The sequence below is a fragment of the Diabrotica virgifera genome, chromosome 1 (assembly GCF_917563875.1).
Source record: "Diabrotica virgifera virgifera chromosome 1, PGI_DIABVI_V3a".
In the NCBI taxonomy this organism is placed as follows: domain Eukaryota; kingdom Metazoa; phylum Arthropoda; class Insecta; order Coleoptera; family Chrysomelidae; genus Diabrotica; species Diabrotica virgifera.
Genome location: NC_065443.1, coordinates 173,024,859 through 173,096,947, shown reverse-complemented (window position 1 = coordinate 173,096,947; position 72,089 = coordinate 173,024,859). Strand labels below are relative to the sequence as shown.

Below are 72,089 nucleotides of genomic sequence, written 5' to 3'. Positions count from 1 at the left end.
AATATAGAAATATACATATGTGAAGTACCAGAAACAATAAAAGATGACAAAGAAAAACACAGATTAATAGAAGAATACCATAATCACCCGATGTTCGGAGGACACTTAAAGAAAAATAGACTAATAAAGAAGCTAAAAGCAAGATTTAGATGGAAAAATTTAGAAAAAGACGTAAGAAAATACGTTAAACAATGCCATGAATGTCACATTAACAAACCGAATAGAACACTTGTCAAAGAAGACGTGATATCGGACACTTCTTCGAAACCAGAGGACACAGCGTACATAGACACGATAGGTCACCTCACTAGAAGCAATGAAGACAAAAAAGAGCGGCAAGAAGAAAATAAGCCCAAAACAACACCACAACACTTTAAAAGAGGAGACCTAGTCCTTGTAAAAAGGGAAGAGAATGGTAAGTTTGATAGTCTTTATGTAGGTCCTTTCACGATAACAGAAGTAAATAACGTTAATTGTAAAATCAGAATAGAAAACAATAAAATCAAGGAAATACATAAGAATAGATTATATGCTTACAATCCGAAAACACAGTGAGTGACAAGTGTTACGAAACAATGTTGTTAAACGAACATTTTATATTATTTATGTATTTGCGTAGGCTTAGGAAGTTTGTATATAAAATAAATTTTTTGTATTGATTACAACACAGTATGGGTTGGTAGTACGACTTGCAAATTTCCCTCCCCGTAGTCGGAAAATTCCTAAAAAGGGAAGGTGTACAAGAATTCATCTGTACTCAGTAGATATATCTTAAAAACACCCTGTAATTATCTACAATAATTACTTTCAGTTATTTATGTCATCAAACAATATTACAACCTTCATTCGATTATATAAATATTGTTAGCCCAGATCACGATTCAACTAATAATTGCAGAGTCAATTATAAACACTTTTCATGGTCGATGCTGAATAGGCATTTCTAAATATATAAACAGTTAAACTATAACAAGGGAATTCTTTATTATTATATTAGACATTCGTCATTCTATTTTGGTGATCAGACGTAATATTTCCACATTAAAGATAGTGTCTCTTTCTACACGAGATGTTCTTTGGGTGCGGTGCTACCAGCTTATACTAATGCGAGTGTAAATAAACCAACTCAACAAGTAAGCGTATCAATTATTCCACCCCTCGGATAAGGGATAACCACCCTCACCGGGAGAAGATAGCCTTAGTGCCCAGGGCTGTCATAACTCACTCTTTTATACGTATAGTAAGTTTTCGGGTAACTGGGTCTCTAGGTTCCAGTTAGCCAACATAATTGTATTCTAACTATTAGTTTGATATGTTAACGTTTATCTTAAGGCAGGTATACATATGCGCTCCGCTCGGTGTGCGAGTCGCTCGCGCGCAGCATAGCATGTTTGTTAGATTAGTACGTGTTTTCAAGTGGCCCACAAACGGCTCGCACACGGCGCACCACGATTTAACTTCTGTCGGTTTTTCAACAAACGCTTTGCTAGTTCGCAATACGTATTTGGACGGGTTTGCGAGTGGTTTGTTGGTTTTGGCGTGCCTGAGTTGAATATTTGTTAGTAATGGAGTGGTCGGAAGGAAATATCAAACTTATTGATGTTTACCGTGGAAAATCATTATTGTAGGACTCTCAACAAAGGACCATTTAAAAAAACAACTTAAAGCTGACATCTGAAGGGAAATAGAAGGTGAAATAAAAAATATACATGCAGACAAATGTAAAAAAATGGTCATTTCATTGTTGTCTTCTTACCGGCGTGAAAAATACAAAATAAGATTTACTATTTTATTTGGGCATAAGCCACAATTCGAGTTTGACATCAAGTTTACTTGACGTTTCGACTTGCACTTCGGAAATCGTTATCAATATAAAAAATTAATCATTCATAAATTAAAAATTTAATTTTGTTTCTGGTGAAGCAACGCAGTTGGAACAATCAGATATAATCATCATCATCATCATCATTCTCTTTGCCTTATCCCTATGCGGGGTCGGCTTCCCTAATTGCATTTCTCCACAAAATTCTATCTTGGGCCATATCAATGTTAATACCAACATGTCCTGCCTTATCGTTTCCCCCCAGGTCTTCTTTGGTCTTCCTCTCCTACTCCTTCCAGGAATCTGCACTTCAGCTATTCTTCGTATTGGGTGGTTAACGTCTCGACGTTGAACATGACCAAACCATCTTAACCTATGCTCTCTCATTTTGGCATCAATTGGTGACACACCTAGACTTCCCCTAATATACTCATTTCTAATTTTATCCTTCTTTGTCACTCCACTCATCCATCTAAGCATTCTCATTTCCGCCACATGCATTCGTTGTTCCTCTTTTTTTTTCACTGCCCAACATTCAGTTCTGTACATCATAGCTGGTCTTATGGCTGTTTTATAGAATTTTCCCTTCAGCTTCATTGAGATTTATCAGCTCCATCTTTAAATGAACATTCCAAATACTCTGTTTTTGTCCTACTAAGTTTTAAACCTTTTTCCTCCAGAGCTTGTCTCCACTGTTCCAGTCTTTGTTCTAAGTCTCTTCCACTATTTCCTACTAACACGACATCATCAGCATACATTAAGCACCATGGAATGTTACCCTGTAGTTTCGCTGTTATCTGGTCCAAAGCTAATGAGAATAAATACGGACTAAGCACAGAACCTTGATGCAATTTTACTTTCACATGAAATTTATCAGTCTCTCCCACACCTGTCCTAACACTAGTCGTTACTCCCTCATACATATCCCTCACAATCTTTACATATTCACCAGGGACTCCTTTCTTATTGAGTGCCCACCACAGAATCTCTCGAGGAACTCTATCATATGCTTCCTCAAGATCAATGAATACCATATGAGCGTTTGTTTCTTTACTCCTGTATTTTTCCATCAACTGTCTTATAATGAAAATTGCATCTGTTGTTGATCTACCCTGCATAAAGCCAAATTGATTCTCGGATATTTCGGTCTCTTCACGTATCCGTTTATCAATTTACTCTTTTCCATATTTTCATGGTGTGTCTAAGCAGTTTTATAGCCCTGTAGTTTGTACATTGTTGTATATCTCCCTTGTTTTTGTAAACAGGTACCAGTATACTGCTGCTCCATTCGTCTGGCATTTGTCCAACTTTCATAATTCTATTAAATAGACCTGCTAGCCACCTTGTTCCTGTCTCTCCCAATGCTCTCCATACTTCCCCAGGAATATCATCTGGTCCTACCGCTTTTCCTTTCTTTATTTTTTGAAGCGCTTGAGCCACTTCCTCGTTGGTTATTTTGGTGACCATCGCTGCTACTGTCTCCGTTGACTCTACAAGCTGTCTGTCAAATTCTTCATTTAATAAGCTGTCAAAGTACTTTCTCCATCTCTTTTTGACATTCTCTCTTTTTCGTGAACTAGTATTTTATTATTTTCATCTCGGATACATCTAATCTGATTAAAATCTTTTGCTTTCTTTGCTCTCTGTTTGTCTATTTTAACAATCAGATATAATATTATAATAATTTTCACCGGAAAGCGAAAAAGGTAACGCACAACTTGAAAGAACCTATAGATTTCTAACTTCGTTCCTGGTGAAGCAACGGAGTTGTAACAAGCAGATATATTATGATTGTGTCACCGGAAAGCGAAAAAGGTAACACGCAACTTGGAAGAACCTATAGATTTCTAACTTCGTTTCTGGTGAAGCAACGGATTTGGAACAAGCAGATATATTATAATTGTGTCACGGGAAAGCGAAAAAAGTAACGCACAATTTGGAAGGGCCTATAGTTTTCTAACTTCGCTTCTGGTGAAGCAACGGAGTTGGAACAAGCAGATATATATTATAATTGTGTCACCGGAAAGGGAAAAAGGTAGTCCCTGAAATGTTCCAGGACTGAAACAATCGCTTAAAATTCGAGAATTTTACGATTTTATATCAGGAGAGCAGAAACGCGAAAGGGGTTGACTTTATTGGAAGATGATAGTTCATTCGATTACATGAAATCAACTTTAACTTAAGAGTATCCGGAAATCATAAGAAATGAAATCAGAGAATATCAGAAAAATGAATATCATTCTAATATCAGAATCATGATACGATCCCGACAAGGTAAAAATTTTGTCTTACATTTAGTTTACTGTCAACATTAACACGAAACGTTTGAAATATTTAATTAGAGATATTTTTACTGTTTATTTGCGTCAAATAAACTTGACTCAAACTCAAATTGTGGCTTATTCCACATAAAATATTAAATTGCATAAGATGCCACAAGAAAATAGTTTCAAAACAATACCAAAATAATATGTAGTAGAAGTACAGGACAGAGACATGATTATCTACAATTACTAAATGTTCGTAAATTTCTTCTGGATCGCGGAAGGTTCGTCAAAATGAAAAATTTTAACGAACATTAACCGCGCCACGAACGCGCGGCGCTTACACGGCGCGGAGTTCGCGACGCGGATAGCTATCTCCGCCTTTAGGTTTTAACTTAGTACACATGATACTTATGCATTTTAAGAGCATGAGAGCGAGAAGGGATAACAAAAAAGAATGTGTGTGTACTTTGTACGCACGTAAGAAGATATTCTTCTATTATATAGGTAATTTAAACGAAGTAAATATACTTAACAGGTTATTTGTATTTTATTTAAAAATTAAACTAACTTTCTTATCTACCACTTTCAAAAATTTTTTATTAAAATAACGAAAAATAAAAAAAGTATGAATCGTCCAGGATTAGAACCCGCGACCTTCCGTGTGCTTCCGTTCTCTGTCCCACCGCTCTACCAACTACGCCATCGAGCCACTTGAATTGACACGTAAGTTTCGGATATAATTACACAACACGGCGACAAACTGTAAAAATGTTATGCCTACATATTTTATTATTTTACTACAGGGAAACACAAATCCAAAAACACAAGAATTATAATAAATAATACATTTCCTAAAACCACTAATACATTCTTTTAATGACTTATTTGCACGGTTACAGATACATACATACCTATCTTGAAAGATTAGCAATTAACTACATACTGTCAGAACTACATACTGTCAGTGTTCGCAGGCGCGGGGTACATGTACAATTTTACCCTCAATCGATTCGCCGCTAAAGAAGAATATCTTCAAAAATCTTTGCACTTGGCAAAGACAACCCAAAAATTAAAAATTCCTAAAACTGAGTCTACACATCTTCACAAATAATTTTTAAAATTGCCTAAACAGAACAATATAAATGGGTTTGAAGCAACAGGTATCCATAATTTAGGAACAGGTATACCAAATCGATCAAAAGTTGCCAAAAATATATTTTCACAATAAGATCTTGTAAAGTATAACAACCATATTAGAGGAAAATAAAACGAGGAACCTTAAGCCGGTCACTCACGGTACTGCGGTGTTGTTCGACAATATCGTCGATGATATCAATTCTGCAGCACTGCAGCATACAGACGAGTCTCTTTGTGGTCAAATTGTACGATTTTGTTGGATGCACAAAACACGTTGTTGGTCACACACGATCAAAATGTTTGCCAATTAGTTGAATTCGACAAAATTGAACGACGCCGCAGTACCGTGAGTGGCTGGCTTTAGATTAGTTATATTTCATTTGTTGTTGATGTACTTATTTTGAATAAAGCATGTCTTTTGAGATAATTTAGTAAAATTAGAAAGATTCAATATCTGGGTCATATAATGAAGGGCGAGAAGTACGTATTACTTAGGTTAATTATGCAAGGGAAGATACAAGGGAAGAGAAACCCAGGACGACGCAAAATATCCTGGCTAAGAAATTTGTGAGAGTGGTTCGGTTGCAGCTCATTAGAATTAATCAGAAGTGCGGCCAATAAAATTAAAATAGCGATGATGATTTCCAACCTCCGATAGGGGAAGGAACCTGAAGAAAAAGAATAAAATTTTAAACGGGTGCGTCTGATACTTTACAAAAGATGCCAGTTACCTCAAAGTTTTGTATATTGTTCAAAATACAAAATTACACTACCCAGTTCCAGTTACCTCTAATTTTTGGGTAACTGGAATCTACTGACAAAAAAAAATTATATAATTCTCTTCAAGCTCAGAAAACCATTTCTGGTTTTAACCGCTTTGCAGTTGATTTACAAAGATCTAAGTTACCAATGGATAGAATCTTGATCAATTCTCTTAGCAGGTTCGCCTTGGGCATACGTGATAATTTAAAATGCTAGATATAAAATTAGGTTCCACTCAACCAACTTCACCTTACTTTTTATATATGTTATTGATTTTTAACATTGTCTTGATTAAATAATACTTTTTCTTTTTGGGTGTTTAGCATAATTATTAATTTTTTTTATAGTTTTGTTTTTAATATTTCCACAAAATTTATTATAAATTAGTGTCACAACAGCTGTTCCGGCAGAGTATCTTCCCAGTGCCGGATTTAAGACAGTGGGGGCCCCTGGGCAGAATTGGTCTTGCATACCTCTTACCATTAAAAAAATTGTTGTTATAACTATGGTAAATATACAGGTACGTATACAGCCAACTAGAGGGTTTTCCCGTTTAGAAATAAAAAAAAAATTTGGTGTAATTGTTTAAATATCTTGTTACAGTTAAATATTAAAAATGAACATGGCGTATGGTTAAATTCCGGGTACTTTTCGACATTTTTTAATTGAAAATTCCCTGATAATGTCGGACATGTCTCGTTGCTTTAAGGGATCGTGTTCGACGCTCATTATAAAGAGATGACCCAAACGCTCTTGGCACATCATAGACCAAAGTCTATGATATATTTAATTAACTTAGGTTTTGAGAAAGATCTTTTTCCACTGCAGTTAGTTGGCATCAGAACTAAATATTAACGAAGTGTCACCTGAACATTCAGTCTCGTTACATTTGAAGTTCTTTACTTATTTTTGATGAGTCGATTTCCTCTTTAAATGAATTGAAAATTCTACAAATTTTACCAGTTCGATACCTAGGTTTTCATCCAAACCATTGCTATAAATGTCGGTTAGCTTTCATGAGCTTAAATTTCATTGGGAGTTAAAGTTTTCAAATGATGTAAAAATCCAAAATTGGAATGAATGGACTCATATGCAGAAAGCCTCTGACTTAAAGAGGAAATGAAGTGATCTATATTAGCGATAAAATTTGGAGTTCTAAATTTCTCCGATGTTGTCAATTAGCAGTATTTACTCTTTTAGGAACAATATTATTTCTGTCACGGTCGGCGTTGCTTTCGCTTACAGACGCAGCTTTTAAATATTTATGACAGCAGGACAACATTCAGCTGCAGCTTTTGAAACTAAATTTAGAGAGTGGGCTGCACACGGAATCCACAACGCCAAGATTATGTTATTTTGGCAGCGGCACCCGATTTGGGCGTCGAAACGTTAATAAAATTAGTTTTTTCAATTTAATTGTGGCTTATGTCCCATCTAAATAGTTAATTATAAAAATGCCACAAGGAAATAGCGTGAGAACAAGATTATGTTCTCTAATTTTAGCCTGAACACCATTGTATTTTCCACTCATAACTTAGGCGTTGTCGTAGGACTGTCCCCTGCAGTTTTTCAAATCGATATCATATTCTTACAAGAACGTCATTACATGATTAAATACTTATATACTCTGCTTTATGATCGTGATTTGGTAAAAATATGAGAAGCCTGTCAACAGGAATAAATCCTTCCATGTAAGGAAATATCACAGTTAATTGATTGACAAAAATTACTCTATGTGAAAAATGTGCTGATTTTTTTTACGTTTGGATCTTTGTGGGGCCCCGGAATGTGGGGGCCCCGGAATGTGGGGCCCCGGAATGTGGGGCCCCGGGCAGCTGCCCAGCCTGTCCTCCCTTAAATCCGGCCCCGTATCTTCCTCAAGTGATGCGATTTGTGTATTTTTCGGGTGTAACTTCAATGATATGCAAAAATTATTTTGCATCGCTGATTTAAAATGCGTTTATCTTGAAAACGGTTAAGTTTAGCGAGACGAATGTAGTATACTTTTTTAAGTAAAAATAACAGGGGAATAAAAGTTTTGATTCAAAAATTATGTAGAGTGGATAATAAAAAAACTGAACGTATTAAGTGAACGCGTGAAAGACGTATGTGGCGCCCTCTGGGCAATACATAATTTTTGGTGGCGAATTTAGATATCTCGTCTCAAAAAATCCTCGCTTACCAAATTTCGTGTTGTTATCCCATGCCTGTCAGGAAATATTCAAGAATAAATAAAATAGAAGTTTAACTTTGACACCCTACCCTGTATTTCGGTTATTATTAACTTTCCTACTAAAGTAAGTTAGTTTAAATCGACCTAGACTCAGGAATCTAAGGTTAAGCTATGGCCCATTCGATATCAAACACCCTGTATAAATAAAATATTACACAATGTTACACAATATTACGGTATCTGGATAAATAAAGTTAAATTAATATTAAAAGGAGCAATCTTAATTATCTCTGAACAAGGAACTGTACATATTGTACAACGTACATATTTTTTGATACCCTTGTATAGATTGTGTTACGTACATTCCTTGAACAATGAAATTGTTTATGGATCTCTTATATTTTCAAATGTAATTTATTTTATGCTACGGTGGTTAACTTTTCTGCTCGTAAAAGAACAAGTAGCATTTAAAAATACATATTATTGTATTTCGTCGGATCGAACAGAAACAATAAGATCGATATCTGGAAATCGAAAACAGAAGTGAGTGTGGCTTTTAACCTGAAAAGGAAAAGAGAAACCAAAGTTAACCAAGCGACGAGGTAGAACTGGACGAACTGCATTCGTAAACGTTTTGAATGCCATTTTGTTATTCCTCAAATGGGCATTTTTACAGTAACGCATTATTGTAAGACAGGACTGTATTACAAGAAATTATTTTTACTCTTATGTCAATTTAATGTCATCTATTCGGTCTATTCCCTGTTTAAACAGCTTGTTCGAAAACTCGTTCATAGTGGCCTATCAGTTTAATCAAGCATACCTTTAGAAATAACGGCATAATTTATCGGTTTTTTAAAACTACTAATCTTCTTGTTTTGTTGAAATTTAAAAAAGGTTTCGATCATTGTTAAGAACATTAAACACAAAGCTTCTCAAAGAACAGTGCAGATTTGTCAAATTATAGGAAAAACTCCTCGAATTCACTCTACATTACTTGTTGCCTAACTGTAAAATTAGATATTTATAATAGAAAAATGGGTACTCTATTGTAGAAGATTAAGCCCGAGCGCATATACACAACGGTCAGATATTCCGAGTTCTGCGTTCTTTCTAATGCAATCCTAATCTAATAACATACACTTTTTTTGATTGAGGTGGAAAGGTTCTAAACCGACCAGGGAAGGTGTCCCTAGTACTATTGGATTCGATCCGGAAAGGAACACACGCTAGGGAGTAGCATCCAAAATATGGATTATATGCGCTGAATGCAGCCCCGACCAGTCGCCTATCAACTAAAACCACCCCTTCTTCGGACAAGGCACCACTGGACGAGTTAAATCGGTGAACAAAACATTGGCCCTAATAACACAAAACATTCCATGAATGTTCCTAGAATGTACACACAGGACATTGAAAACATTCCTGGAATGTCCCCAAATGCACACGAATGTCCCTGGAAAGTCCCAGGAAAGTGCTGTGTCAGCATTTTAAATATTCTTAGAATGTTCTGTTGGAACATTCCATGAATGTCTACGAATGTTCTTTGGACATTCACAGTATATGTTTAGACTGAATGTCTTGTTAGAACATTCCATGAATGTCTACGAACGTTCTTTGAACATTCACAGTATATTTTTTAGACATTCACTGAAATATATCGTCAGTAATGTGACAATACCTCCTATATGTTTTTTCATGAGGTTTGCAGGAGACGAAAAACATTTTTTAAGGTCACTTTCTGTTTTCGTATGTATTCTGACTTTTTTTGTAGTAAATAGATAGTTGAATTTACTGCAAAACAAGTCAAAACATATATGAAAACAGGAGGTGGCCGAAACAAGTTTTTAGTCTATCTTACAAATCTCTTGAAAAAAACAGATAGGAGGTATTGTCACATCACTGACGATATGTGGCCATACCAAATAATACATCCTTGATAAATATAAACATTTTTATTGCAAAAAATCTTTACATACATTTTTTAATGTAATTTACTGACATTCCTAAATATTATAAAAAAATGTGTCACATTTGCTTTGTAAACCTTTCTTTTGCTTTTCGTAGCCACATATTCCGTTTCCTTTCTGGTTTTTTGTAGACCACTTCCTCAGCTGATTCTAAAAGAAAATAAAATAAAAGGTAATTTTTCTATCCTTTACAATTAACAATCAGAAGAAATATTATTTACAGGTAATAATACGCATAAATAATAATAATAATAAATAAATTTTAAATAATATTTAAATAAATAATAAATAATATTTAATAAATATAATAACAATAATGAACATTTTGTATTTTGACAACGACATCCGATGTGGAAGTAGAAACCTTAATAAAATTATTTTTTCAAGTAAATTGTGGCTTATTTCCCTATTAGAATAGTTAATTACAAAAAAGCCACAAAGAAATAGATTTTTCACAAACAAATAAGTATTTAGTATTCATTATATTTATTGTTTTTATTATTTACTTTAATGTCCTACTGGTACATTATTTGACAAATAATGACATTTCGAAGTCTGTTAAGTACGATATAACGCCCTTGGGATTAAATTTAAATAACGACTTAGATACTGTCAAGTTGACAAATATCAACCTACGTAAAACTATGGTTACCACAATTACGTTACTACTGTTACTGGTAAATGCACTTATTTAAAAACTAATCAATTCAAAATTCATTCAAATTTTTCGCATATAAAGAATAATTTAGTCGGATATTAAACGTTGAAGGCACCACAGGTATTATAATAATAACGCTTTCGGTCAACGTATATCCCTCAGGCCGAAGTCCCTTGTTAAAAACACCATTGACCTCAAGCGTTATTATCCTTATAATACCCTTGGTACCTTAATAACTGTAACATAAGATTGTACCATAAGATACCTTAATTCTTGTTTTCTATTTCTGATGTTTTTATTTATTTACATTGAATATTAATCTGTTTTGTTGTATAATCTACTTCGCAATAATTATGTGATATATTTCACTTAAAATGAATTCAAAAATTTTTTGTAGTTGGCAACAATGTCAACTTAGATCTCTGATGTAGATAATGAATCACAACAGTATCTATATTGTACGGACTGTATTATTAATTCTTCTTCTTCTACGGCACGACAGCCCAAATTGAGCCTTGGCCTCCTTTATTTTTTGCCTCCACTCTTGCCTGTCTGTGGCTGCTCTTCTCCATACACGGACTCCTAAAAGGGCTTGTGCGTCGCTGTTTACTGTGTCTTCCCAGCGCTTTCGTGGCTTCCCAACCGGTATCTTTCCTTGCATTCTAGCATTCAGTGCTCGTTTTGGTAGCCTATCCTCTCCCATTCTTATCACATGTCCGGCCCATTGCAATCTTTGCAATTTGTATTATTAATTAGGTTATGCATATACCTGTGTGACATAAGCTATTGGAACAGCACAGTCTCTCAAACGAACAGATGAAAGTGAAGTTCTGTCAATATCTTTTTCTAAGTGTTTTGAACATACTCCTCTATTAACAAATCTGATCTATACTTCATGTCTTCTTCGCAGGATCTTCTGGAAAGCTAAAAATACAAAATATATGCATTACTAAGCATTATTAACAAATTTGAGTTTTAAATAAAAAATATGAATAATGAACTCACAAAATACTATAAAACAGCTTAGAAATTGTTTATTAGTATAGTCCCCAAACTCAGACACAACTGGCTAGTGATTTTAGTAGGTAATTTTTTTTGTTTTTGGCCAATTTTGCCAAAATTACAGTAATTATTAACTATTTAGTTATTATTTTTTTTTGCCAATTTTACCAAATTGGCAAAATTATTTACTAAAATCACTAGCCAGTTGTGTCTGAGACTCAGTAGTACTGAGACTGAGTTTAGCAAATCGACTACAATATTCTGTGTATTCATTAGTTGGTACTGCATATTATAGTGTGTGGTCTACCATCCTATTTATAAACGCATACATTAGCAAAAACGCAAAAAGAATTATTTTAGTTTTACAAATCCTTTTGTTATTATCTCTATTTACTATTTTAGTTAGGAATAAGCGAAGTTTGTGGCTTATTCACAATTATTATTAAAATAATAAATGGATATGACCAATTATTAACTTATAAAATAAAATAATAATTCTTCTGATTTATGCCTTTTATTCACTTTGTTATATCTACGTTACTTAAAAGATTTTTTATGAATAGTACTATTAGGGTATTAATAGTATTAATTTATTTTCTGAAACATATGCCATCGTTTATATATTTGCATACTAACCTTTTAATAGGGCTTTTTATTCACAGTCATAGTCATTTGTTTCGAGCTTCTGTCATAATTGAAACGTTATTCCTGCAGACTTTTTTATCTACATTTGTTTCTGCTACTCCAACCAGTGGCGGTCTCAAGGGGGGGCGACGGGGGCGATCGCCCCCCCCCCCAGAAACCTTAGTTTTCTGAAAAATTGAGAAGTTAATATACATATTAATCCGAAGTGTGAGATCGAACTAATGCATTGCTATTATTGGACAAAATAATTAACAGTGTTATCTTGTAACTTGTTTCAATCACAGTTTAAATCTATCACTGTCCAAATCATCTTAAATTCAGGCTGTTAGAAATGCAACGGGTACCATACAACAAACAGTTTCGTTCTTCACGTCTTCCTCAAAGAGAAATCCAGTTTTGAAACACTGTGTAGGTGGCCAGCTACCTGGATTGTGTGAAACACGTTGGGTGGAAAGGCAAACATCGTTTTTGCAATTCAGACTTAAGTTCCCTGAAATCATTCAAGCCCTGGAATCAGTAGCTTCATGGCAAGACTTAAAAGCTGCATCCAAGGCGAGAACCTTGATTTGTGCCTTACTGAACAGTACTTTCATTATCACTGTAGTGTGTATGTGCAACATATTTTCACTTACACTGCCTTTTAGCAAGCTACTTCAAAAACCTGATATTGTCTTGAAATGTGCATTGAAACATTTTACGGACATGACCAAAGCACTTGCCAATCAACGGAACACAGCGATTGTTTGCTTTAAAGATTTGTTCCAAGAAGCAAAGGACATCGCCGAGAAGACAAATTTTGATATTAGTATTCCAAGAATATCACAAGTGCAGAAGAATCGAGCCAACCACGCAACTAAAGACCCAGAGACATACTTTAGAGTATTAGTGTTCCTTCCCATTCTAGACTCTGTAATAGAAGACACAAAGTCTCGTTTTCCTGAAGAAACATTGGAGTTGTACAATCTTCACGTATGCATGCCTGAATACCTGATAACCAACTCTGTTCAGGACATGTCTGAAGAAATTGAGTGTTTAGTAAGGAGGTACAGTGAACTATTTGATATGTCTCAAGCTGAAATGAAATGCTTATTGAAAGGTGAACTACAGCTTTGGGAAATGCAATGGAAAGACACGAACGAATTTCCAAAAACAGCGCTGGACGCGTTAGACAGTTGTAACAGAGATTTGTTCCCTACAGTCAGCAAGCTACTTCTAGTCTTAGCTACACTTCCCATCAGCAATGCTTCTGCAGAGCGTAGCTTTCAATCTCTAAAGAGAATAAAGTCGTGGCTAAGAACACGGATGCGTCAAGACAGGTTGACTGGACTTGCTCTACTCCATGCCCATCGAGACATCAATGTAGACCCAACGAAAGTTTTAGAACGATTCGCCAAAAGTGGCCATCGAAGACTTGAATTCGATTTGTAATTACATTCTTTTTAAAACCTTATAACTTGTTATTTTATTACTTATAACCTAATAAAACTATTACAATGTATAATGTGAACCTCCTTTTTTCCATTCTAATAGACTAATTTGTATTGTATATTTATTGTAAATTTTAACGTTTTAAAAGGTAAAATGTGTTTTGAGCTCTTTCAATTCAAGCGTAAAACTAACATTGTCAGACCAAACCTCTGAAGTTTGACGTTTGTTCGTGATAAAGTAAAACCACCTAAATCGTCAAAGGTTTAAAAAGATGAGACTTGCTTCAGAGGCTTGCCATTGAAAAATACTATCACCCACAAACCTTTTCTATTAGACTTTGAGTTGTTTTCAATAGTTCTAAATTGGTTTTTGATACAATCACAAGAATACAAAATATATTTTGAATATTTTATTTGTAAGTTAGCCGAACAAATTTACAACAAGCTTTAGAGGCTAGCTTTTTTATTTTTTATTATAGTGTAAAACTGTTTCCACTCATACTAATTGTAATAATAATAAGTGATTTTCCTTTTTCTCCGTTCGTCACAACCACTAAGTGACAGTCAGTCCATATTCGGTCCATCAACTGTTCAAATGAATAAAATGCTTTTAAAACTCTCAAAATCTTGCCATATTTTTAAAAATTTTCCGGACCCCCTTTCCGGCTGGGGGCTGCACCCCCCAGACCTCCCTGCAACAGACCATCGCCCCTCCCAAAATCTGACTCTGAGACCGCCACTGACTCCAACTGCGTTAAAAACAGGACACCATTTTATGCACTATGTTAATAATACTATTAAAGCTATTATAAAAGTATCCGAATTAAAAAAATATTCTCAAAAAGCACAAATAATACAAACAACGATCCACGGCAAGGCAAGGTGGCCAAGAAGATGAAGATGCCAAGATGGCCGAAGCGAGGTCGTTGGTTGGTCGTTTTTAGTCACGTGATGCCCTCTTAAGCGCCATGCACAAAAATATATGCACGACGAATTTGAAAATGAACGCAAAAGAAATAAATATAAATGCCTCTCTTGGGTTTTGAATAAGTTATAAGTATTTTTTTTATTAACAAAATCGCATTCCAAATTGAATATTCGCGAACAATAATTTTTATTACATTTGTATGTTTATAATATTGTATTAATTGAACTTGGGAAACTCTTTAAATTTGACATATTATTGCACTGTAGGCCTAAAATGTCACTTAGTTTGTCTGGTATGTTATAAGTAATGTTGTATCTGTTACACGTATGTATTATTTCGCAACTTAAAATATAGGAACATTGGTAGTATGTTCACATAATGTCTTATGGTAACATTCCAGGAATAATTTAAACAGATGTTCACCGAATGTTTGGTAGTACATTCCTGGAATGTTGTGTGTTGTTAGGGGGGATGCCTTGCGCTGTCTGAAAAATTAGAAAGAAAAAACTGGAAACAATTTCTGACCTAGAAGCGATATGAGCCAGTTAACATACAGTATTGGAAGAAACAAAATACAGGGATGATTAAAAGCACAGTTGTATGTGACCTGACAAGGGGGAATGTAAAAATAAAAGAGGAGATGCACGAGGCCGTAAAACATCGTAGGTCATAAGTCATAACTATCGATCTTTCTGTAGGCATGATAGCAGTATATGTAATTTATTACCTCATTTGCCCTGTTCCTGTCTCGCTCTGTCTAGCGTCTCCTTTTTCTTGATTATTTGCTTAATTAGGTTGACAGTAACTTCATAGGATTCTTTGTTCTGCAATGCTTTTGTATCAAATTGTTGGGCGTTCTCTTTGAAAAGTAGTGCAAGCAAAAATGCAGTGTTATGGGTCGTCTAAGGTGCCACAATCTATACACAAAATCATGCCGCCACCTCACAACGCAACACAAAATTCGTTGGAGGTGAGAGCACAGGTGTTGCGGGCTAGCTTTTATACAGTGGAGATGGGGTGGATTCCCAATTTTACTATTTTGTTGTTAAAGGGGGCGCCAGACAAATTCATGCCCCAAACACCAATCCAGTGTACCTAAATTCCCGAATTTGCCAAAAGAATCGGAATAATACTACACCTTTGACACTTTAATTGAACACCTAATATATTGAACACTTTTTTAAAAATTACACTAAACTAACTACTAAAACAAACCAAACTGAACCAAACAACGACCCCTGATCACTGGGTAAATTACCTAAATATGGGTAGCAACAAAAAAAATATATAAACGTATATAAAAAAAATGCAATTTATAAATCTCGAGACGCAATCGTAGAGCTCTGCGAATGGTAAGGTCGAGTACGCGTAGCGGAAAATAAACAATTGACTATCCGATCAAGAGCCGTGTACATAAGAAATTATAAAAGGAAATACTAATAAATTAAAAAAAAACAACCTAATGTAGATACCGAATTCAACAAATAAAATATACAAATAAATTACCGCAACCTAAATTATCAAATTCTACAGATTAAAAAAAAGAAGATCAGCAAATTAAATGGTTACAAATCAAAATAATTAAAGTAACTCATCTGAAATCCAGTTATTGAGATCCAAACCCCAAAATAAAAACCACGTGGAAAAACCCTAAAACAAAACAAGCATTAATCCCACTATTAAAATTCACAAGTGTATCCCTTAAACCCCCCCCCCGAGGTGGGATGTAATATAGCATAACTTACCCTCGATGGGGTCTTCCAGCTTTCAGAGGATCAAGTGTCTTCAGTACAACTTCGATACAGAAACCCGTTTTCTGGCCTCAAACCAAACATTCATTCGTATCTAGAACAATTTACTCGTTGTCACACATAATCGATCACCCAATATGCAAATATCACTTACCAAATCGAAGAAATGACACCACAGCCGTATTGTATCCCAAAAATTGGACTAAACTAGTAATATATCCTTAAAATCAATTTTACTAACTCCAATAATTACTAGTTTATGGAAAAGTCTGATTTATAGATCCCAAATTAATGGATGGATCAGATAAATCCTTATTTTCAAAAAATCAGACGTTTAAAAATTTCGGCGGTGACGTTCAAATCAACAATTTCGATTTTACAAGCTGCTAAGTGACCAACTACGTCACATTCTTCTTTTAAAAATAGAACTTTGATTTGACAGATTTAAAAGTCTGTCAAAACATAAAACACGAACAAAAATACGATAACCAGAAGCGGTACCATATTGGATACGAAAAAGAAGAATTGTCAACGCTATTTATTCAACTAGACTTAAACAAACGTCAGCTATAGAGTAAATGACCAATTTCAATGACAATATAAAAAAACAAAAAAATACCTACAAATCGAATTTATGAATTTACGCTATTTATATTTAATCAAATGGATGAAATTGTGTTTTTATTACAACGAATGTTCTAGCTTATAAATACTTTAATCATGTACCTGAGATGATTTAAAGTTAATCAGTAATTTTGACTGTAACAAATCCCCCCTCTACTTCAAGAAATTTACGTAGTAAATTTCTGAAAGAGAAAAAAAAAACAAATCAGCGCAGCGTCACAGTGCACATCTGATCACAACTACAATCATTCAGCCACGATACCCAGACATACTTCAAGGTTGACCATTCACTCGATTACAGTCATCCTTCTTTTCCGTCAAAGGAAAAGAAAAAAAAACAATAACAAAAAAAAATAATAAACATAACACCACCCGGTCTGTTACACGGGATGATGATGGAAGACATAACGAATGCGAATATACTACTCCTCAGTTGGTCCCGGTTTAAGATCTTTCGCATGCCACACACCTTTGCTATTGCCCTTGTCGTCACATAACTCATAAGTCCACGGTGATATCCGTTTCTTCACACAAAAGGGGCCTATAAATTTAGGGGCTAGTTTATGCGAAAAATATTTTGCAGCGTCAGACTGGGCATAATTCCTCCTCCAGACAAGTTGGTTTGGAAAGTACTCGACATGACGACAACGCAAGTTATATCTATCGCAACTCTTATTCCCAGCAACTTCCAGACGATTCCTAACATCCAAAAACATTTTTCTAAATGACTCATTTCTGGATAGATCCCCGGTCTGAGTTCCATCTTCGTCATTTATCCCAGTGAGAGCAGCATAATCTTGTCCAGACAATTTCATATTCCGACCAAAATTGACAAAGTATGGTGTTAGTTTAGTAGTCTCATGAGTGGATGTTCTAAGAGCACAAGCAATTTTATGTAAGTTCTCATCCCAAGTTCGGTAATTATCTGACACATACATAGCCAACATAGTTTTAAATGTTCGATTTTACCCTCTCTGTTGGGTTAGCCCTTGGGTGATAAGCAGCACTGTATTTCACATAACACTTATAAGTCTGCATTAATTTTCCAAACTGGGTGGATCTAAATTGAGGACCGTTGTCACATATTACAATCCTAGGCACTCCAAATATCAAGAAAACTTCATTTTCCACCTTTTTCACCACCGTCTCACCTGTAGCTTTCCGCAAGGGAAACAATACGGTAAACTTACTCAAGTAATCAGTAACATTTAAAATATATGTATGGCCTTGCTTTGACCTTGGTAGTAGACCTACCAAGTCCATCGAGATCATTTCCCAAGGGCGGTCAACCTTAGGATGAGATACCATTTTGTCAGTTGGCTTCTGCTGAGACGGCTTGTAAGCAGCGCAGGTTTTACATCTTCGTACAACATTTGCTATATCATTCCTCATTTTAGGCCAGTAATACTTTTCAGCCACTCTAGAATAAGTCTTGAACACACCAGTATGCCCTGATGTAGGAGGTTCATGAGCTGCTAAGATTATGTTAAGCCGATCTTTCTTGGGTACTACCAGCCTCCAATTTTCATCAATGGATGACAACCCAGGATACTCATTGGCCACATGTTTCCACAGTTTACCTCCTTCGACTCTCCAACTGCTAAACTTACTATAACATCCTTGAACCTTCATCAGCATCTTCTGATACCACTTGTCACAATTTGTTTCATCAACTACTTCGGTCTCTATGCAATCGACGATTGGAACAGCTCTGGACAACATATCTGGTACGATATTTTCTTTGCCCTTCCTATGGATTACCTTGAAGTCGTACTGCTGTAGCCTTACAGCCCATCGTGCTAATCGTCCAGTCAGATCTTTCAAATTTTGCAGCCAAAGCAAACTATAATGATCGGTTATGACCGTGAACGGTACACCTTCTAAGTAAGGGCGCAATTTTTCAATAGCCCACAATACAGCTAGACATTCACGCTCTGTAGTAGTGTAATTGCGCTCTTGACGAGTTAAGGAACGGCTAAGATAAGACACCACTCTATCACCATCTTCATGCGGTTGCACTAGTACTGCTCCAATCTCATAACCTGACGCATCTGTCTGAACCGTAAATGGCTTGGTATAATCTGGACATGTTAAAACTGGTGCGGCTACCAAACATTCCTTGATCTTTCTGAAAGATCTGCTACACTCTTCGGTCCATAGAAACTTTGCTTTTTTCTTTATCAGCGCTGTTATTGGGGCAATAATGGTTGAAAAATCTGGTACAAATCTTCGGTACCACGAAAATGTTCCAACTATACGACGCACTTCAGTAGCGTTATTTGGAGTTGCTATCTCCAACATTGCCCTGACCTTTTCTGGATCTACATGTAACCCATTCCGATCTATAACGTACCCAAGGTATTTCATCTGCGGTCTACAAAACTGACACTTATCAAGGCTGACCGTGATGTTAGCTTCCCTTAATCGCCGAAACACCTCCTCCAATATGGCCAGATGTTGTTCGAAACTTTGACTTATTATAACCACATCATCAAGATATACAAAGACATGTGGTTCCAGATCATGACCCAACACATTGTCAATAAGTCTCTGCCAGGTAGCAGGAGCATTATGCAAACCAAATGGCATCCTTTTGAATTGAAAAAGCCCACGGTTCGGTACTGTAAATGCCGTAAATTGCTTGGATGTTTCAGCCATTGGCACCTGCCAGTAAGCCGATTTCACATCAAGACTTGACAAATAGTTGGCATTTCGAAGCTTATCCAAAGTATCAGAAACTTGTGGCAATGGGTAACTGTCTCTAACTGTCACTGAGTTTAATTTGCGGTAGTCAACACAAAACCTATAAGAGCCATCTTTCTTCTTGACCAAAAGTATTGGCGAAGACCAAGGGCTGTTAGAAGCTTCAACTATCCCTAACTTCAACATGTCATTAAGCTCCTTATCAATTTGCTCCTGGACAACAGGGTTGACTCTGTAATAGCGTTGTTTAATGGGTTGACTATTCGTGACAATCGTATGCTCTGCCACATTTGTACAACCAAGTTCGTTTCCCATAAGTACCATATTTCTATCAATAACTGACTGTAATCTGCTCTTTTCGAAAGAACTAAGTCGCGTCTGTCCACTCATCTGGTCGATAGAGTTGACTAACACCGGTTCACTAGAAAAACACCACTCCTTCCTACGCAAGTCCGGAACTATACCCATAATACGCCTGAAGTCAGCTCCCAAAATTAACAGGTGCGGTAAGTCTGGAATCACCATAGCCTCAATCAATCTAAATCTACCCCTCAACTTAACAGGCAATTCCACCATGCCGACACTGCGACAACTAACACCATTTGCCACTGTGCAGCTATTTAGGCGATTGTTATCCATGGGCAGACCTAACTCTCTAATCATAGTTAATCCTTTACTCCCCAACACCGTCCTACTTGCTCCAGAATCCAGCAATCCTAAAACAGATTTTCCAAGTATATCAACAGTCAGGTATGGTCTCTCGTCACCAACAGCATTTTCTAAAACAAAATCTAATAGTACTTGTATTTTGTCGATCGAGGTTTCATCATTTCCACTGCTTTTTCCTCGATCAGTCAAAGGCAGTGGAATTAGTTTTTCGAAGCTCGTTTTGAACAATCAGGACATGTCTTAACGGTGTAGCCCTCCTTTTTGCACTTAAAACAACACGTGGTCTTTGGTGCCGTGCAACCAATAGCTCGGTGTCCTGGTTTATTACATCTGTAGCAAACGATATCTTTCGGAGGTCTTGCGTTTTTCACTTCACCACGAACTACACTTGATGTAGTCGACTGATCCTGACAACTATCCACACTAACGCTGCTAGACGAGTCGACCGCTACATAAGCTAAATCTGGTTCTAAAACATTGCCAATTCGTCTGCTAGGTGGAACATAGCTTTCAACTGCTTCCTTCCTGGCTTCTAATTTTTTTCCATATTCACGAAGCTTTGCAATAGAATCAACTTCTAATAACGCCAACTGTGTCTGGTAATATGGTGCAATATTTTTCATTAATATCTTCAATTTGGTCGGTTCATCAATAGGGCAAGTCAATCTCCTAAAATATCCAGCCATCACTGCTAGATAAACTCCAATCGATTCATCAGGTCCTTGAGTGCGTCTACGAATTTCATCAAACAATTTTTCGTTGTAATCATGAGACAAATATTCTTCTTTTAAGAGCTCCACAAATTCATCCCAATTAGTGACCTGGTTTCTATATGCCAAATAGAATTGATATGCCCTGCCATCAAACAAATCTATGCCAGATTCCAGAAGAGTCTCTTTCGTGACATGTCTCGCCATTCTAAGTTCTTCTACTCTTTCGAGAAACGCGCTTATCGATGTGCCCTTCCGGTCACCAGAAAACTTCAAGTTCCATTTTGAGGGAGGTATGCACTGAATTTGAGAAGATGTACATGGAACCCTTGAAGCTATCAGGCTTGATGTATGTGCTGTTACGCCTTCTATATGTAGATTTTCAGTTTGGTCAGCCAGCAAACTCAGATGGACTGGTACACTCATAGTTCTCTCCAATTCTTCGGCTCTTGACTGCAGACGACCCAATAAGTCAAATACTCTTGACAGTAATGCTGGTCTCTCTTCGGTACCTTCCGGTATATGCTCCAGTCTATTCAACACACAATGTAATTTAGATGTGAACTTGTTATAATCATTACTAGCTGTAGTGCCAGTAAAGGCAGAAATCATCGGATCGAGCTCATTGAGTTTTAAGTTCACAGCAGACACATCCTCCTCAGTATTAAAAGGATACGGAGGGTAGCTAATGCTGTCTCCACTCTTCTCCAACCTAAGTGCCGCAGTCAGTGCATGGCGCATCTCTTCCACCGTTCCAGTGGCACATCCTCTAATCTTCAACTCATAGGTGAGTTCATCTTGGCTCAATCGATACACGTTAATTTTACTAGGCATCTTTCACATTCACTTCACTTTCACAATAACACAAACTTCACTTCACGAAATATCCCCAATCGAATATTCTTCCAAGTCTTCAAAAATTGTCCAATATTCCACAAGTGTCAAAGAAGAAGAAGATCTTCAAGATCGCCACCACGTTGGGCGCCAAAAATGCCACCACCTCACAACGCAACACAAAATTCGTTGGAGGTGAGAGCACAGGTGTTGCGGGCTAGCTTTTATACAGTGGAGATGGGGTGGATTCCCAATTTTACTATTTTGTTGTTAAAGGGGGCGCCAGACAAATTCATGCCCCAAACACCAATCCAGTGTACCTAAATTCCCGAATTTGCCAAAAGAATCGGAATAATACTACACCTTTGACACTTTAATTGAACACCTAATATATTGAACACTTTTTTAAAAATTACACTAAACTAACTACTAAAACAAACCAAACTGAACCAAACAACCACCCCTGATCACTGGGTAAATTACCTAAATATGGGTAGCAACAAAAAAAATATATAAACGTATATAAAAAAAATGCAATTTATAAATCTCGAGACGCAATCGTAGAGCTCTGCGAATGGTAAGGTCGAGTACGCGTAGCGGAAAATAAACAATTGACTATCCGATCAAGAGCCGTGTACATAAGAAATTATAAAAGGAAATACTAATAAATTAAAAAAAAACAACCTAATGTAGATACCGAATTCAACAAATAAAATATACAAATAAATTACCGCAACCTAAATTATCAAATTCTACAGATTAAAAAAAAAAGAAGATCAGCAAATTAAATGGTTACAAATCAAAATAATTAAAGTAACTCATCTGAAATCCAGTTATTGAGATCCAAACCCCAAAATAAAAACCACGTGGAAAAACCCTAAAACAAAACAAGCATTAATCCCACTATTAAAATTCACAAGTACCCCTTAACCCCCCCCCCCCGCGGTGGGATGTAATATAGCATAACTTACCCTCGATGGGGTCTTCCAGCTTTCAGAGGATCAAGTGTCTTCAGTACAACTTCGATACAGAAACCCGTTTTCTGGCCTCAAACCAAACATTCATTCGTATCTAGAACAATTTACTCGTTGTCACACATAATCGATCACCCAATATGCAAATATCACTTACCAAATCGAAGAAATGACACCACAGCCGTATTGTATCCCAAAAATTGGACTAAACTAGTAATATATCCTTAATATCAATTTTACTAACTCCAATAATTACTAGTTTATGGAAAAGTCTGATTTATAGATCCCAAATTAATGGATGGATCAGATAAATCCTTATTTTCAAAAAATCAGACGTTTAAAAATTTCGGCGGTGACGTTCAAATCAACAATTTCGATTTTACAAGCTGCTAAGTGACCAACTACGTCACATTCTTCTTTTAAAAATAGAACTTTGATTTGACAGATTTAAAAGTCTGTCAAAACATAAAACACGAACAAAAATACGATAACCAGAAGCGGTACCATATTGGATACGAAAAAGAAGAATTGTCAACGCTATTTATTCAACTAGACTTAAACAAACGTCAGCTATAGAGTAAATGACCAATTTCAATGACAATATAAAAAAACAAAAAAATACCTACAAATCGAATTTATGAATTTACGCTATTTATATTTAATCAAATGGATGAAATTGTGTTTTTATTACAACGAATGTTCTAGCTTATAAATACTTTAAACATGTACCTGAGATGATTTAAAGTTAATCAGTAATTTTGACTGTAACAGTGGTCTTCTTTATTCTGTACGTGTACGACCTAAAGGAGCCACGGCCGGTGTCAAATTGTCGGCCAAATAATAATTTAGCCTTCTGAACTTGCATTTGGACCATGTTACCACATCAGGGATTAATATTTTCGTCCATTGGGCCTTCTCCGTTTGTGCCTCCCATTTGTTTTGCCAGATTTGGAGCATATGTGACTTCGAATTTTATTTCCGGTAGATGGCCGTTTTCTCTGTTATATAGTATTTCTCTTTCTTTGACTAGTAGGCGAATGGGGAGGGAGTGTACCCGTTATGTCCTTTAGGGCAGTTGTGGAAGTGGTCCGGTACACGCACAAGTGGTCACACGCACTGGCAGTCAGACGGCCGCAATCAGTGAGAACTCTTGCCGTCTACCATTATATTCACAGAAAGACAAATAACTCGCAAGGACATCTCTTCTTCTTCTTGACTGGCTTTACCACTTGGGGTGAGTTTTCGCAGTATCCACTATAGCCTTTCATCTATCGGCACAACATCATCCTTTCATCTTGTGCTCTATCTTCTACCGTCTGATCTCTCAAAAAACTTTCTCTGATCTCACCACATAACCTGCCCATCTTATCAGGTTAGCTTTTATGTATTTGACGATGGGTTTAGTACCATACAGAGTGTCAGCAATTCAGCATTACAGCGCCTTCTCCACTCTCCTGTCAATTCATCTCTTTGAGGGCCAAATATCATTCTAACAACCTTCCCTTAAAGTACCAACAGCGTGTTTATTTCTTGCTGACGCAGAGTCCATGTTTCACTTCCATATGTAACAACTGGGCAAATAATTGACATGTACAGTCTTAATTTAGATTTTATTAATGATGATAGTAATAGGGAATATATTGCTCTATAATAGTTATTATGTTTCTATAATTTCGAAATTGTTCTTTATCTCCTTTCTTATGAATGGATATTAAACGCTTCCATTTCATTCTCTAGGCATTTTCGGTTGTTGCCATACTCTCAGAATAATGTCATACAATTTTTGATGTAAAACGTGTTCCCCTTTTTTGTCAATTCTTCATTTACACCATCATTTTTTGGCTCTTTGTGATCTTTAAATACTGAAGACTAGAAAAACTGCTCGAGTGCCATATACAGGGTGTCCCGGAAAATAGTGCGTTCCTTGAAGGTATAGGTAGAAGGCACCATGTAGAACAAAAAACTCTTATAACATTTTTTTCTAAATGCAACCGTTTGACCAAAAAATTAAAATGTATTTTGGTATGTAAATTTAAATCTGACAACTATGTGCGGTACGCAAATTTAAGCATAGACAGTCCCATGTAAATAGATAGAAGATACTAAGATACATAGTAAACAGATAGTTTTAAAGAATCCTGTTTAGTGTTTCGTGTTTAGTGTCAATGCGAAAATGTTTTCGAATAGTGAGTGTATTACCTATTATGTTATTACCTATGAATGGTGTTTGTGAAAGGTTACTTGAAACATCTATTCGGTATAATAATTATTTTCAAGTAAGTACAACTTAGTTATTTCAGTTCACAAGTAAACAAATTACTGAGACATTATCTGGTGTATTTAAGTTCCACTGTAAACTATTAAAACTATGTAATTCAGTTAAAGCCCTCAGCAGTACTCAGCATTCAACCCATTTAAACCTTACTAAATACATAATACTAGTTTAGTTAAAAGACGTGTTTTTATGTTAAAAGATGTGTAATTCGTTTAAAATTATGCAATAGGTATTTCAATACATTTCAAAAGAAAATAATTTTAGTAAACAAATCGTAAATACATAAGTATTACCTACTATTAGGTTGGATTATTTTAAATACTGTTAATCACAATCACAAACGAGTTTTTATTATGTTATTATTCCGTAGTGCGTTCGATGTTGCCAGTTTATTAAAATTTCCAAACATTAAAATACAGGTATATGGAAAACAATGTTAACTTTTTTTTGGAAACGCTTAACTCTAGAAAAAAATGGTATAGGACTTTTTTGTTCCAAATTGTGTATTCTCTCCATACCTTAAAGGAACGCACTATTTTCCGGGACACCCTGTATAGGGATGGTGTATCGATTGAAAATCCGATACATCAGACGTAATGCGCATGGAGCAGTAGTTTCTTCTTCTTCATTTGCCCTGCTCTGATCTGTTAAACCATTATCTCAGGTTTCTAAGCCCTGACATTTTTCTTCAACCTGGCCCACTTCTTCCGTATACCTTGCCTTGTATTATTATTTGGAATATATTATATATTCTGGGTGACGCATAACATGACCAAAATATTCAAGTTTGCGATTTTTAACTTTTCTGACGATTTCCGTCACTTTCCCCATCCGATGAGATGCACTTTCAGAGGCAACGATATCTCATATAGAAGGTGGAGTACGTTCTGGAAAATCAAGAGGAGATGTTAGGTGCATTTCACTATATTGAGGGAGCATTCAAAATCACCTCCTACAAAGCAATTACAAATTCAATTCGTCTAAAAGGAAAGATCTTCATGGTGAGGAACCGTGTAATATACACGACGTTGCTGGTGAATACAGCATCAGAACAGGTAACCAGGAGCTTTTCGCAGGGAGGAGTTTTAGCTTCTCTCTTGTGCATTCAGGGACAGTAGGTTCTACAGAGACAGCACTGCTCCATCTCGTACAAAGGAACCTTGTGATATACTCGAATTACTATGGGGTACAGTATTAGCACAAGGAGACAGAGGCTGTCTGCAGGGGGTGTTTTATCTTCTCTTTTGCGGCATCTGCTCATGGATGGGATAATAGCTGGAAGCAATGACAGGCATCATGTCCTGAGCTATGCGGATGATCTAGTTATCTTGGCCCACTACATATTCAACAGCCCAGTCAGGGATAGAATGCAAGAGGCTCTGCGGATAGTTATAGAATAGACTTTAAATTTAGGACTTAACATAAGCCCTTAGAAGTCCAAAATCATGAAATGGATCAGAAGGAGAAATTTAGAGAAATTGGGTCCTCTAAGGCTAATTGGTACATATCTTAATCTGATGAGTGAAGTAAAGTATTTTGGGTAATAGTAGACCCAAAGCTTACTTGGAATTGGTAGATAGAAAGAATAGCCAAGAGGGCGCTTACTACGTAAATGGTAGCCAGATGCACTGAGAAAAATGTGGAATTTAAAAACAGACATGTTATATTGGATTTATAACATTAGTAGTAAGGTGGCCAAAGATACAGCAAAATGTGCTAACCTCAACCTAAGCAAGGTGCAAAGATTTCATTGCTTCGGAATCACAGGGAATGTGAGGACCACACCAACAGCAGCTATGGTCTTTCTCAACCTTCCTCCTTCGGATATAATTAGAAAGGGAGGGGCGAGGATGGTATATTATAGAATGCGAGAAAGCTTGAGTAACGTAGCGGTTAGATCAGGACATAGTAATATTATAAATAAAATTAGACATGCCGAATGGATACCCTATGGCACCCAGATGCAAGCCTGAAGTACCTTTCCAAATGGACATTTGCCTATGAGGGGGATGGGCAGAGGAAACACGTAATCCAAACTACAGGGGTTATACTTGATATATAGATAGAAAAAAACTGTAGAAGAGTCGGATGCAGGCATATTTCGTATTAATGGGAATTTAAACATTTTAACAGGAATACTTCTGTATTTCAGGCAGAGATTTTTGCAAACTAGCAGTTTGAAAGAGAAATTAACATGAGGGCTTTTGAACTACAGTGGATCAACATATGTACAGATAGCCAAACCGCCATGGGGCTTGACTCATAAGCCCTAAGGTGAGGTCTAGGCTAATGTGGGAATGTCTCACTGGTATGGGTTCTAGGTCACCGGGAATACACGACAATGACAGAGTTGATACACTTATCACAAGAGCATCACCTACAAAACACTTGCTACGGAACAACGGCTGTGGGAGTGCCGAAGACAACATAACTCTTACTGGGAAAATATACCTGGTCAAATACGTGACAAACTGTTTATTGGATGGATATATGCTAATAGGACTGAACTACTGCGGAAAACAAGCAGGAATCAGCTCATAGTTTTAAAAGTCAACCATAACTTGGATGACAGCAAAGCGTTAGATTTCAGGCGGCAAGCAGTTTTTGGAGACAACCAAGTGACTACAAAATATACATGTATGATTTTGGCTGCAGTAAGACTGTTTTATAAAAGGCGGCTTCAATGAAAAATAAAACTAAATAGGATAAAAGTAAGAATTATTATATTAGTGGAAATCTAGGGGTGGCACCAATGCATGACAAAATGAGAGAAAGAATAGGTTAAGATGGTTTAGTCATGTTAAACGTCGAGACGTTATTGACCCAATATGAAGGATTGATGATCTGTGGGATTCTAGAAGGAGTAGAAGAGGAAGACCAAAGCAGGTCTGGAGGAAAACGCTTAAGCAGGATATATCTGTAAAGGGGATTGGTATTGATATGACCCAGGATAGAAACTTATGGCTAAATGAAATTGAGGAAGCCTACGCCCCAGAGGAATAAATACAAAGAGAATGATGATACTTTTAATAGTTGATTATGTCGTCACTTCTTTGTATATTTTAGTTTTTTAATAAGTACAGTGGAACCCCGATAAGTCGGCCCCGATAACCCGGAAGTCCGGCTAACCCGGACCGATTTTCATTAGATAAACATTTTGATTTTCAATATTTTGTATTTTTCAATTTAATTGTGGCTTATTTCCAATCAAAATAGTTAATTATCAGACAAACCTTTCAACAATAAAAATGTATGTAATATAATATTTGAGAGATAATGTGTACTTATGTGTGTAATTTGAACTATACGATATTAAAAATGACTCATAGCACACGCCGCAGAAACAACAGCCACCTGTCTGTAGTATCTATTCCTTTTTATTTCAAACTGTCAGCATTGTTTAGGAAAGACTATTTAAAAAATTATTTTATAAACAATGGTCTTTAGTATTGTGTGTCTTGTATTGTTCGCTTCCATGTGCTTACGTTTGGGTTTGGTGTTTTTTTTAGTAATTTTAATGAGTAGGTAATACTGTGCATATTTATAAATATATTTCATGTTATTTCAATTCTAACGGAGTTTATCTGTAAGTATACCGTATTTTATTAATTTTTACCATATTCTCCGGCTATCTCGGATTTTCGATAACCCGGATCGGTCGCGGTCTCGATTAATCCGAGTTATCGAGGTTCCACTGTAATTCCATTAGATATTTAAACATCCAGCAAGTTTCAAAGTCCCATTTTCTATGGTAAAATTTATAGATCATGTATGTTGCTTCTCCATAAATACAATGTATTTATTTTATAATCATGACATATTGCCACATACATATTTGTTGCATTTATTTTGCCTGGAATGTAGGTACATCTGCAATCCAACATTAACATAAAAATTACAAATTCATAATAAAGTAATACATCTAAATTATTTATGTTCTAATCGCCCAAAATTAGGCAGGCATTTTAAATCCATCATCATCAGTTTTGTCACTTGTGACAGAAGTGATTATTTATACAGATGAATCAATAATAAAAATGATTTCGCGGTTTTATAACAAAATATCATACATTCGATTATGTTTAGATCGCCGCACATTTTGGTTTGGAAAATTTTTATTTTAAAATTTATGTCTACCTTTTTACGCAGATATTTTTTTTAATTATTAATATGCAGTATTAGCAAACAATGACCAAGAATGCCGAATAGGCCTGGATCCCGCGTACCAAAAAAAGGCGAATAATAACAAGCTGAACATTTTTTAAGAGCTTAACGGTGTCTAGTCGGACAAACTTTGATGTACGGGAAAACTGGAACAGGGGAAGTTTTAATTGTGGACCAGTTTAAAATTTTGGAACGTCAGATTACGAAAACGTCCCATGTATTTTGTCGGACAGAACATCCAATTGATTTGTTACCCTTTCATTAAACTCTTATGCAAAAATCAGACTGCTATTACTAACCAACATGATTGCTGTCATTTGACATGTTCTTCGTGTTCCTCTCATTAAAATGTCCAGTTGGTGATAAACACCAGTCTGATTTTTGCAGAGTTTAATGAAATGGTAACAAATCAATTGGAAGTTCTGTCCGACAAAATACATGGAACGTTTTCGTAGTCCAAAGTTCCAAATTTTTAACCTGTTCCACAATGAAAACTTCCACTGTTCCTGTGTTCCCATACATCAAACTTTTTCTGACTAGACACCGTTAAGCTATTAACAAATTTTCAGCTTGCTATTAATCAACTTTTTTTGGTACGCGGGATCCAGGTCTAGAAGAAGCTTTATTAATATTTTGGGATGTGTCTACTCTTCTTCTTCTTCAAAATTTTCTAACCTATATAATTTAATCCTTAAAGCGAATGGAAGTAAAATATTCTCATTTTTATTAATACCTACTCTATTATTTAAATATTCTCTTGTTTTCAATATGAAACATTTGTTTAATAATAGATCATTATAAAGGGTGATTCAGTGAAATGGTACGATTTGAGAACGCTGCTGACGATAAAATACAGGAGCCGCGGGCTTACGACGTAAGCGTTGTGAATCTAGAGAGTGGAAAGTTTAGTTATCATTGAGGCATGGTCTTGTGAACAACACGTGTTTGCTGTGAAAGCTTATTACAAAAATAGTGAAAGTTTTGTGCGTGTACAGCGAGCATTTCGTTTACACTACCATTTGTCACCCGTTCACAAGACCAAGTTACAAAACTTGGGTTAGGAACTGTAAAAGTAGTTGTTCAACATCACAAAAAAGAGCTGGCTGTGTCAGAACTGCTCTGACACCACAGAATATTAAAGCGATGCCAAATTCATAACACGCGAGTGCTCGAATATCCCTGCGACGACTCGCATGTAACGAATTTGGTACCGCTTCAATATTCTGTGGTGTCGAGCAGTTCTGACACTGCCACTCTTTTCTGTGATATTGAACCACTACTTTTAAAGTTCCTAAACCAATTCTTAATAGCCATGTTAGACGGAATTGCAGCGCTGGGAAGCAAATGGTAGTGTAAACGAAACGATCGTTGTACACACACAAAAATTTCACCATTTTTGTAATAAGCTTTCACAGCAAATGTACGTTGTTCACAAGACTACGCCTCCATGATAACTAAACTTGCCACTCTCTAGATTCACAACGATTACGTCGCAAACCCGCAGCTCCTTTATTTTATCGTCAGCAGCGTTGTCAAATCGTACCGTTTCACTGAATCACCTTGTATTTACAAAGCAATTATTGACCTTACAGAAAAATTGTCTGAAAAATTTTGGTAACAATATTTAAAAATGTGGGGAATTTTAGAAATTCCTAATATTAGTAATTTAGAGACTTAATGAATTATCCCTGTAGGGAAAACAAAGTCTGAGAAATCATAATAATGATGTATTCCTAATATTTTTAATATTTTTTTATAATTTTTTTGCTAGTCTGATGCAATTATTTCACAAAAAGACGACATTTAAAAATATCTTAAAGTAGGTCATTGTTTATTTTTGAATGGCCATTATTGCTAACGTATTGGACATAACGTCATCAGTGTTCACGTAATGGCGGAATCGATATTTTTTAATGTAAACCAAGCTCAAGGGAGACCTTATTTAAAAGGTCTCCTAATCGGCTTTGTAACGATGCATTTATTTTATTATTTATTTCTATAGTTAAACAAATATGTTGTTTAATTAGCTTATATTAAATGTTGTTCTGAAGCTATTTTCTTGTGGCATTTTTATAATCAAGTATATTCAAATGGGAAATAAGCCACAATTTTATCTAAAAATGATTTTATTAACGTTTCGACGCCCAAGTCGGGTGTCGTTGTCAAAATACAAAATAATACTAAACAAATATGTAGATGATGTGTTTTCCATATGGCCTCATAGATCGGAATTGTTGGATACGTTCCTGAATATTATAAACGATCAAGAAGAGACAATAAAGTTTACAATGGAAAAGGAATACAATAACACCCTACCTTTCCTCGATGTTTTGGTCTCAAAGAAGGATACTGGATATGAGACTCAAGTGTATAGAAAACCAACACACACCAACAGATATCTCAATTACAAATCAAATCATAACATCAACGTTAAAAAGGAAATCAATAAATCCTTATATGATAGAGCCAAAATTACTTGTTCTAACGAAAATTCATTTTTAGAAGAAAAACAATTCTTAACATCTGTTTTATTAAAAAATGATTATCCCATATCGTTTATAAATAAGGAATTGTCAAGATTAGATCGAATGGAACAGAACAACTTAGAACGGGATCCTACAACATTCACAAGAAATAATACGAGGAAAATATCAATACCATATATAAAAGGACTATCCGAGAAACTTAAAACAATAGGAAATAAATTCAACATATCAACAACATTCAAAACAACAAACACATTGAGATCTATTCTATCTAAAACTAAACCTAACAGTAAACAAGAAAGAACAAAGAATTGTATTTATAAAATACCTTGTGAATGCGAACAATTTTATATAGGTGAAACGTCAAGACGTTAGAGTAAATGAACATCAGTCTTATATAAAAAATAGAGAATTTGATAGATCTCAAATATGTCAACACGCATGGGATAATGAACATAGAGTTCAGTGGAGAGATTCAAGTATAGTCCTAAAAGAAGCAGATAGTAAAAAGAGAAAAATCAAAGAAGCGGCTCTAATTATGTTAAATGAAACCAATTGTGTCGCAAATTCCTCGGTAGAATGCAGTAGGATGTGGTTACCCATATTAAAGGAGGAAGTCAATAGAAAGAAAATACCACAATTAGTAAATCAGTAACATATCGAGTTAGTACATATTTAGTATTTTAGTATTATTTAAAATTTAAAATATCAAGTCAGAGTTTGGTATTAGTTTTGAGAGTAAACTAAATGTAAACCCAAATACTTACGATGTCGGGATAGTGTCACGAGGTTTTTCCTGGTTTTCCCTCGTGATTTACTATGAAATCTCTAACGCGAGAATTTCAGTGCCACCGTTGCATTTGGTTGTCTTTTTAAAGACAGATCGCATGCTATAATTTTTTGTGGCGGATATTCTTGAGTTGGGATTGATTTCATGTAATGGAATGAACTATCTTTTAGTAAAGTCGTCCCAGGAACGCAACTCATCAATATTGGCAATATCATTTTAAAGTCGTCTACTTTAAAATGTATAATACGTGTCTGAATTGCCGATATAAATGAGTCAGATTAAATAAATTATTAGAAGAATTTTTTACTAAGCAACAACATTTTTGTTTGTTTAGTATTATTTTGTATTTTGACAACGACACCCGACTTGGGCGTCGAAACGTTAATAAAATCATTTTTAGATAAAATTGTGGCTTATTTTCCATTTGAATATACTTGATTATATTAAATGCTTAGTCACATACATACAATCACAGTCACATACAATAAGAAATGTTGAAACTGACCACCTTCAGTAATGATGCAATGAGAAAGACTGGCAGTAAATTATTTCCTAACGTTTTCGATGGTTTCAGAAATTATTTATACAATTTTCGTTCTGCTTTTAAATATCCTAAGAAAAAAAGTATATCGGAGTCAAATCTAATCAAATCTAACGACCTTGGTAGTCATTCCATAGATCCCTTTCTACCTATCCACCAAGCTGGGAAAATGTTATTTAAGTAATTTCGTACCTCAATTCCGTAGTGAGGGAGCCCCATTTAGCTGGAACCACACATCATTTCTATTTGAAAATAGCTAATTCAGCTGCGGCATCAAACAATCCTAAAGAAATTCCAGATAACGAGGAGTAAGTAGTTAATTTTCGTCAAAAATTATGACCCTATATTTTTTTTTATTTTAGCTTAACGTGTCTCGACAACATAGGTCACTGACACAGATACAATTTGATTACATTACATTGCAATAAAAGGAAAATTACATCTCAATACAATTACATTACAATAGATAGAAAAACATTTTAAATACATAATCAAAATTCCTAAACTATATATCTTCTTCTAGATTTCGTGGTATAGCCTGGTGTCATAAAGGTAGTCAATAATGCGTTGAAATTGATCTGGCGAGCTGAGAATATTTTGTAGGTTTAGATTCAAATTATGCTTTTTTTTGTTATTATAGAAATAGGGACAGTCTATGAAAATATGTTTAAGAGACAGGGTGTTACCACAGTGTGTACATGTAGGTGGATCTTGGGAAGTCATCAAATATTTATAAGTCAACCTTGTATGGCCTATTCTAAGTCGTCGAATTAAAATTTTGTTTTTCCGTGTCATGGAAGGAAACGTAGCTTTTTAGAAAAGTTTTTTTATAGATGGATGGATATCACGAAGCTTGGAAGGGATTTTGTTCCAGTGATCTTGCCAAGACATTAGGATAGTATTTTTAAAAAACGACTGTAGATCCGTATGTAATTGTAGGTTTTCAGTTTTCTTTTAGAAGAAGAGACTTGTTTAGCAAAGTGGTCGGCGAGTTCGTTACCAGGGATTCCCACATGAGACGGAATCCAGACCATGGTTATGGATACTCCCAGCGAGATTAGACTATCGAAAGAGTTTTGGATAGCTTGGACCAACGGATGTACCGTATACATACTTTTTAAAGAATGGATAGACGCTAAATAGTCAGTACATATTGCTACTTTTTTACGTCCTGGCGATAGCGAGTTTGCGGCTTGGAGGATAGAGAATAATTCGGCTGTATATATGCAACAAAAGAGCGGGAGATTGCAGGATTTGATTACATCTGTGTTTGAGATTACCGCACATCCAACAGCTATTGGGCTCTTAGAAGCATCTGTATATAGAATTTGGTCGAATTTATTGTTAGCAATTAATTCGTTAAAGGTATACCTTAGAGTTTGTGGATTGCTTTGATGCTTATCATAATTAGTTAACGTGAGATTAAAATTTGCTATCGATTTATTCCAGGGAGGTTTAGGAGATATTATTATTGGGGTTGTGACTGAGAGATCGATGTTATTCAGATGTGGAGAGAGATATTGTGGCAAAGATTGAAGTTTAATTGGAGAAGCAGAGTTTAAAAGGTCAGTTTTTAGTAACTTATGGGCTGGATTTTCAGTATTAGCAGATATTCGAGACGAATATTTCAAAAGGAGTTGCCGTCGACGTAACCAGAGGGGAAGTTCATTTGCTCCAAGGCAAATTCGAAGTGCAGTGTTATGTACAGAATTAAGAAGTTTTAAATCAGATGGACTAGCTGAAATATAAATGAAACTACAGTAGTCTATTTTAGAACGAATAAGACATCTATAAATCTTAAGAAGGGAGTCTTCATCTGCGATCCAATAATGATTGGACATATTTTTTAGTATATTTAGATTAGTCATGCACTTGGTTTTGAGATATTTTAAATGGCATTTCCAGGTAAGTTTGGTATCGAACGTGAGTCCTAAGATCCGTATGCTCTTCACGACAGGTAGTAAGGTACTATTTATGGATATTTTAGGATTTATAGTACTGGCTGTCTGCGGGAAAACTTAATGATTTTTGTCTTCTCAACAGAAAAATGAAATCCACTCATTAAAGACCATTCAATCAATTGATCAGTGGCATTCTGAACCAGTTTGCAAGTGGCAACTGTGTCTTTGCCTCGACAGAAAATTATTAAATCATCAGCGTAGAAAGAGAACTTGACTGGAAGCTCAATTTTTTTACAAATATCATTTAGAGCAAGTATAAAAAGTGTTGGACTCAATACCGACCCTTGAGGAACGCCATTAGTTTGTTTGAAAGTTCTGGAAATTTTGCCATTTCCCCTTATAGAGTAAATGGACTGGCAAAAGGCATCTAGAAAAGATTTTCGTGGGCACTTTGTTGCTAAAATGTAAAACCCATATTTTTTTGTTTCTAATATATTTGTTATGCAAAATCACTTGGTCGTCCAAAAATCGTTGCGGGAGGGGACCGGTGGGGAGTCTTACAAAAAAAAACTGCAATTTTTTTTTCGTCGTTTTTCGGATGTGCAATATCCGAAAATTCATTCCTCAAAGTTGCATACCCATCCGGATATTAGAAATATTTATTTTTAATTTATAAAAATACGTCAAACCATTGTTCTATACGGAGCGCCTTCATATAAAATCACTTGCCCTGACAACCCATATTTTTAAAATCGTCTACATCGCTCTATCTCGAAAACTATTGGGTCTAGCAAAAAATGACTTTCTATAAACGTTATAGACCAAACATCAGAGAACATGGGAGTGTTTTTGGAATTTTGATTGGATAATTAGTTTAAGAAAAAATTAAATAAATCGAACGGCATGTCACGACGGACAGTGGCGAACGCAGAGATGCGAGGAAGGGCGAGATTCTATGCGGGAGTCAACCCCTAATCGACTCTACTGACCGGGTTGTTGTTAGGGTCGTTTTTGCCTTGAGATGCTGTTCTTTCTTTAAATTCTTTACTATTATAAGCTTTAGTTTTAGCGCGAAATCTACTGAGATTTTAAGTGAGACATAATAAAGTTCTTCTGTGTTAATTATATTATTAAAAGTGATTAATTAAACCTATTGGTAAGTTAACAATATTGTACCTACTTATTAGTATTACAGTTAAAATTTTTTTGTATCCATCTAGAAATGGATTTAACAAACAGCAGCAGCTCTGACAGCTAACATCAGATTAAGGCATGTTTCTTTCCGAAAATCTGATGTTGGACAAGACGTTTTTATTCAAAATGTGTGTCTTATTTGTTTGCAACGAGGAAGGCTGGTTAATTCTCAAGAAAGATCTAAAAAAAATTTTATTCAATGCACGAGTGAACGTATGAAAAATTGTCATGATGATAATATGATGAATATATGCGGCATATATTCTCAAAATTTGATGATCTACAAAATCAAGATTTTTTTAAATGGCACAAAAATTGTTACAAATCCTATACGAGCTCAAAGAACATTGCCTCGTACAAGTAAAAAAATACCAAACTGACGTTTCGTAGAGAAGATATTTTTCAAAAACAGCCCTTGCGATCACCTTTTAATTCACAAAAGTGCATCTTTTGTCAGAGTCAGAAGCGCTCACCGAAACAAAAACTATGCCAAGTTATGACTAATAATATACAAGTAAAAATAAGAGCTATATCACGCAGCAACCCTGTGTTCTTTGCGAGAACTGGAGACGACTTAATTGCCTCGGAAACAAAATATCAAGCCGCTTGCATTTCAACTGAATTACACAATCTAAATAAAAAATCTGTTGGTAATACTGATATTAACAAAACAGAAAATGAAGCATTTGGGAAACTTTTGAAAGACATTGAGAAAGGGTTTTGAGAAAGGTAAAGGATACAATACAAAATCGATTGGCAAAAGGTATCGTGAAATTAGTGGCATTGACGACATGAGCGAGACACAAAGAATTAAAAAAATGAAAAACCATTTTGGGGATGCTGTTGAATCAGTAAGGTCTCCTAGACAAAACGAGCCCACAATATTTTTAAGGAAGTTCTCGAAAGAACAGGCAATTGAAACAATCGTGCACAACCACGACGAATCTGACACTCTCAGTTTCAGTTTCGGTGCATCGGAGCAACACATTCTAGTCAAAATCTGCCAACTATCCGAAGTGAGATAAACAAGGTGTCAACTGAGCCCGACTTAAAAAAAATGAATGTTAGAGACTACCAAAAGTCTATTCCTAAAAGCTTGTATTCTCTGGTTAACCTTATAGTCCGAAATGAAAGCGATAATGAAAAGAAGACTGAAACCCTAAGCATTTTCCAAGACATTATTTTTGCCTGCTCAAAGGAAAGAATAAAAACTCCAAAGCATATTGGGCTAGGACTTTTAGTTCATCACGAAACAAGATCAGAAAAACTCATTGAAGCAAAGCACGCCTGCGGTCATTCAATTTCATACATCAATACTCTTAGAGTGCGTAACAGCATCGCCCAAGAAGAAATTCAACTTTACTTGGAGAATGATCATGTGACCATATCGAGACAATTGGTACCCGACAGATTTGTCCAATTTGCCGCTGATAACATTGACATTTTGGAAGAGACCTTGGACAAATCACCTACTTTTCACGGAACCCAAATCACTGCCTCACAGAGAGGACCATTGAATGAAGATAAACCTGGACAATTTAAATTGTTGCCATATAATCAGAAGCTGACAATACCTAATGATTTTCATTCCCTTAATAAAAGTTATTTTGAGAAATCAAAAAGAAAAGTACAATCAGAAGAAAATAAACTGAGCATCATAGAAAAGAGTCAGAATCTTAATAATAACATACGATGTCGTAACATGGCATGGTGCATTTGCAGAATGAGGGACTCTGTTAGGAATGAAACCGTTATCCCACAGTGGTCAGGATTTCATAAACTGACTTTGGAGGATAAATCACATGTAACGACCTATGGCTACTTACCTGTTCTACCCCATGTCTCGTCAGAATATGATACCGTTTGGACTGTTATCAGAAAGTGCAGTGAAATTGCTAAGAAGCTAAATAACAGATACACCGTACTGACATTTTTGACCAAGCGATCTATTATAAAGCTAAAGAGCTTCAATGGTCCCAGCCAGAAGACACAAGGAATGTAGTTAGTTATTCGTCTAGGTAGATTCTACATTGTTATGAACTTCCTCAAAATAATTGGTCAGTTTATGACAGATTCTGGACTTGCTGATGTATGGTTGGACAGTGGTCTATCTACTCAGTCCACAATTGATGGTATTTTATCTGGTAAAAAGTACAATAGAGCTATACGAGCCCATAAGTTGACATACGAAGCTCTATCAAGATTATTAATAACTCTGTATAAGAAGTGGCGTTTAGGCTGTGCTAGTCTTTCTGTATATCTAGTAATTAAGAAATAGGTACGTAGATGTAATTGTTTGTATTACTATCCTTTGTTCTTGATTCCGAAATTAATTCCAGGGAAAACCGATGCCATTTTAGATAATATTCACATACCAAGCTTTTGAACTTTAACCATTTTACGACGTCCTTAATAAGCTTTATAATGATAAAACAATTGAATCTGTAAGAACATTTTTGGGGATACCTCGACGTACTAAGTCATCTAGGGCTCGATAACACGGAACGAGTCCCACCCCACCAGAGCTCAATCCTTTTGATATCGTAAGTATCTGGGATAAGTGAATTTTCCCCTTTGAGGGAGTGTGAGCCGCATGACTAAATCTGGATAAACATAATAATAATAATAATAATAATAATAATAATAATAATGAATCTGGGATAATGATAATAATAATAATAATAACCTGTGGGAGTTTTTTGTCAGTTCTTCTATCAGGCGCGGCCCCCTGCGAATGGGGGATGCTTTCTGGGTATTCGTAGCGCCAATACCCAGAGAGTAGCAGGAATACTTGCCGTGGAACAAAAACTGACACCTGGCAGTAGGTATAAAATGCACACCCATGAGAATGGAGATTAATAATTTATGTTTAGGATCGCTGCCTGGGGATCGTCAGGGCACGTCTGGAGCCGGCGCTGGACGTGACAGCATGCGGGACGTCGGTGGCAGGGTGTTGAGGAGGCGGGCCACTGTCATACAATCAGCTACAGCCCAACCACAACCACAACCACAAGCGAGCCAAACAACAACAAGAGCTCCACCCGCCGAAGGTGCTGCGCTGGATCATCAGCCGGCGCTCACTCAAGCGGGACGACCGAGGCAGCGCATGAAATGGACTGTGTCCATTAATGAAAACATTTTGCGCTTCTACTATAAGGTGACAAACCTCGGTCAAGAAACAATCGGCTACCGACAACAGCTGTATGCCGAATTTTGCAGGACATACCCAGATATTCAAGTATCGGAGCAACGAGTATCAGACCAATACCGGGTAATTATAAGAAACAACCTTATCCCAGAGGCTAGACGCAATACCATCAGAAGCGAAGTCGAACGGGAGATTCAGAACGATGTTGTAATTGAAGATCAAGTCCCTGTTGAAGTTCATGAGCAGATTCCTGAGCTTGCCATACAAGAAACTCAACCTGACAATACAGAGCAGGAAAACAACGAGTTACGTGATAACCTAGTAAGCGAAATGGCACGTGCGGTACAGGAGTTTAATGGAACAAACTCACTCAGCAGACCACCGCTACCACGAATAAACTCTTGTAAGAAACTAGGTGCGCTGTTACAAATTGTGAACACTGAAGTCCTACCCAATTATGTCGCAGAAGCCCACACATTAGAATATTTGCATATGCTAATCTACTCTGCAGCAACAGCAATTGCTAATGTAATGGGCGTTAAGATCAGAACACGACGGGGTACTAATAACGAAAGAACTGGTAACAGAATTGCACCTTGGGAAAAAAGACTGCTCGGAAAGATTGAATTACTACGTAAGGATATTGGTATAGTCACAGAATACATACGAGGTGTAACAAGTAGAAAAGTCATCAGGAGAGCTGAAGAAATAATGCTGAGTACCGCAAGACACTCAAGATATGATCCAGAAAACAACACAGCCCATCAGTGTCTGGATACATTAAAACAAAAACTCTCCGTTTATTCAGGGCGACTAAAGAGGTACAAAATTAGTAACAACCGCAAAAGCGACAATGCTCTTTTTGAGAGTTCTGAGAAGGCGTTCTATCGAAAACTCAATTCCACTGTAGAACGTGTCGATAAGACTTACCCAAGCCAAGAAGAAATTCATGAGTTTTGGGGAAATCAACTTTCCACGCCAGCTGCTCTTAACAGCAATGCTGGATGGATAGAAGATACGACACAGAACTGCCAACACTACATTACCACCTTTTACGAACCCTTCACTACTGAAGAAGTCTCAAATACCATCAAAGAGCTTCATAATTGGAAATCTCCTGGACCAGACGGAGTTCAAAACTTTTGGCTCAAGAAGTTTTGGAGTGTTCATGAATGCTTATCAACACTAATTAATCATGTAATTTCTAATCCGCAGGATATACCATCATTCCTAACTCAGGGAACCACTTATTTAATTCCGAAGGATCAAAATAACACTCAAGATCCAGCCAAATACCGCCCAATTACTTGTCTTCCAACTTTGTATAAATTGGTCACATCCTGTGTAGCCCGGCGTATCTACCAACATTGTGCTCTGAACAATATCATAGAGCCTCAACAGAAAGGATGCGCTAAGGGTTCCATGGGTTGCAAAGAACAACTCATCATCGACTCAGTGATTTCTAACCAGGCATATTCCAAAAAGAGGAATCTTTTTACTGCCTTCATTGATTACAAGAAGGCCTTTGATACAGTGCCGCATGAATGGCTTATAGATATATTGAGAATATATAAAGTCGATGATAATATAGTGACCTTTTTAGAGCATATAATGACGAAGTGGAAGACTAGAATTCACCTTCAAATACCTGGTGAAAATAACATCGAAACTGAAAATATCGCAATCAGCCGGGGCCTGTTTCAAGGAGATTCGTTGAGTCCACTGTGGTTCTGTCTAGCTATGAACCCACTATCTCAGCTATTGAACTCCACAGACGCAGGTTTTAGCATCAAAAATAACAACAATGTGGTGGCGAAGCTTAATCATTTATTGTATATGGATGATTTGAAATTAATGGCTTCCACTCGAAACCAACTCGATGAGATGCTAAAAACTGTAGAAACTTTTTCTAATGATATTAGCATGCACTTCGGACTAGACAAGTGCCGTATTTTAAACATAGTCAAAGGAAAAGTACAGCCCGGAGGATTCGATATGCAAAATGGCCAGAACATCGAGGCCATGGGTGAAAACGATATGTATAAATATCTTGGAGTAAAGCAAGCGCGGAGAATTGACCATAAACAAATGAAAACAGAGATAACTACTGAGTTTATACGAAGGGTAAAACAGCTGCTTCGCTCACACCTTAATAGTAGAAATTTGTTTAAGGCACTAAACACCTACGCATGTTCCGCGCTTAGCTATTCATTTGGCATTGTTAAGTGGACAAAAACGGACATAGAAAATCTTCAGCGAAAAGTAAGAACGCACCTCACAAAGGCACAAAAACACCATCCAAAAAGTGCAGTAGAAAGAACGACATTACCGCGGAATTTAGGAGGAAGAGGACTTATGGATATAGGTGAGCAATTAGACAAACAAATTGCTAATTTAAGATCTTATTTTCAGATGCAGGCTGAAACATCTACTCTACATCGCGCTATCTGCGCAGTAGATGACACAACACCGATCAAACTGAGGGAAGCAGAACTGCGCATAAACCACCTTACTAAGGACGAAAAAGTGCGCGCCTGGATGGGTAAACCTCTGCACGGGCGACATCCCAATGAGGTCAGCCAAGATTATGTTGACAATATAGCGTCGAACTACTGGTTGACATCAGGAAAGATGTTCCCTGAAACGGAGGGTTCATTACTGGCCATTCAGGATCAGGTTATACCAACCAGAAATTACCTGAAATATATCATCAAAGACCCTCATGTTCAAAACGACAGATGCCGATATGGATGTCAAGCCCAAGAAACCATCCAACATCTTACAGGGGGCTGCCAGGTATTTGCTGCAACTGAGTACAAGGAACGGCATGACGCAGTGGGAAAAATCCTTCATCAGGAGATAGCTATCAAGCTGGGACTTCTTCAAACCGACCACCTTCCATATTATCAATACGTCCCTGAGAGTATGCTTGAGGATGGCAACTACAAGCTATACTGGGACCGCACTGTTCTCACAGACCAAACAGTGGCGCATAATAGACCAGATCTCGTATTAGTTAATAAATTAACGAGACAAACAACCCTCATTGATGTGGCGATTCCTAACAACAATAATCTACGTACTAAATTTACTGAAAAGATCGCCAAGTACAGAGATCTGGAAATGCAAATACGGAGACAATGGAGAATGCAAAGTACCCAGACGATACCGATTATTATGTCTACTACTGGAGTCATTCCGAAGACCCTCCTCGAAAGCATAAAAAAGCTGGGTCTTAATGAACATCTTTATAAGACCATGCAGAAAGCAGTACTACTCGCAACGGCCAGATGTGTACGAAAATTTTTGGGAGATACACCTGCATACCAAGTCACCTAGGGCTCGATAACACGGAAAGAGTCCCACCAGAGCTCAATCCTTTTGATACCGTAGGTATCTGGGATGAGTAAATTTTCCCCTTTGAGGGAGTGTGAGCCGTATGGCTAAATCTGGATAATAATAATAATAATAACCTGTGGGAGTTTTTTGTCAGTTCTTCTATCAGGCGCGGCCCCCTGCGAATGGGGGATGCTTTCTGGGTATTCGTAGCGCCAATACCCAGAGAGTAGCAGGAATACTTGCCGTGGAACAAAAACTGACACCTGGCAGTAGGTATAAAATGCACACCCATGAGAATGGAGAATAATAATTTGTGTTTAGGATCGCTGCCTGGGGATCGCCAGGGCACGTCTGGAGCCGGCGCTGGACGTGACAGCATGCGGGACGTCGGTGGCAGGGTGTTGAGGAGGCGGGCCCCTGTCATACAATCAGCTACAGCCCAACCACAACCACAAGCGAGCCAAATAACAACAAGAGCTCCACCTGCCGAAGGTGCTGCGCTGGATCATCAGCCGGCGCTCACTCAAGCGGGACGACCGAGGCAGCGCATGAAATGGACTGTGTCCATCAACGAAAGCATTTTGCGCTTCTATTATAAGGTGACAAACCTCGGTCAAGAAACGATCGGCTACAGACAACAGCTGTATGCCGAATTTTGCAGGGAGTACCCAGATATTCAAGTATCGGAGCAAAGAGTATCAGATCAATACCGGGTAATCATAAGAAATAATCTTATCCCAGAGACTAGACGCGATGCCATCAAAAGCGAAGTCGAACGGGAGATTAATAACCAAGAGATAGTTTTAGATCAAGTCCCTAATGAAATCCTTGAGGAGCAGATTCCTGAGATTCCCATACCAGAAACTCAACCTGACAATACACAACAGGAAAACAACGAGTTGCGCCATAGTCTAGAAAACGAAATGGCTCGTGCCGTACAAGAGTTTAATGGAACAAATCCAATTAGCAGACCACCGCTACCACGAATAAACTCTTGTAAGAAACTAGGTGCGCTGTTACAAATTGTGAACACTGAAGTCCTACCCAATTATGTCGTAGAAGCCCACACATTGGAATATCTGCATATGCTAATCTACTGTGCAGCAACAGCAATTGCCAATGTAATGGGCGTTAAGATCAGAACACGACGGGGTACTAATAACGGAAAGACTGGTAACAGAATTGCACCATGGGAAAAAAGACTTCTCGGAAAAATTGAATTACTGCGTAGGGATATTGGTCAAGTCACAGAATACATAAGAGGTGTAACAAGTAGAAAAGTCATTAAGAGAGCTGAAGAAATAATGCGGAGCACTTCAAGACACTCGAGATACGATCCAGAAAATAACACAGCCCAACAGTGTCTGGATACATTAAAACAAAAACTCTCCGTCTATTCAGGACGATTAAGAAGGTATAAAGTTAGTAACAACCGAAAATGTGACAATGCACTTTTTGAGAACTCTGAGAAGGCGTTTTACCGAAAACTCAATTCCACCGTAGAAAGTGTCGACAAGTCTTACCCAAGCCAAGAAGAAATTCATGAGTTTTGGGGAAATCAACTTTCCACGCCAGCTGCTTTTAACAACAATGCTGGCTGGATAGAAGATACGACGCGCAACTGTCACCACTACGTCACTGCTAACTACGAACCATTCACGACTGAAGAAGTCTCAAATGTCATCAAAGAGCTTCATAACTGGAAATCTCCTGGACCAGACGGAGTTCAGAACATCTGGCTTAAAAAGTTTTGGAGTATTCATGAGTGCTTATCAACATTAATTAATCATGTTATTTCTAATCCGCAGGAATTACCATCATTTCTAACTCAGGGAACTACTTATTTAATACCCAAGGATCAAAATAACACCCAAGATCCATCCAAGTACCGCCCAATTACTTGTCTTCCAACTTTGTATAAATTGGTCACATCCTGTGTAACCCGGCGTATCTACCAACACTGTGCTCTAAACGATATCATAGAGCCTCAACAGAAAGGATGCGCTAAGGGTTCCATGGGTTGCAAAGAACAGCTTATCATCGATTCAGTCATTTCTAACCAGGCATTCACTAAAAAAAGGAACCTTTTTACTGCTTTTATTGACTATAAAAAGGCCTTTGATTCAGTACCGCATGAATGGCTAATAGATATTTTGAAAATATACAAAGTCGATGATAACATAGTGACCTTTTTAAGGCATATAATGAGAGATTGGAAGACTAAAATTCACCTCCAATTACCTGGTGAAAAAAATATTGAAACCGAAAATATTGCAATCAACCGGGGCCTGTTTCAAGGAGACTCGTTGAGTCCACTGTGGTTCTGTTTAGCTTTGAACCCCCTTTCCCAGCTATTAAACTCCACTGACTCAGGTTTTAGCATTAAAAGCAATAATACTGTGGTAGCGAAGCTCAATCATCTGTTGTATATGGATGATTTGAAATTAATGGCTTCCACTCGAGAACACCTAGAAGAGATGCTAAAAACTGTAGAAACATTCTCTAATGATATTAGTATGCAGTTCGGTCTAGACAAGTGCCGTGTTTTGAATATAGTCAGAGGAAAGGTACAGCCCGGTGGATTCGATATGCAAAATGGCCAGAACATCGAGGCCATGGGCGACAACGATATGTATAAATATCTTGGAGTAAAACAGGCGCGGAAAATTGACCATAAGCAAATGAAAACTGAGATAACTACTGAGTTTATAAGAAGGGTAAAACAGCTGCTTCGTTCACAGCTTAACAGTAAAAATTTGTTTAAGGCACTAAACACCTACGCTTGTTCCGATCTTAGCTATTCATTTGGTATTGTTAAGTGGACAAAAACGGTGGTGTGAGTTTTTATTCAATCTCACCCCACCGTGGCAAAAATGGTTTAATTATTACCTTTTGCCTAATTGGACATAGGTGAATATTTTAGGACCACACCCGTATGTCCCGTCCTTCGATATAAACAAAATAGTGAACTTTTAGGAGAACTGGTTCGAATAATTTGATTTGGTCTGGTTTTAAAGGTGCTAATTAATACGATAGAAAGGGTTGTGTATTAGCGATAAATAAGGGTATCCGGCGAACAAAACATTTATTAACAAAAAAAACAACGAATTTAACAAATAAGCGGCTTAACGATAAATGATATTCTTAATAGCGAACGAGAGAGAGTAAGAGTCTTTTTAATCTATTAATTATTGCGGAGAGAGTATTTTTACGGCGAAGAGAGACGCACAAGCGAACAAAGTGTTCAACTCGGAGAGCAGAAAGAGACTGCTGAAATTCTATTCAAATCTCTGCACTATTATCTTTGATAGTTTAGTTTACACTATTCGCCCTGAAAAGGGCAAAACACATGTTACACTTCTTTGGCAAAATGGCCTGCTTTTACCCCGAAATGCAGATGTCTATTTTATGAAACACACCACGCTACACTCAAGTTTTTCAGAGAATTAAATATTTTAAACACAATACAGATTGTCCCAACAGATTTACAGAGAGATATTTTTATAAAAGCAAATTAATGTAAATAACTGTTGTTTTCACAACATACTCCCCCGCGTTGAAGCACTGGCTTTAACATAAACCTAACCTAACATAAATCAACTTACAACGTTCTTAAGCGAAAACACTCAACTTAACTTAATTTTAACAGTCATTTGGTAGAGGACACAATTTATTAATAGAGCGCTTGAAGACTCCATCTTTAGTTTTGACCGATGCAACTCTTACTCGGCCATCCTTTCCGGGAAAGACATCAATCACTCTTGCTAGAGCCCAGTAAAGAGGAGGAGTGTTATCTTCAATCAACAAGACGAGATCGTTGGGCTCTAGGTTCTTATGAGGAAGAAACCATTTAGGGCGATTTTGGAGTCTGTTCAAGTAGTCAATTGACCATTTTTTCCAAAACATTTGCTGGAGTTTAGAGAGATGTTGCCATAAACTTAATCTATTTTCGGGAATGTGGATTACATCCCTTTCAGGAAATGACGTAAGAGATTGTCCAATCAAGAAATGTCCAGGGGTCAGATAGGTTAGATCAGAGGGATCATTTGAGAGGGAGCAAAGCGGTCGAGAGTTGAGCACAGCTTCAATTTGAGTGAGAACAGTGGTAAATTCTTCAAAAGTGAGCTTAATATCACCCATGAGTCTACGGATATGATGCTTTGCGCTCTTTATAGCGCTTTCCCAGATGCCACCATGATGAGGGGCTCGAGGAACTATGGTTTTCCAGCGAATATGCGATGATGCCAAAAAATCATTAATAGAGCGAGAGTTTTCTTTTTCTTTTAAAAACTTATAAAGTTCAAACAACTGATTACGAGCTCCCAAAAAGTTCGTGGCGTTGTCACTGAATATAGTCTGAGGGAGGCCTCTACGGCTAATAAAACGTTTTAGAGCGAGAAGAAACGTCTCTGTAGAAAGGCCGGACACGACTTCAATGTGAACAGCTCGAGTCGATAGACAAACGAAAAGAGCAATATAAGATTTTATCAAAGGAGCTTTGCGGAGTTTGGAAGCTTTGATCTGAAAGGGCCCGCCAAAATCTAATCCGACATGAGCGAATACTCGAGAGGATTGCAAACGTTCCTTTGGTAAATCTGCCATAATCTGAATAGCGGGTTTGGCATTAAACCTAAAACAAACCATACATTGGTGTATGACCTTTTTAACTTCACGTAGTCCATTTAAAGGCCAATATTTAAGTCGAATTTGAGATAAAGTATTTTGAGGACCAGAGTGACAAAGTCTGATATGTTCTCTCTGAAGAATGAGACGTACTACACGATTTTTTGAGGGAAGGAGAAGAGGATATTTTTGATCAAATGTGACGTCTGAGTTACCAAGGCGACCTCCTACACGCAGCATTTCATTTTCATCCAAAAAGGGGTTTAAGCGTAAAATAGACTTATTGGATAGAGTTTTACCTTTTTTAATCTCAGAAATCTCAAGCGAGAAAGAAGAATACTGAAGCATCTTAACAATCTTCAGTTCAGCGTTTTGAAGTTCGCTTACTTCAAGAGAATTTGATAACTTATGAGAAGGCGATTTGGCATTATTGGCAAACCTGAATATAAATGCTAAAGTTCTTACAAACCTTGAAAAATTAGAGAACCTATCAGAAAGAGAGGTGAAAAAATCTATTTGATCATTTCGAATGTGAAGAGTTACTTTCCTTTCTTCGGGTAACTTGGAGGTATAAACTTTTGGATTGTATTTCAACAAATCCAACCGAGATTGATTCAAAAATTGAGGACCATGAAACCACAAAGAAGATTTAAGTATTTCAGCGGGTAGCATTCCTCGGGAGAGTATGTCGGCAGGATTCTCTTTGGATCGTACGTGCCTCCAATGAGCGTTAGGAGAATTATCTAAAATTTGTGCAACCCTATTTGCTACAAATTGAGTCCAACGAGAGGGATGCGAACGAAGCCAAGCGAGAACAATTTCTGAATCCGACCACATATTTATAGAGTCTAAGCGAGAGAGTTTTTCTTCAATAATATTAGCAATCCTTGCTGTGAGCTTACTACACAATAGCGCACCCATGAGTTCCAATCTTGGGAGAGTCAAGGGTTTTAGCGGAGCGACACGACTCTTAGATGCTAAAAGTGAACAAGATACTTGTTCTGATCTATAAATCACACGTAGGTAGATGCAAGCTCCATAAGCCTTTAAACTTGCATCCGAGAATGCGTGAATCTCAACACTAGTGATTTCTTGACTTAAAAAGAGACACCGAGGTATATTTAAATCCTTAAAATTAGAGAGACTGTGAACAAAATTTAGCCACTCATGCAACGTATCTGCATCTATGCTATCGTTCCAATTAATTTTGGAAATCCAAATTTGTTGCATGATTAATTTAGCGACAACTGTAACTGGGTTAATTAGTCCTTGAGGATCAAATATTTGGGCAATCATTGACAGTACTTCTCTCTTGGTGTATGAGTCCTTTAGGGTAAAATTTGGGAGAGAGATTGAGAAGGTGTCAAGAATAGGATTCCAACATAAACCTAAAACCTTATTGGAGCCATTATCTGGAGCTATTACATAAGTAGTGTTCGAAGAGAGAGAAGAGATATTTTTTAAAAACAAGTCTGAGTTAGAACACCATTTATGGAGAGAGATACAAGCGGTTTCAAGCAAACTAGTTATTTCCTTATGAGCTTTAAGGAGAGTCTGTACATCATTAGCGCCATAGAGAATGTCATCAATGTAACAACTATTTTGAAGAGCATCACTGGCCAGAGGATACTCAATCTGATGAGTTTGTGCCAGTTCCATTAAACAGCGAGTACTCTGAAAGCTAGCGCTTTTAGTTCCATACGTGACGGTTTGCAATTCAAGACACGCAATGTCTTTTTCAGGGGAGTCACGCCACAGAATATTTAAAAGAGAGGTTTGAGCAGGATTTATTCTAACTTGTCTATACATTTTTTGTATATCCGTTGTAAAAACGAAGGAATACAATCTAAACCGTAGCAAAATGTCAAAAAGTTCCGGTTGAAGAGTAGGACCTTTGAGTAAAATATCATTGAGCGAATAACCACTAGAGCTTTTCATCGAACCATCAAAAACAACCCTAAGCTTTGTTGTTAAAGATTCTTCCTTAAACACACAGTGATGCGGTAGAAAATATTTACTTTCTAACTTTTCGTTGGTTAGAGAGAGAGGCACTATTTTCGCATGTTCGAGAAGAAGATATTCATTAATGAAAGATTTATATTGAGCGTATGTACTTTCGTTTTTTAAGAGCCTATGTTCTAATTTCATAAATCTTTTAAAGGCCATTTTAAAGGATTCACCTAACATTTTATTAGCGTTTTCAGAGACAAATGGAAGATTTACTTGAAAGCGGCCTGAAGGTAACACAAGAGTAGTTTTGCTAAATATTTGTTCCGCTAATTCTTCATCGGGAGTTAATTTACTAACGAGGGGAACTTCTTCAATTTCGAAAAATTGTTGAAGCAACTTATCCACCTGATTTTCTTCGGGTTCGGATTGAACAAAGAGAGAAACATTTGACTGAGAGATAGCCAAATGTGAATTACGGTGAAAAACCTGAGGATTAATTGTACCAAAAATAACATAGCCTAAGTGAGTATTCTGAAGAATGGGAAGATTTTTTCCTAACCGTATAAATCCATCCGTCAATAATTCACTATAGATATCACCAGCTAGAAGCAAATCAATTTTACCCGGAACAGAATACGAGGGATCTGCGAGAGTGAGATCCTGTGGGACTTTTATTTTACTTCTATCTATAGTAGCTCTAGGAAGCCTACAAGTTATACTATCGAGTACAGCGAAAGAAGTTTTAAAACTTCTGTCATTTACATTATAGGGGAAAAATTCTAAGTTTAACATTTCGTTTGAGAGTGAGGTGTTTTCGGATATGGTTGATATCTGTAGCTGTTTAAAATAAGGGATGAGTTTTAACTTCTCAACCAAATCACGAGAGATAAACGAATGTTGGCTCCCATTATCTAGGAGCGCTCTGGCATGCATGGGTCTGCCGTCTTTCGAATAAACGGTTACTAAAGCGGTAGCCAACAACACATCAGTTTTAACTGATAAAGCGGAGAGAGATGTGGCTGCCTGAGAATCTGGAGAATTTTGCATATCTAAAGGAGGTCTGGATGAGCTAGTAGAAGCTTCATTTTGGCTGCGATTATTAAAAGAATGCTGAGTAGATATGGGAGCGACAACACGAGAAGCACCTTGAGAATTTTGAGGAGTTTGAGCATTGCGTTCACGAGAGAGAGATTGCCTATTGATGTTCCTAGAGGAAGAGACATTTTCATAGGTTCCATGGAGGGATGAGTGATGATGACCCCCACACAAAGTACATGATCGAGTAGAGCCGCAATTTTGAGAGAAATGTTTACTACCCAAACAATTAAAACACAGTTTCTTACCTTTTACAAAATTAAATTTTTCCTGTAAAGAGAGGCATTTAAAATCATTACACTGATAAACCTTATGAGCATTACTTCTACAAAAAGTACAATTATTATCAGAGAAAGAGTGTGATGGTTGGTCAACTGATGAGAAGAAAGATGTTTTTGATTGAGACCTGTTATTAACCTTTTTATCATGATCTGAAACATTTAATTTTTCCTGAATATCACACTTTTTCTCGAGAAATTTAAAAAACTGTGAAAGGGTAGGTAAGGTCTTTGTCCCAATATCATATTCAAAGGCCCTATGTGTAGAAAAATCTAATTTTTGTAAAAATATTTCAATTAATAGTAAATCCCAATGCTCAATTGGTACGGACATATTTTTCAAAGCGAGCAGCGTCTGCTGAGCTAGAGTTAAAAATTCGCGTAACGCCTTTGAATTACTTTTAACTAGAGATGGAGCCTTTAACAATTTTTGAATGTGTAAGCTAATCACTCGCGATTTGTTTTCGTAACGATCTTTGAGAGTTTTTACAGCTATATCGAAATTTTCGTCGATAACTTCGATGTTGTCGATCAACTGGAGGGGTTCATTTCGCAGGAACGATTTAAGGTAAATAAATCGTTGCACATTATTGAGTTCTTCATTGTTCACTATTAGCGTCTCGAAGAGCTGGTAGAACGAGTTGAACTCAGAGAATGACCCGCAGAACGTTTGCATGGTGATCTCCGGAAGCCTAACCTTAGCAGTGGCCACAGTTGACTGAGTGCTATTTGATCTGAGAGGAGGGGGGCCCAACAATAACTCGTCCATCTTACGCTGTAGGCCCGCGAGAATAGAGAAATATTTTTGCTCAGTTGTTACCCTGTCTTCTGCTTCAGTACCGGCTTCATCAATCTCGTCTATCTGATCCATTATTTCTTCATATTTTAAAAAACAGGTTTTTAATTCTGTTTGCCGAAATTGAAATTGTAGCGCATCCTTTTCCGTACTAGCCTTTTGTGAGAGCCAGTTTTCGATTCTTGTAATTTTAGCCTTCAAAGGCGTCCTTTTTTTCTTGAGGTCTTCCATTTCTATCTCGAATTCGATTGAACACACGGCGAGAGAGAGTCTATCGATACGCGGCAAAATCTAAATTACACTGGAGAGTTTTTTGTCAATTAACAAGCGCGGCGAGAGAATAAGAGTCAAGTTTCACAGAGAGATACAGCGTCTACGTTAAATGTCTACAAAAGTGTTTTTGACCGTAAAATGTCTTTGAGCAGAGTTTACCTTGGATCAGCAATAAAAGATCAACAATTAAAAAATGGAAAGAGCTCACCAAATTAGTCCAATTGATAAAGCAACAGGCGGCAGCTACTAACCACACACAATAACTTCACTTCCTTTTACTTAGAGTTTATCGCGACGCGAACTAACAAGTCTTGTAGAGGTATTACACACAAAAATGTCCGAAAAAGCGGCACAAACGCGAAAACCAAACCAAAATCCGGGTCGATATAGACCATCAAATGGTGTGAGTTTTTATTCAATCTCACCCCACCGTGGCAAAAATGGTTTAATTATTACCTTTTGCCTAATTGGACATAGGTGAATATTTTAGGACCACACCCGTATGTCCCGTCCTTCGATATAAACAAAATAGTGAACTTTTAGGAGAACTGGTTCGAATAATTTGATTTGGTCTGGTTTTAAAGGTGCTAATTAATACGATAGAAAGGGTTGTGTATTAGCGATAAATAAGGGTATCCGGCGAACAAAACATTTATTAACAAAAAAAACAACGAATTTAACAAATAAGCGGCTTAACGATAAATGATATTCTTAATAGCGAACGAGAGAGAGTAAGAGTCTTTTTAATCTATTAATTATTGCGGAGAGAGTATTTTTACGGCGAAGAGAGACGCACAAGCGAACAAAGTGTTCAACTCGGAGAGCAGAAAGAGACTGCTGAAATTCTATTCAAATCTCTGCATTATTATCTTTGATAGTTTAGTTTACACTATTCGCCCTGAAAAGGGCAAAACACATGTTACACTTCTTTGGCAAAATGGCCTGCTTTTACCCCGAAATGCAGATGTCTATTTTATGAAACACACCACGCTACACTCAAGTTTTTCAGAGAATTAAATATTTTAAACACAATACAGATTGTCCCAACAGATTTACAGAGAGATATTTTTATAAAAGCAAATTAATGTAAATAACTGTTGTTTTCACAACAAACGGATATAGAAAATCTTCAGCGAAAAGTACGAACACACCTCACAAAGGCACAAAAACACCACCCTAAAAGTGCAGTAGAACGAACAACATTACCCCGGTATTTAGGAGGAAGAGGACTTATGGATATAGGTGAGCAATTAGATAAACAAATTGCTAATTTAAGAACTTATTTTCAGATGCAGGCTGAGACATCTACTCTACACCGCGCAATTTGCGCAGTAGATGACACAACACCGATCAAACTGAGGGAACCAGAAATGCGCATAAACCACCTTACTAAGGACGAAAAACTGCGCACCTGGATGGGTAAACCTCTGCACGGGCGACATCCCAATGAGGTCAGCCAAGACTATGTCGACAATACAGCGTCGAACTATTGGTTGACATCAGGAAAGATGTTCCCTGAAACGGAGGGTTCATTACTGGCCATTCAGGATCAGGTTATACCAACCAGAAATTACCTGAAATATATCGTCAAAGACCCTCAGGTTCAAAACGACAGATGCCGATATGGATGTCAAGCCCAAGAAACCATCCAACATATTACAGGGGGCTGCCAGGCATTTGCTGCAACTGAATACAAGGAACGGCATGACGCAGTGGGAAAATCCTTCATCAAGAGATAGCTAACAAGCTGGGACTTCTCCAAACGGTCCATCTCCCATATTATCAATACGTCCCTGAGAGTATGCTTGAGGATGGCAACTACAAGCTATACTGGGACCGCAGTGTGCTCACAGACCAAACAGTGGCACATAATAGACCAGATCTCGTACTAGTTAATAAATTAACAAGACAAACAACACTAATTGATGTGGCGATACCTAACAACAATAATCTACGTAGTAAATTTACTGAAAAGATCGCCAAGTATAGAGATCTGGAAATTCAAATACGGAGACAATGAAGAATGCAAAGTACCGAGACGATACCTATTGTTATGTCTACTACTGGAGTCATTCCGAAGACCCTCCTCGAAAGCATAAAAAAGCTGGGTCTCAATGAACATATTTATAAGACCATGCAGAAAGCTGTACTACTTGCGACGGCCAGAAGTGTAAGAAAATTTTTGGGAGATACACCTGCATTCCAAGTCATCTAGGGCTCGATAACACGGAAAGAGTCCCACCAGAGCTCAATCCTTTTGATACCGTAGGTATCTGGGATGAGTCAATTTTCCCCTCAGCGGGAGTGTGAGCCGTATGGCTAAATATAATAATAATAATAATAATAAATAATAACCTGTGGGAGTTTTTTGTCAGTTCTTCTATCAGGCGCGGCCCCCTGCGAATGGGGGATACTTTCTGGGTATTCGTAGCGCCAGTACCCAGAGAGTAGCAGGGATACTTGCCGTGGAACAAAAACTGACACCTGGCAGTAGGTATAAAATGCACACCCATTGATATGGAGAATTATGGTTTATGTTTAGGATCGCTGCCTGGGGATCGCCAGGGCACGTCTGGAGGCGCCGCTGGACGTGACAGCATGCGGGACGTCGGTGGCAGGGTGTTGAGGAGGCGGGCCCCTGTCACACAAACAGCTACAGCCCAACAACAAGAACAACAACCACAAGCGAGCCAAACAACAGCAAGAGCTCCACTCGCTGAAGGTGCTGCGCTGGAACATCAGCCGGCGCTCACTCAAGCGGGACGACCGAGGCAGCGCATGAAATGGACTGTGTCCATCAACGAAAGCATTTTGCGCTTCTATTATAAGGTGACCAACCTCGGTCAAGAAACGATCGGCTACAGACAACAGCTGTATGCCGAATTTTGCAGGGAGTACCCAGATATTCAAGTATCGGAGCAAAGAGTATCAGATCAATACCGGGTAATCATAAGAAACAACCTTATCCCAGAGACTAGACCCAATACGATCAAAAGCGAAGTCGAACGGGAGATTAATAACCAAGAGCTAGTTTTAGATCAAGTCCCTAATGAAATCCTTGATGAGCAGATTCCTGAGATTCCCATACCAGAAACTCAACCTGACAATACACAGCAGGAAAACAACGAGTTGCGCGATAGTCTAGAAAGCGAAATGGCTCGTGCCGTACAAGAGTTTAATGGAACAAATCCACTTAGCAGACCACCGCTACCACGAATAAACTCTTGTAAGAAACTAGGTGCGCTGTTACAAATTGTGAATACTGAAGTCCTACCCAATTATGTCGTAGAAGCCCACACATTGGAATATCTGCATATGCTAATCTACTGTGCAGCAACAGCAATTGCCAATGTAATGGGCGTTAAGATCAGAACACGACGGGGTACTAATAACGGAAGGACTGGTAACAGAATTGCACCCTGGGAAAAAAGACTTCTCGGAAAAATTGAATTACTGCGTAGGGATATTGGTCAAGTCACAGAATATATAAGAGGTGTAACAAGTAGAAAAGTCATTAAGAGAGCTGAAGAAATAATGCGGAGCACTGCAAGACACTCGAGATACGATCCAGAAAATAACACAGCTCAACAGTGTTTGGATACATTAAAACAAAAACTCTCCGTCTATTCAGGACGATTAAGAAGGTATAAAGTTAGTAACAACCGAAAATGTGACAATGCACTTTTTGAGAACTCTGAGAAGGCGTTTTACCGAAAACTCAATTCAACCGTAGAAAGTGTCGACAAGTCTTACCCAAGCCAAGAAGAAATTCATGAGTTTTGAGGAAATCAACTTTCCACACCAGCTGCTCTTAACAACAATGCTGGCTGGATAGAAGATACGACGCACAACTGTCACCACTACGTCACTGCTAACTACGAACCATTCACGACTGAAGAAGTCTCAAATGTCATCAAAGAGCTTCATAACTGGAAATCTCCTGGACCAGACGGAGTTCAGAACTTTTGGCTTAAAAAGTTTTGGAGTATTCATGAGTGCTTATCAACATTAATTAATCATGTTATTTCTAATCCGCAGGAATTACCATCATTTCTAACTCAGGGAACTACTTATTTAATACCCAAGGATCAAAATAACACCCAAGATCCATCCAAGTACCGCCCAATTACTTATCTTCCAACTTTGTATAAATTGATCACATCCTGTGTAACCCGGCGTATCTACCAACACTGTGCTCTAAACAATATCATAGAGCCTCAACAGAAAGGATGCGCTAAGGGTTCCATGGGTTGCAAAGAACAGCTTATCATCGACTCAGTCATTTCTAACCAGGCATTCACTAAAAAAAGGAACCTTTTTACTGCTTTTATTGACTATAAAGAGGCCTTTGATTCAGTACCGCATGAATGGCTAATAGATATATTGAAAATATACAAAGTCGATGATAACATAGTGACCTTTTTAAGGCATATAATGAGAGATTGGAAGACTAAAATTCACCTCCAAATACCTGGTGAAAACAATATCGAAACCGAAAATATCGCAATCAACCGGGGCCTGTTTCAAGGAGACTCGTTGAGTCCACTGTGGTTCTGTTTAGCTTTGAACCCCCTTTCCCAACTATTAAACTCCACTGACTCAGGTTTTAGCATTAAAAGCAATAATACTGTAGTAGCGAAGCTCAATCATCTGTTGTATATGGATGATTTGAAATTAATGGCTTCCACTCGAGAACACCTAAAAGAGATGCTAAAAACTGTAGAAACATTCTCTAATGATATTAGTATGCAGTTCGGTCTAGACAAGTGCCGTGTTTTGAATATAGTCAGAGGAAAGGTACAGCCCGGTGGATTCGACATGCAAAATGGCCAGAACATCGAGGCCATGGGCGATAACGATATGTACAAATATCTTGGAGTAAAGCAGGCGCGGAAAACTGACCATAAGCAAATGAAAACTGAGATAACAACTGAGTTTATAAGAAGGGTAAAACAACTGCTTCGTTCACAGCTTAACAGTAAAAATTTGTTTAAGGCACTGAACACTTACGCTTGTTCCGCGCTTAGCTATTCATTTGGTATTGTTAAGTGGACAAAAACGGATATAGAAAATCTTCAGCGAAAAGTACGAACACACCTCACAAAGGCACAAAAACACCACCCTAAAAGTGCAGTAGAACGAACGACATTACCCCGGTATTTAGGAGGAAGAGGACTTATGGATATAGGTGAGCAATTAGATAAACAGATTGCTAATTTAAGAACTTATTTTCAGATGCAGGCTGAGACATCTACTCTACACCGCGCAATCTGCGCAGTAGATGACACAACACCGATCAAACTGAGGGAACCAGAAATGCGCATAAACCACCTTACTAAGGACGAAAAACTGCGCACCTGGATAGGTAAACCTCTGCACGGGCGACATCCCAATGAGGTTAGCCAAGACTATGTCGACAATACAGCGTCGAACTATTGGTTGACATCAGGAAAGATGTTCCCTGAAACGGAGGGTTCATTACTGGCCATCCAGGATCAGGTTATACCAACCAGAAATTACCTGAAATATATCGTCAAAGACCCTCAGGTTCAAAACGACAGATGCCGATATGGATGTCAAGCCCAAGAAACCATCCAACATATTACAGGGGGCTGCCAGGCATTTGCTGCAACTGAATACAAGGAACGGCATGACGCAGTGGGAAAAATCCTTCATCAAGAGATAGCTAACAAGATGGGACTTCTCCAAACGGACTATCTCCCATATTATCAATACGTTCCTGAGAGTATGCTTGAGGATGGCAACTACAAGCTATACTGGGACCGCAGTGTGCTCACAGACCAAACAGTGGCACATAATAGACCAGATCTCGTACTAGTTAATAAATTAACAAGACAAACAACACTAATTGATGTGGCGATACCTAACAACAATAATCTACGTAGTAAATTTACTGAAAAGATCGCCAAGTATAGAGATCTGGAAATTCAAATACGGAGACAATGGAGAATGCAAAGTACCCAGACGATACCTATTGTTATGTCTACTACTGGAGTCATTCCGAAGACCCTCTTCGAAAGCATAAAAAAGCTGGGTCTCAATGAACATATTTATAAGACCATGCAGAAAGCTGTACTACTTGCGACGGCCAGAAGTGTAAGAAAATTTTTGGGAGATACACCTGCATTCCAAGTCACCTAGGGCTCGATAACACGGAAAGAGTCCCACCAGAGCTTAATCCTTTTGATACCGTAGGTATCTGGGATGAGTCAATTTTCCCCTCAGAGGGAGTGTGAGCCGTATGGCTAAATCTGAAATAATAATAATAAAGGCCTTTGATTCAGTACCGCATGAATGGCTAATAGATATATTGAAAATATACAAAGTCGATGATAACATAGTGACCTTTTTAAGGCATATAATGAGAGATTGGAAGACTAAAATTCACCTCCAAATACCTGGTGAAAACAATATCGAAACCGAAAATATCGCAATCAACCGGGGCCTGTTTCAAGGAGACTCGTTGAGTCCACTGTGGTTCTGTTTAGCTTTGAACCCCCCTTTCCCAGCTATTAAACTCCACTGACTCAGGTTTTAGCATTAAAAGCAATAATACTGTAGTAGCGAAGCTCAATCATCTGTTGTATATGGATGATTTGAAATTAATGGCTTCCACTCGAGAACACCTAGAAGAGATGTTAAAAACTGTAGGAACATTCTCTAATGATATTAGTATGCAGTTCGGTCTAGACAAGTGCCGTGTTTTGAATATAGTCAGAGGAAAGGTGCAGCCCGGTGGATTCGATATGCAAAATGGCCAGAACATCGAGGCCATGAGCGATAACGATATGTACAAATATCTTGGAGTAAAGCAGGCGCGGAAAATTGACCATAAGCAAATGAAAACTGAGATAACTACTGAGTTTATAAGAAGGGTAAAACAGCTGCTTCGTTCACAGCTTAACAGTAAAAATTTGTTTAAGGCACTAAACACCTACGCTTGTTCCGCGCTTAGCTATTCATTTGGTATTATTAAGTGGACAAAAACGGATATAGAAAATCTTCAGCGAAAAGTACGAACACACCTCACAAAGGCACAAAAACACCACCCTAAAAGTTCAGTAGAACGAACGACATTACCCCGGTATTTAGGAGGAAGAGGACTTATGGATATAGGTGAGCAATTAGATAAACAGATTGCTAATTTAAGAACTTATTTTCAGATGCAGGCTGAGACATCTACTCTACACCGCGCAATTTGCGCAGTAGATGACACAACACCGATCAAACTGAGGGAACCAGAAATGCGCATAAACCACCTTACTAAGGACAAAAAACTGCGCACCTGGATGGGTAAATCTCTGCACGGGCGACATCCCAATGAGGTCAGCCAAGACTATGTCGACAATAGAGCGTCGAACTATTGGTTGACATCAGGAAAGATGTTCCCTGAAACGGAGGGCTCATTACTAGCCATTCAGGATCAGGTTATACCAACCAGAAATTACCTGAAATATATCATCAAAGACCCTCATGTTCAAAACGACAGATGCCGATATGGATGTCAAGCCCAAGAAACCATCCAACATCTTACAGGAGGCTGCCAGGCATTTGCTGCAACTGAGTACAAGGAACGGCATGACGCAGTGGGAAAAATCCTTCATCAGGAGATAGCTATCAAGCTGGGACTTCTCCAAACCGACCATCTTCCATATTATCAATACGTCCCTGAGAGTATGCTTGAGGATGGCAACTACAAGCTATACTGGGACCGCACTGTGCTCACAGACCAAACAGTGGCGCATAATAGACCAGATCTCGTATTAGTCAATAAATTAACGAGACAAACAACCCTCATTGATGTGGCGATCCCTAACAACAATAATCTACGTACTAAATTTACAGAAAAGATCGCCAAGTACAGAGATCTGGAAATTCAAATACGGAGACAATGGAGAATGCAAAGTACCCAGACGATACCGATTATTATGTCTACTACTGGAGTCATTCCGAAGACCCTCCTCGAAAGCATAAAAAAGCTGGGTCTTAATGAACATGTTTATAAGACCATGCAGAAAGCAGTACTACTCGCAACGGCCAGATGCGTACGAAAATTTGTGAGTGTGAGCCGTATGGCTAAATCTGGATAATAATACTAATAAATATACAACAGTACCTTAAATATATACAACAATACCTATTATTAATATTATGATAATATAACTACTACTATCACTTAACACGTACAATATTCCAAAAGTGTTAATAATCTGCCCACAAAACGAGCCAAAAAAAGTATTTATTTAGTACGCTAGCAGTATTCATCATCCCTAAAATCGGCATCACAATGAAAAAACGACCCTAATAACGTCCCGGTCAGTAGAGTCTGTAATAATGTTTAAAATCTTATGAATTGTTGTAGTACTTTATTCAATAATCATACTTTATAATTATATGTCATTGCTCTATTATCGTTACTTGACCTAACCCCTGCCATGAGGCCTCATGTCCTTGTCCTGTGTCATCGCTCTGTCAACAATCACTTCAAGTGATCTATGATCACAGGACTTTACATTTGTGAGCTATTCAGTCTCATGACATCTTTCCCTTCCTATAAAGCAGAGAACTTACAACAATAAACTCAGAATAAAATATTATAAAATACTAATACTACCTACGACTAACAATAATATTAAGTGATTACAAAACTAGTACATCTCGAAATCATTATATCGAGTTGGGGGTTTAATTACTCTTTTACCTCTGGTAGGAAACTGATTCGGTACTTCACTCTCACAGGCCATTGATGTTGAAGGTTTGTTACTCTGATTATCATCAAGATCATCTTCTAATTTAATGTGATGTTTAGGCGTATTACTAGATGGTCTCAAGTGATATTTATTTCTTCTTACCAATGTTCCATTTTCTTTCTCAATAACATATGATCTTGGCTCTTGTAAACATTGCCTGACCACAGCAGGTTTCCATTGCCCATCTTCCCTTATAACAACGTTATCGCCTTCACTTAATTTTTCTCTTGCAGCTGTATTTCTATCATAGTAGTGCTTGTACAATTTTCTTTTGTCATCCAATTTATTCTTTTCACTTGTTAGGTCTACTTGTTCTGGTAAATATTTTTCATGTAAGACTGGAAGTTTGCTTCTAAGTCTACGACTATTCAAGAGTTGTGCTGGGGACTTGTCTGATCCTAACAGTGGTGTGTTCCTATATTCTAATAAAGCTAACTGAAGATCACCACACTTTCTGAGAATATTTTTAGCTATCTGAACAGCTCGTTCCGCCTGCCCATTTGATCTAGGATATCTAGGGCTAGATGTCACAAATTTAAAATTCCATTCTCTAGAGAATTCTCTACATTCCTTAGAGCCAAAAGGCATATTGTCAGATACAATTTCCAAAGGAATCCCATGAGTGGCAAACATGGTCTTAAATGATTTTATTATTGACTGGGATGTTTTGGACGGCAACAGAACAATTTCAATCCACTTTGTGAGATAATCCATTACAATTAAATAAGATGCTCCTCCGAACTCACAAATATCAGCCGCTAGCATTTGAAATGGAAGTTCTGGAATTTCTCTTAGTATTAATGGCTCTTTAACATTACTTCTGTGATATTTCTCACAATCAACACAATTTCTAACCAAATCCACTATGTCCTTATTCATATTTGGCCAGAACAACACTTGCCTTGCTCTTTGCTGTGTCTTTGTAACTCCAAAGTGTGTTTCATGAAGAAACTTTAACATCCTAGGCCTTAAAGAATCCGGAACTATAACTCTGTCCATATAAAATATCAAATCATTCAATATGTAGATGTCATGCCTAATACTAAAATAATCTTTTACTACATAAGGTACCCTCGAAGAGCATGACGGCCACCCTTTTTCACAAAAATCTTTGATCAATTGAAGTTTTTTATCCTGTTTAGTTTCAGCTATAAATTCCTCTCTCCTTTCATCTGTTATATTTATTGTATGCACTATTTCTGTTACAAAAGCATCATCCTCTACCTTTTCCTTCACAAAATTACGAGATAACAAATCAGCTATTAGCATTTCCTTGCCTGGCATATATTCCACAGTTAAGTCATATTTTAATAATTTTACCTTCATACGTTGTAGTCTAGGAGAATCTACTTCAGCTATGCCTTTCTTCATTATCGAAATCAATGGCTTATGATCTGTGAATACCTTAACTTCTCTACCATAAATATAATTATGAAATTTAGTACAAGAAAATAGGATTGCATTTAGTTCCTTTTCAATCTGGCTAAATCTAGTTTCACAATCAGTTAAAGACCTAGAAGCAAAAGATACCGGTTTATGATTCTGCAGTAATACACATCCCACGCCATTTTGACTTGAATCTGTTTGAATTATTATTGACTTATTTTCATCAAAATTTGCAAGAACTGGTGGTGAGCAAATTAACTTTTTTATTAAATTTAATGCGTCTGTGTGACTTTTAGTCCACACCCAAAGTGTATTCTTTTTTAACAATTCTCTTAATGGGGCTGATACATCCGATAAGTTTGGTATAAAACTGCGATGATAATTGATCATGCCCAATATTTTTTGTAACTCTTTTTTATTATTGGGTTCTTTTAAATTAATAATAGCTTTTATTTTATCTAAGTCAGGTCTCATACCATTTTTATCAAATGTATTTCCCAAATATTTTACTTCAGACATTCTATATTGTATCTTATTAGAATTAAATTTTACCCCAATATTTCTAGCACGTTCCAATACTTCATTAAGGATTCTATCATGTTCTTTAAGACTATCAGCAAATATCAAAAGATCATCAAAATATATAAGACAGCCCTCAATATCACCAAAATTCTCTAAGTTAATTCTTTGAAAAAATTCGGGGGCAATATTTAGTCCAAATGGAAGTCTATCAAATTTCCAAATTCCAAAGGGAGTTCCAAATGCACAAACTCTACTGGACTCCTCATCTAGCTGAACTTGATAGAATCCCTCTTTAAAGTCTAAAACAGAAAAATAGCATTTGTTTTTTAACTTATTGCATATCTCTTCAATAGTAGGTATTAAGCAATATTCCTTTTCAAGCGCTTGGTTTAAATCTTTAGGATCCAAACAGATTCTTAACGTTTTATCAGGCTTTTCAACGATAACTAAATTGCTCAACCACTCAGTAGGACCCTCACATTTAGATATGATGCCACGTTTTTCTAAATCTAAAAGTGTGTTTTCTAATCTTTTTTTAATGGCTAAAGGGACCCTTCGTGGTGGTTTAGCTACAGGAACACAATTATCTTTAAGTTTTAGTTTACATTTTTGAGGACATTTGCCTAATCCAATGAATACATCACTATTTTGTTTAATAAAGGCACTTTTTGTTATGTTTAAATCTATGTTATCTACTCTTCGTATCAAATCTAAATCTAAGCATGATTTTAACCCTAAAATTGGTGTAAGGCTATCTTTAACTACAACAAATTCTAATAAATAATCAATATTTTTATATTTACAGACAAGTTTTATTGTACCAATAGGAACGACCTTAAAACCACCATATGTTTCAAGTATGACTTTAGTTTCTTTTAAATCATTAATTTTGCAAACTTTTTGAACAAAACCATTAGGCAAAATGTTAACCTGTGCCCCTGTATCTATTTTAAAAGGTATATCAACATTACTAATTTTTAAATTTTCGATCCAGTCTTTATTATTTTTATTCTTGATTTCATTAACAGTGATTGATGATATCATAAAATCACCTACCTCGTTATTTTCACTTTCTTCCACTTGTACTTCTCTCACTAACCTGCTATGATAACACACTTTATCGAAATGGTTATTTTTACCGCACTTTCTGCACTTTTTTCCATATGCTGGACACCTCCTTGGCCCATGGACTCTCCCACAGTTTCTGCAGCTATATTCATCTCTAGAATTTGCACTCCTGAATGTTTGGACTGAATTTTGCCCCTGCTTGGCTTTACTCCCAATTGATTCAATTTTAACCTTCTCCAAGCTGTTCTGAACTTCTTTTATTTGAGCTTGGGATATTTCATGCATTTTACATATTTCAATAGCTTTAGCCAGATCTAAATTAATGGTCTTTAACATGTTTTGTTGTGCATCCTTACTATTAGTGCCTAATACTATTCTATCTCTTACCATTGAAGATGCTTCTGCTCCAAACTCACAATTTTTTACTTTGTTTTTTAAATCTGTTAAAAAGTGGTCAAACGGCTCTCTTTCTTCTTGAATGCGGTTGTAAAACACATATCTTTCATAGACCACGTTTTTTCTAGGCGTGACATAAGACTCAAATGCTTCCAATACATCTGCTAGCTTGCCTTTTTGGGCCTCCGTTAATTCCAAAGTGTTATAGATTTCAATGCCTTCTTCTCCAATTAGATTGAGTAAAATTGCTACCTTAACGTCATCACTTTTACCACTTTTTCCAGAGGCCATCAGATATATTTCAAAACTTTGTCTGAATCTTTTAAAATTTTCGGCCACATTTCCTTCAAATGACAATGTATTTGGTAACCTCACTTCCATGATTTTGGTTTATTTTCCACTAGACTGCGCCATGTAATAATGTTTAAAATCTTATGAATTGTTGTAGTACTTTATTCAATAATCATACTTTATAATTATATGTCATTGCTCTATTATCGTTACTTGACCTAACCCCTGCCATGAGGCCTCATGTCCTTGTCCTGTGTCATCGCTCTGTCAACAATCACTTCAAGTGATCTATGATCACAGGACTTTACATTTGTGAGCTATTCAGTCTCATGACAGAGTCGATTAGGGATTGACTCTCGCATAGAATCTCGCCCTTCCTCGCATCTCTGCGTTCACCACTGTCCGTCGTGACATGCCGTTCGATTTATTTAATTTTTTCTTAAACTAATTATTCAATCAAAATTCCAAAAACACTCGCATGTTGTCTGATGTTTGGTCTATAACGTTTATAGAAAGCCATTTTTTGCTAGACCCAATATTTTTCGAGATAGAGCGATGTAAACGATTTTAAAAATATGGGTTTTCAGGGCAAGTGATTTTATATGAAGGCGCTGTTCGAAACTCTCACAAAATATTCATAAAATTCAAAGAAGTACGTTCCTTATTTATGTTATCGTTCATATGCGGCATCTCCCATCTCTGGTAACGTCAAAGTGACAATCATAGAACAGAAATATATCTCCCGTAAAAGAAGGTCAAAAATTATCTCGTTGAAGAAAAAATTAGAACAGTAGCCCCAGAAGAGACAAGTATGTGTCTCACTCCTCGTATAATATAGTGATAGTGGATGCATAGTTATATCAGAAGACTCAAATACTCTCTCTCTCGTTAAGTATCACTACGAAAAACGACGTTAAAATTTTAGTCAACTTGGTTCCTCGTAAAATTGGAGTGAAAGATTGCTGCATATCGAGGCAGAGGCAAGAGATATCCAGCTGGTGAGGTAAGGACATATTTATGAGCTCATAAAATAAAGGCCTAACGGACTATTTTCGTGCGCGGAACCATTTAAGAAACAATATCGTAGTTTTCTTTCATTCGTTTATTTTCATTAGTTTTAGTTTTTAATATATATGTATCACCGTTTTTTACTGTTCATAATTATTTATATTTAGGTACACATTATTTTATTTACGTATATATCTTCTTCTTCTTCTTCATCTTTTTTACATAGAGGGAGAATTAGTTATATATGTATATATTTTTCACTTTACTTTAATATTAATTGTTTAATTTAGAATAAATGTGTTAAATTCTCGTCTCGTCAAATTCATTTCTCTAAATTTATCACTTTAAGAGGCAGTCTCGCTGGTACTTTTAGTGGTATCAGCTAATTACCTTTCTCAGCGAACCAGCACCTGTAGAACCTGAGATTGGAATAATTTCATTTAAGTAGGGTCGATTTACTAACCTCATTACATGGTCCTTCGAGCCGGATCTGAATAGATTTTGGTAATTGCTTATTTTGCTCTTAATTTAACTCATTGAAGATCATATTAATTTTTCTCTTCCATTTTATTAAGTTTCTTTGTTTCTCTTAATATAAATTAACACATTTATTCTAAACCAGGTACTTCTCTGAACTTTAAGAATGGATATTAAAACGGCCAAGGAAAATTGCAAATCCGCGAAAGCGTCTATGACCAGAATTCAGAAATGGGTTAATAGTAAATTAAACTCGGAAACTAATTTATTCATTGTAGAAAATAAAATGTCACTGTTAAAAGATGCCTTTGATAAATTCTCGGCAAATCAAGATATAATAGATTTAGCTACACCTGACACACAAGAACCTGTGGACAGGTCCCTTCAGGAGGATTTGTTTTCTGAGTTATCAGCTCGTCTAGCTGAGAAGATGAATCCTCCGAAGCACAGGGTCGTAATAGATTCAACTCAAGTATTAGTCAATAATAAGACAAGTACGGCACCTAGTGTAAAGTTACCCAATATTTCTATTCAATATTTCTCTGGTGACCCTAGTCAATCGTCAAATTTTTTCGATTTATTTTCTGCCCTTATTATAAATAATAATGAAATTACCGATGTACAACGTTTTATTTATTTAAAGTCATATCTTAAAGGTGAAGCTCTCAAAATTATTAATAATATAACAGTTTCGAATGATAACTTTCATATAGCTTTAAAAACTTTAAAAGATAGATATTCAAATAAATATAATATTATAAAAGCATTATTAAACGAATTACTCGATATTAAGTCTCTTAATAGTAATGCAAGCCATACTCAAGTACGCGAATTTTATATTCAGATAAAAAATACGTTGCAAGCTATAAATAATTTAACTCTCTCTGACTCTGAATTATTGCAATTGATTTTGATTAATTTTATTGATAGACATTTAGACTTTGGTGCACGTAGGTTTATAGAATTTGAAAGAAAAGGCGAAAAAATAGACTCTCTTGATGAATACCTTAACTTTATAGATGAAAGATGTTCTCACCTAGGGAATCTAAACGTTAAAGAAAGGAATATATCTCATTATAGAAAGGAGGAAACACAGGCCTCGTTTCATACAACGGTGGTAAATCGTAAAGCTAGTGTATCTTCGGGATATGTCAATAAAGGCTCATTTTGCAATAATACGAGTCACAAAATTTACGCTTGTCACGCATATCAAGCACTCTCAATTCAAGATAGGTTGTCTTTTGTGAAACGATCGAAGCTTTGTATAAATTGTCTAGGACATTCTCATCTAATTGCTAATTGTACTTCGTCTCAGTTATGTGCTTTATGTCATAAAAAACACCACTCGTCCCTGCACCATTCGTCCAACAGTGAAGGCAGCAGGAATATAGGAAGTAGAAGAGGCTTCGCTGATGCATCCAGAGGACAATCTCCTACAGTTTCAGCCGACAGTCAGGTACAACGGAGTGCTCCTATTTTAAATGACAATAGAGAAAATGATATTTCTCGAGCAGCGCTAGCTGTTAGCAGACCTCTAGTACAAAAGGGCTCTATTCTATTGGCCACATGTAAAGTAAAAATAGCAGATGCATTTGACAACTATATCTCGTGTAAAATACGGCTAGTCAGCTATCATTGATAAAGAGTAGCTTAGTGGAAAGACTAGGTTTTCAAACTTACTCAAACACAACTAGTGTTCTAGGAGTAGGGTCTCGGGTAGCTAAATCAACAGAAATGGTTGATCTCGTAGTTTATTCAAGTAATACAAAGAATAGTTTAAATATTAATTGTGCAGTAGAAAATATCACTTGTGAGTTACCTCAGGTAGAGATTGATATATCCAAGCTCAATATTCCTCTCGAGTATAGATTAGCTGATGATGAGTTTCACGTTAGGTCAGAAATTTCTATTTTCCTCGGCGCAGATTTCTGTTATAAACTTTTCTCGGATGGCATATTTCACCTAGGTAAAGGACTCCCGACTCTTCAAAATACCTTGTTCGGTTGGATTGTTGGTGGTTCTGTTGATAGAAAATATCATCGCCACAAGGATTCTACTAATCCTTCTCGAAATTTGGGTCTAGTGAGTTATGCGTCTTGTGAAGAACAGGACCGACACGTATCGTTGCTAGTGTCAGAGGGAAATGATGAAAGCCTTAACACTCTAGTGGAAAGATTTTGGAAGGCTGAAGAGATACCGATAATCCATACACCCGGGTCTGAAGCTGAAATGGCGGAGCGTATATTTAAAGAAACCACCAAGATATTGCCGGATGGCAGGTATCAAATCTCTATACCTTTTAGTTCTCAAAATGCGACGTCTAAACTAGGAGACTCTTATAGGATTGCGCAGAAAAGGTTTTTAAATGTTAAAAAAAGGCTGATTGCTAATCGCGAAGTATTTGCTCAATACCATTCTATTATAAATGATCATTTGAAGGTAGGAATTTTACAGATAGTCAAAGATCCTCATCCCGTGGTAGGTAAAGATCAACACTTCATTCCTCATTTTAATGTTTCGAAACGGAAACCAGACGGTAGTATAGGTATTCGTGTGGTTTACGATGGTTCTTGTCCTACTTCTAACGGCATTGCTTTAAATGAAGTAATGTTAAATGGTGGCAATTTGCAGCCGTCATTGTTTTCAATTATATGTCGCTTCAGGATGTTTAAGTACGTTCTTACTGCCGATTTAAGTAACATGTATATGAACATTGCCATTGATCCCACACAACACGCATTATTGCGCATAATATGGCGCAATGATACCTCGGACCCATTGCAGATAATTGAGTATAAAAGGTTGTTATATGGGTTAAAATGCAGTTCATACATTAGTCAAAGAGTTTTAAAAGATATAGCGGACAATGCCCATGAAATGCCCTTTGCTACCAATGCGATTCTAAATCAGACATACACGATATTTTAGCCGGTACCCAAACGTTAGGTGACTTGCAAGTGTTGTATGAACAATTGTCGTCTGTTCTCAATGCAGCTTGTTTTTCTCTTCATAAGTTTAACTCAAATTCATCAGAGTTCTTGATGTCTAACAATCTGGTAGCTCGCGATAATGTAGAAATTCACACTAACGAATCTCAAAATAGTAATGTGTTAGGACTGCATTGGAATCCGCAAGAAGATAGTTTTTATTTTTCTAGTCCTCGTCTTCTAGTTGAAGGTAAGCTTACTAAACGTCGCATATTGTCAATAGTAAGTCAGTGTTTTGATCCAATAGGCATCATTAACCCATTCGTTTTAAAGGAAAAGCTGTTAATGCAAAAATTGTGGAAACTGAAAATTGGATGGGATGACGTCATTACGGACGATTCCATCATTAAGGAGTGGTTAAGGTTGGTCAATGGCTTTGAATTATTGAATATGTGTAGAATTCCGAGATGGTATTTTCATGAACAGTTAATACGAGAACAGGAGCTTCATATTTTCTCAGACGCCAGCAAGGATGCTTATAGTACATGTGCTTATATAAGATCCCTTTATCTAGATGGATCAGTCTCGTCAAGTTTGGTCGCAGCAAAATCTCGGGTAGCTCCTTTAAAGGAAATTACAATTCCTCGATTGGAATTAGCAGGACTAGTGTTAGCTGCTAGGTTATTTGCAACTCTAAAACAGATTTTTGAGAACGGCTTATCCTTTAGCTCATATCACATATATTCAGACAGCATGATAGTATTAAGTTGGTTAGCCAGTGATTCGTCTAAATGGAAACAGTATGTTGCGAATAGGGTAGCATTAATTAAGGAATTGACTCCAGAGGTACATTTTCATCATGTACCAGGCTCATGCAATCCCGCGGATATAAATTCTCGAGGTTCCTTTCCTCAGGAACTGTCTAATAATTCTCTGTGGTTTTATGGTCCTTCTTTCTTACAAGAAAGGATTATTGACTACTCAAATTTAAAATTAATCTTACTAGACTCGTTACCGGAAGAAAAAAACGGAACATTCTTGTTCACATCACGTCGCAATAGACGATGTGTTAGACTGGGTTGAGTTTTTCTCGCGATTTTCTGAATATGAAAGACTAGTTAAGGCCGTTAGCTATGTATTTCGGTTCGTTCATAATGCGCGTTTCAAGGGAAGTAATAGTAGCTTGCAGTCAGGCAAGGAAGTAACCGCGGATGAACGACTAAATGCAGAAAATTTTATCGTTAAAAGTCTCCAAAGAAAATATTTCAAAGCTGAATACAAGGTTCTTTTAGACAATCGCACAAGAAGCTCATCACGTATTTGGTCTCTATCTCCCTTCATCGATAATTCACGTGGACTTATATTGGTAGGTGGTCGGTTAAGCTCGTCTGAGCTGTCCTTTAACCATAAACATCCAGTTTTGTTGCCAAAGGACGACCACACAGTCTCGCTTTTAATAAAGTCTGTGCATATATCACTCGGACACGCTGGAGTTCAAGCTACTCTAGCTAATATTCGGCAACGGTTTTGGGTAATAAACGGTTTAAATGAGGTCAAAAAGGTTATTCACCGATGTATCCTTTGTCATAGATTTCGAGCAAAATTTGCTACTCAAATGATGGCCGATATGCACAAGGACCGAGTTCAAATTTGTAGACCATTTTCTAAAGTTAGTGTCGACTATGCCGGTTACTTTTTGCTAAAAACCTCTAAGTTACGAAAGGCCGCTACTGAAAAGTGCTATATCGCCGTATTTGTTTGTATGGTGACAAAAGCTACACATCTCGAGGTTGTTACCAACTTGTCAACCGATGCCTATCTAATGGCATTGAAAAGGTTTATAGCACGTAGGAGCAATCCTGCCCTTATATGGAGTGATAATGGTACAAATTTTTCTGGTGCAAGTAACAGATTCGTTGAATTGCACCACTTTTTTGCAAATAATGCAAACTCTAATTACATCTTGGATTTCTGTGCAACAAATAGAATAGAATTTAAATTTATAGTACCTAAGGCACCACATTGGGCAGGTCTTCAAGAAGCCGCCGTAAAAAGCACGAAACGGCATTTATACCGAATAATGAAAAATCTCACAGTTACGTATGAAGTTTTCTCTACAATCGTGACCCAAATAGAAGGAATTTTAAATTCGCGTCCTCTCTCCCCACTTTCTGATAACCCAAATGATTATGGCTGCCTTACCCCTGGGCATTTTCTTATCGGAACTGCTTTAACTGCTCATCCGGAAAGAGATCTCTCGCAACATAATTCGAATAGATTGGATATATTATATCAGAAAATTTGTCAAGCTCGACAACTCTTTTGGAAAAGGTGGAAGTTAGAGTATCTTCATCAACTGCAACATCGACCTAAATGGTGTAAACCTGTTAAAAATATACAGAATAATGATCTAGTTATCTTACGCGACGACGATTCGCCTCCCCTTTGTTGGCCACTTGGACGTGTGATTGAGACATATCCCGGTAAGGATGGATTAGTCCGATCTATTAAAGTTAAAACTTCATCCGGGGAGTATGTTAGGCCCATTACACGTGTTTCACTTCTCCCGATTGATGATTCCAAACTCATGGAAGTTGGAATGTCATAGCCCAGGACATGATAGTCCAGTCATATTTGTAGTAGAGGTATTATGATGCAATTTTAGTTTTTAGCATTGTTACACAGTAGTATAAGATTTAGTTTACGGTTACATTCTGATCCATCTGGGATCTGGTCCTTCGAGATTTTTTTTTAGTTTATTAATTTATTTAGACATTTTGACAAGACATCGCCTTGTCAAAGCCGGCCAATATGTTCGAAACTCTCACAAAATATTCATAAAATTCAAAGAAGTACGTTCCTTATTTATGTTATCGTTCATATGCGGCATCTCCCATCTCTGGTAACGTCAAAGTGACAATCATAGAACAGAAATATATCTCCCGTAAAAGAAGGTCAAAAATTATCTCGTTGAAGAAAAAATTAGAACAGTAGCCCCAGAAGAGACAAGTATGTGTCTCACTCCTCGTATAATATAGTGATAGTGGATGCATAGTTATATCAGAAGACTCAAATACTCTCTCTCTCGTTAAGTATCACTACGAAAAACGACGTTAAAATTTTAGTCAACTTGGTTCCTCGTAAAATTGGAGTGAAAGATTGCTGCATATCGAGGCAGAGGCAAGAGATATCCAGCTGGTGAGGTAAGGACATATTTATGAGCTCATAAAATAAAGGCCTAACGGACTATTTTCGTGCGCGGAACCATTTAAGAAACAATATCGTAGTTTTCTTTCATTCGTTTATTTTCATTAGTTTTAGTTTTTAATATATA

At 37.0% G+C, this 72,089-nt stretch overlaps 1 protein-coding gene across 1 annotated transcript; it reads right to left on the bottom strand.

Annotated features, from left to right (window-relative positions):
- Positions 1–38,640: 38,640 nt before the first annotated feature.
- Positions 38,641–51,867, bottom strand: LOC126892064 (uncharacterized). The gene is made up of 3 exons (XM_050661500.1): positions 50,431–51,867; positions 49,741–50,304; positions 38,641–38,667 (listed from the first exon to the last, which is right to left on the bottom strand). Exons 1-3 carry the CDS (start codon positions 51,865–51,867, stop codon positions 38,641–38,643), a joined length of 2,028 nt encoding a protein of 675 aa, XP_050517457.1.
- Positions 51,868–72,089: the final 20,222 nt, after the last annotated feature.

Excerpts from the sequence above, each read along its gene's own strand:
- LOC126892064 (XM_050661500.1), bottom strand. The coding sequence starts at position 51,867 with ATGGAAGACCTCAAGAAAAAAAGGACGCCTTTGAAGGCTAAAATTACA. Across the intron at positions 50,305-50,430 it reads TGTTGTTGGCTACCGCTTTA|CTACAGATATCAACCATATC; the intron begins GTAACCGTTTAT and ends TATTTTAAACAG. Across the intron at positions 38,668-49,740 it reads TACCTTCAGGCCGCTTTCAA|ATATACAGAAAGACTAGCAC; the intron begins GTAAATCTTCCA and ends CTTAATTACTAG.